Source organism: Pantherophis guttatus, chromosome 3, assembly GCF_059756535.1.
Source record: "Pantherophis guttatus breed Tessera chromosome 3, ASM5975653v1, whole genome shotgun sequence".
Classification (NCBI taxonomy): domain Eukaryota; kingdom Metazoa; phylum Chordata; class Lepidosauria; order Squamata; family Colubridae; genus Pantherophis; species Pantherophis guttatus.
This window is the reverse complement of record NC_142065.1, coordinates 182940953-183013041: the sequence shown is the minus strand read 5'-3', so window position 1 is coordinate 183013041 and position 72089 is coordinate 182940953. Positions and strand designations below refer to the sequence as shown.

The 72089-nt window shown below is 38.7% G+C and overlaps 2 protein-coding genes and 1 long non-coding RNA gene across 3 annotated transcripts in view; 1 reads left to right on the top strand and 2 right to left on the bottom strand.

Annotated features, from left to right (window-relative positions):
- Nucleotides 1-1317, bottom strand: part of LOC117672398 (uncharacterized) — a 3651-nt gene extending 2334 nt beyond the window's left edge. The window contains exon 1 of the long non-coding RNA XR_004593229.3: nucleotides 1091-1317. This is a non-coding gene — a long non-coding RNA (uncharacterized LOC117672398). The remainder of the gene's footprint in view (nucleotides 1-1090) is intronic.
- Nucleotides 1318-5164: 3847 nt separating this feature from the next.
- Nucleotides 5165-12831, top strand: HEY1 (hes related family bHLH transcription factor with YRPW motif 1). Its single transcript, XM_034430015.3, has 5 exons — nucleotides 5165-6000; nucleotides 6891-6966; nucleotides 7084-7167; nucleotides 7277-7358; nucleotides 10155-12831. Exons 1-5 carry the CDS (start codon nucleotides 5912-5914, stop codon nucleotides 10736-10738), a joined length of 915 nt encoding a protein of 304 aa, XP_034285906.1. The 5' UTR covers nucleotides 5165-5911; the 3' UTR covers nucleotides 10739-12831.
- A 20456-nt stretch (nucleotides 12832-33287) lies between these two features.
- Nucleotides 33288-67441, bottom strand: STMN2 (stathmin 2). The gene is made up of 5 exons (XM_034430014.3): nucleotides 67306-67441; nucleotides 42845-42940; nucleotides 41146-41318; nucleotides 37831-38022; nucleotides 33288-35040 (listed from the first exon to the last, which is right to left on the bottom strand). Exons 1-5 carry the CDS (start codon nucleotides 67322-67324, stop codon nucleotides 34981-34983), a joined length of 540 nt encoding a protein of 179 aa, XP_034285905.1. The 5' UTR covers nucleotides 67325-67441; the 3' UTR covers nucleotides 33288-34980.
- Nucleotides 67442-72089: the final 4648 nt, after the last annotated feature.

Below are 72089 nucleotides of genomic sequence, written 5' to 3'. Positions count from 1 at the left end.
TACCACCTTGGGGGAAGATAACAGCATTCTGTGCACCTCAGTGTATTGTCATGCTGGCCACATGACCACAAGTGTCTTTGGACAATGCTGGCTCCCTCAGCTAAAAAATGATGAAACCCACCCCCTAGAGTTGCACATGACTGGACAGGGTAAACCTTTACCTTTTTTATATGGCTGTCCAACTCAAACATGGCAACTCTGGTGGCTTACATTAAAAATCAGTGTAAAACCTCACAAACTCCCCACCAACCCCTGTAATGGAGACCATGCACTCCCAGTGGCCACTTGATTAACTCCACATCAACCAGGGGACCTTAGGCCTGCTGATAAAATCACATCTTCAGGGCCTTCAGGAAAAGTAACAAAATGGAGCCAATCTTATCTCTTTGGGAAAGGTTCTTCAAAGGAAAAGAGCCACCAGAGAAGGGCTTTTTCCTTGGTCCCATTAGATGTATCTCTCTAATAGATGGGACCCGCAACACACCTTACCTTCCTGGTCTGATGGGCTGGGTAGATGTAACTGTGGAGACAGTCCTTCAAATAACCTGGCCCAAAACTATATTGGGCTTTAAAGGTGATAACCAGCACCTTAAATTATATTTGGAAACAGATAGTAACCGATGCAGCTTCTGAAAGAGGTGACATATGCACAAATCTTGATTTGCACAAAACTATTGCATTTTGAACCAACAAAAGCTTCCAAATACTTTTCAAGGGCAGCATAGAATGCATTACAGTAGTCCAAACAGGAAGTGACTAGGGCATAAGTGACTGTGAGGAGGGTGTGTTGGTCCAGGTAATTGGTACATAACTTGTACTTGTGCATAGGCCGTCTTTTGTGAGTCCAAAAGAATCTCCAGATTATACACTAGGTCTATCTGGGGCAATCCAACCCTATCCACAACTAACAATGGCAATTCTTTGAGAACCAAGGAGCACTGAATCCAAGGCCATTCTGCCAGGGTTCAGTTTTAGCTTATTGCTCCTCATCCAGACCTCAGCAGCCTCCAGGAACTGTGAAAGGGTGGTTGTGGCACCACTTAATTCATAGCAGACAGAGATGTACAATATGATTGCTGATCTCTCTTACCTATGGCGATTGATGATCTCACCCAGTAGTTTCATGTAGATGTTAAACCGGAGTGGAGAAAGCACCAACCCCCCTCCCAGAACCTAAATTACCACTTCGCTTCGGGTCCTGCAGTCGCAGGATCTACATTTGTGGGCTTCGCAACTGCCTTGCCAGAAGCAGAGTTAATTGAGAAGGCAGAAATAACATCTTAAGTCACTGTCACTGTCACATCTCTCTTAGCAACCAAGTTGCTGGTTCCAATTGTGGTTGCTAAGCAAGGGCTAGTATAGTTCCATGGGAAGCATCTTGAAGGTAATAAAGGGAGAAGCAAGAAGCTGACTTACTAGTTTGATTTCTGATTTCTGATAGTTTTGTGTTTTGTCACATCTGACATATTAGCCATTTTATAAACAGCAATTCCCTCTCCTATGGCAGTATTTTAAAAAATGACCATAATACAGTTTCAAAACTTCAAATGAGCAACCCGCAACCCAAAAGATTGGAGACCCCCAACCTATCTGTCATTAAAGGTCACATAGTTGCATAACCAAAGGTCACATATTCAAATCACAGATAGTATTTAGTAAAAGCATTCCAACTAATCAATATCTCTTTTGCCTTTCTTCCTGTCTGTTTTAGCTTCAGAAGTATAGCCTTTTATTTTTTTAAAAAATCAGAACATGGAGCTTTTACTCTAAGCATTATAGCCAAGCAAATCTGAAAATTTACCTGCACATTTAACTAGGTTAACCACAAAGGCTATTTTTCTCTTCTGGATCACAGTCTTTGCTTGCCAGGGAAACAAGAGGCTGGATCAGTTTTCTTACAGCCCTCTAGGAAGTGATCTTTCAGCTGTTGCTGTAACCACACATCTCCCCAGAAAGGCAGTGGCTCCAGCTAATTAGCACACGTGATGGGAATAGGAAACAAAAGCCCAAACAATAGTAGCGTGGGAACACAGCATGAACAACAATTACACCACTTCTAAAATAAATAAATCCATCCAACAATAGGCTATAACCTGCAAGTCAATAATTTGGGAATAATATTTAAAGTTTTGATTGGATTATTGTTCTAGCCTTACTGCCTCATACAATAGAACAGGGGTGTCAAACTCACGGCCTATGGGCCGGATGTGTCATGCGCTGGCCATGCCCATGGCCAGTTTAATGAAGGGGGGAAAAGTCGCAATACGTTACGTGGTGACATGAGTTTGACACCCCTGCAATAGAGTCAATAAGACAAAATGGGATTCCTTTGTCCAGTAGGGGTCTGTTACCTCTAGTTTTAATTCTAAGTGGTGTAACTGTACCCCTGAAGGAGCAGGTCCTTGATTGTGCAGTTCCACTTGATCTCAGCTATTGGTAGATGGCAGCTGGAGGCCATGACCAGATAAGGTGATGTCTAGCTTCAGCTGGTGCAGTAGTTGGATGCTTACTTCGAATTGAAGGCCTTGAAGTGATGATTTATGGCATTCTTACTATGTGTCTAGACCAGTGTTTCTCAACCTTGGAAGCTTGAAGATGGGTGGACTTCAACTCCCAGAATCCCCCAGCCAGCAGCGCTGGCTGGGGGATTCTGGGAGTTGAAGTCCACCCATCTTCAAGCTTCCAAGGTTGAGAAACACTGGTCTAGATTATCACAATGCACTTTATATGGCAATACCTTTGAACCCCCCTCAGCAACTGCAGTTAATCCAAAATGCAGTGCGCCCACTATTGACCAGGGAGTGCATTCCCCCATAAATATTGAGCACCTTATAGAAAAAGATGGGAGATTTTTTTCTGCATGGCCCTACTTTATTTTGGCTTATTATAAGCAGTTAATATTTTTGTCTGCTTTTTAAAAAAAGGTATTTGTTTTTTTTTTACAGTTTCTAGCTTCACCTACTTTGACATCATAAACCCACTGCTTGCATGTCGCACTCTCTTCCCTCCGTTGATTTGGCCCTTGGGCAATGAAAAATTGCCTGCCTCTTATTGCTTCCAGCAGAGATATGGGTATTGGTCAGTGATGTGGAAATGTCAGCAACCCAATGGAGAATAACAGGTTGACAGAAGATCTTCAGTGCTCTTCTTCTTTTGAGGAGAAAAAGACGTGCAAGAGAAATACGTTTTCAAAGTTAATTTAGCGTACTTGCAAGAGCAAAGGTCAATAGTAGTGGGTTTCCTTTTCAGGATGCCTTAAAACATCCCCCTCTTTTTTCAGTGTTATTTTGACTGAGTCATAAAACAGCCTCCTGGAGGAGGAAATAGAAAAGGACAGGAAATGCATCCCAAAATAAACATTGACCTCCAATGTTGGCTAAGAAAATGACACTTTCAGGGCTGACCCTGTTTCCCAGAAAACAGTTCAGCTGCCTTATTAGCTGTGAACCCCAAACAATTGAGCTTCCCTTAGTGTTTTCTGTATCTAAGGTGTGTAAGGAGAATTGAAACAACAGGGGGCTGGTAAATGGGCCAGTCCCTCAGGTTTGCTGTTCAGACAGTTTTTAGCTTCTGAAACTACTCTTTAGGGATATGAGCACCATATGGGAAAGAAATCTGCCAGATCTAAATGTCTGATCTTGCTTAGGCCCCAAACTCAAGATCAGAAGGACAGTTTTAAAGGGCTTTTAAACAATAAAACATCCATTCCCAACTTAGTTCTCTTCAGATATGTTGGGCTATAGCTCTCTCTCCTCTTCATTAGCCGAGCCATTGGGCACACAGTTTGGGAATGAGAGAAAATGCTGGGTATCAGGCTAGATTGAAAATAATTTCATTTTGGTCTGTTATCCTATAGAACACAATTACAGTAGCCAAAATTGGGTGTCAGGCTAGGATCTAGTAAAATAGCCTGCCAGTTCCAGAGAACAATTTCGTTCGGCGCCTATCTAATTCATCTGCAAGTACTTATGCTAACATGCCTAGATATTGTCTCCATAACTTCCTTTTGAAGTTTCTGTGAGAAGCTAAAAGAATCCGAGGTCTCTTAGGTCAATCAGAGCACACAGCACAGAAGCAGATGTGTTCTTTGTAAAATCGTTCTATGTAATTTCCATTTAACACAAATATTTTTACGAGCATATGTACATATGGGTTTCTACTTTGTCAGCTTTTGGGTGCTAACACCCAAGTGGCAGTGAAAGCTGGACATTACATGACACAGAACTATAATTGCGTGGCTGTATAAGCAGATCAGTCTACAAGAAAGCAGTAGATGCTGAATTTCCAATCTGCTGCTCGTGATCAATAGCTCATCTTTAGAATCCAATCCATATTAGAATGTTTTAAAATCATTATTCAGATCTGTGAGGATTCTGATGCATTTCTGATGGCGTGGGGCCAATTAGTGACCATTTGAAGTTACAATGGCACTGTAAAGTGACTTATGACCATTTTCCACTTACGATTGTTGCAGCATCCCCATGGTCACGTGATTTACATTTGGATGCTTGACAACTGACTCACATTTATGATGGTTGCAGGTCCTGGGGTCATGCGATCACCTCGTGCGACCTTCTGCCCGGCAATATCAATGGGGAAAGCAGATTCACTTAACAACCATCTTACTACTTTAAGCAGCGATTCACTTAATAAATAGCGGCAAGGAAAGTTGTAAAATGGGGCAAAACTCACTTAACACATTTCTCACTTAGACATATAAATTCCGGGCTCAATTGTGGTCCTAAGTGGAGGACTACCTGTAATTCCCTCAGGTGTAGCCAATTTTATGTTCTCCCCTATATCCACACCCCTCTTAATTTACAAAACCAGAAATGGACGGTCTGCATTGTGTATATGATTATTTCAGCTACGCATGGAGGTCATTTATTTCTTGCACCCTTGGCCAGTGGCGTTCTTATGGGCGAACAGACTCCAACGAAAAGCCCTTTTGCGACCTTCCTACCCATTTGCATCTCTTCATGGCTGCTAAGGTAAAGCGAGCTAGCTAGGAGTACAGCCTGAAATTGGCCAACGCTGCTGAACCTGCAAGCAAGTCCTGGCCAGAAGAGATGCCTGGCAAACGGCAGGCCCGGAGGCCAGAGGATTCGGAGTTGCCAAACCCTGCCTCGGCCCGCCCCCGGTTCGGCTGAGAGCCGCGGCGCTTTGTGAAGCCGGTGGTAGAGCGCAGGGCAGCCAAAGCCGGCGGCCCGAGTGCCATCGCCGCTCCACCCCGCGCCCAGGGGAGGTTCACACGCGGCAGCCGCCGCTCATGCACGCCCCGCTCAGCGCCGTCGCCGCCGCCAGCCCCGCTTGGCCGCCAGCCGGGTACAGAGCAACTTTCCCACGGCCGCCCAGCCACGCGTGTGGCTCTGCAAGCGCCCAACTGGCCTCCGGCCCAGCCAATTGCAGAAAGGAGAGGCGGCGGGTACACAAGAGAGCGGGTGGGGGGGGGGGTAAGGAGTCGGGGGTGGGGGTGGGGGAAAGGAAGAACGGCGGGCTGCGAACTCGGCCGTGGAGCCAATCCGAAGCCTTGTCAGCCAATCGGAATCAGGAGTAAGAGAGGGCGTGTCACTGAGTGCCTTTCGGGTCGGCGGGGATTGGCCGGCCCCGGCAAGGCTTTAACCAATCAGAGGAGGCGGGAGAGCGAACGGCTACACAGAAGTCGTAAGCGGCCGGGAGCGCCTGGCGCGCCTCTCTGACTGCCCACCCCTCCCTCGGGTAAGAGGCGAAGCGTGGGAACGGGATGGGGGAGACGGAGCCGGAGGGAGCGCGGTGGCGGCTGCAAGGAGCGCACTGAGCTGGCACCAGGGAACCGCCACCCACTCGCTCATTCACACGGACGGGAAGCGGAACTCTTCCCCCGGTCCCAATCTTTCCCTTTGGACTGGTATCTTCTGGAGGGTCCGGCAGCATGAAGCGGACACACCCGGACTACAGCTCCTCCGACAGCGAGCTGGACGAACCCATCGAAGTGGAGAAGGAGAGCGCGGACGAGAACGGGTGAGGGCGCCGGGAAAAATCGGTCGCACGCGTAGGTAGGATAGGCAGGCAGGCAGGCAGGCAGGGTGGCTCCCTGGGTTTTCGACTTGCCGCCGCCGAGGCATCAGCTCCAGGGTGGCGTGGGTGCTTGCGTGTCATCCCGGCTCCGGGTAGGCAACACCGTGTACCCATGTAGGCATGCGGAAGAGCCTCCCTCGCTCTGCTCGTAAAACTAAAGTTATGCCCACTTGCCTTGAACCCAGCGAAACTCACGTCCGAATCAATCGTTTCGAATCGGGTACCCCTACTCACTAGAAAGCCGGCTGGCACTCTACAGGATTGAGTAAGATTTATTTCTGAATGAAGTTTAACATCTAAAGCGAGGGACGCTTTAGTATCTAAAGCAGTGTTTCTCAACCTTGGTAGCTTGAAGATGGGGGGACTTCAACTCCCAGAATCCCCCAGCCAGCAGCGCTGGCTGGGGGATTCTGGGAATTGAAGTCCGCCCATCTTCAAGCTTCCAAGGTTGAGAAACACTGATCTAAAGTGAGAAACAGAGCAGCCTGGGCATCCAGTTTTACTGAGAAGTGATGGCCAAGAAAGAGCACTCTGCACATGCTTGAGGCAGCCTTTCTGGCTTTTAACAGCTTTTTCCAAGACTAACTGCTGACTAATACATGCTGGATTATATGGTATGTGTTATACATACCGGAAAGCAGATCTTGGCTCTCAAAGCAGGAAGAAACCGATGGTGTTGGGCATCAGAGTTACCTGGAAATAACATTAGCATTTATTCTGCAACCTTTTGCACACCTACACGTGGGTCTGGCGTAGTAATTCGTAGGGATAGGGATTGTGTCCCATTTTCTGTTTTGGAGCTGTATTGACTTCTTCCTTCTTGCTGTTTTTAGAAATTTGAGCTCAGCTCCAGGTTCAATGTCACCAAACACCACTTCCCAGATCTTGGCAAGAAAAAGACGTAGAGGCGTAAGTTTTCCCCCCACCCCATGAATTGCTCTGATATGTGAAAACTTCCTCCCCCCTCAATTCCCACACTGCCCAGTATTGCTTCTGGGAGGAAAAAAAAACATCCTTTCCTTTCAGATTATTGAGAAGCGTCGCCGTGATCGGATCAACAATAGCCTATCTGAGTTAAGGAGGCTGGTGCCTAGTGCTTTTGAAAAGCAGGTATGTTTGGGGGAGTTCAGTGCTGCAATTTAGTCTTATTCTCTGGTTCTCTTTGTGCTTGGCTGGAGCCCAACTGCCTTTGCACTGACATTTGTCTTTGCTTTCTTAGGGCTCAGCCAAATTGGAGAAAGCTGAAATCTTGCAGATGACAGTAGATCATCTGAAAATGTTGCACACAGCAGGAGGGAAAGGTAAGATGTGTGTGTGTGTGTGTGTGTGTGTGTGTATTAGCATTGAAAGGCTGCCTTGGCGGTTAATTATAGGAACTGCAGATCAACAGGATTAGCTGGAAGCTGAGACTGAGAAAGTAGCTGTGTTCTCCCAAGGGTATCCCTGATATTGTTTAAGCAACACTATTGTGATTGTGGGAGCTCAAAAGATTTTTCAGAAGTACAATACCTTTTGTATGGAAAGAGGTTGGTGGGAGAACTCCCAAAAGAGGCTGGTGAGGATGGAGGCTGCTTTGATGGGTGGGGAGAATGCAAAAATTTCAGTAGTGGAAAATGAAAACGGAATGGAATCTTCCTTGAAAGGAACATTAATGGTTGGAAACTTGAAAATAAGAAACCATATTGGAGCATTTTATAGTATGGTTACTTAGTACTGAATTGCACAGTACAATAGGGCTACTTTAGCATAATGTGATGAGAGTCTCAACAGAAACATATGCAGTGTTAACAAGTGAAATATTCATGCTATTCAGTGGCTGTAAGTCCCATTCTATATAAAGAGGCATATATAAATATATATATATATAAATTTACATAAAGTGCCTTTGGTACAAATAGGTTATTAGATGGTAGGAAAGGAGAAAACACACACACACACACACACACTAAATTGAAAGTATGTCTCTATATAGAATGGGCTCTGGTGGCTCAGCAGACTAAAGCACTGTTATTAACATCCACTTACATCTGCTGCCTGCAATTACTGCAAGTTCAAATCTCAACAGGCTCAAGGTTGACTCAGCCTTCCATCCTTTCAAAAGTAGGTGAAATGAGGACCCAGATTATGGGGGCAATAAGCTGACTTTGTATAAATATACAAAAGTATGAAGGCTATTGCTTAACGCATTGTAAGCCGCCCTGAGTCTCTGGAGAAGGGTGGCATATAAATCATTTTTTTAAAAAAATGGGACTATATATATATATGTTTCAAATACACATTTTGTCATTTTTGTGGCTTGTAGATGCCTATATTTTAAGTTATCTCTACTGATAACTGCTATAGTTTTATCCTTAACGGGTCAAAGTTTCTTAACGGGTCAAAGGAATCCCCCCCAGCAGGATACAGATATAATAGATTTGTAGTAACAAATCATAGAAGAGCATGGATACAAGAAAGTGGTGTAATTTCTTAACAATAATGTACTGTTTACTGATGCATCCTTGTAATAAGCTGGTACACAGTAGTGCAATTTATAGGCTGTAATTTGCATCCTATTAACTGGAGAATACTCTTATTAAAAATCAGAGTTGTTGCTTCAGAGTGTTCAGATGAGAGTCTCTCATTTGGCAACATCCAGAAATGTAGGACTAAAATTTCCATACTGGTTAGAGCATGGAAATTGTAATCCAATTTATTTGAGGCTTTAGATTGTGGATTATAAGTAGTGATTGCATTTTTTTGCTGACAATAAATGTTTGTTAATTATATTGTGATAATACTGTAACCAGTTCATTGTGATTTTCTGAAGATAAAATTGCAGTTACTTGAGGCCTTTTTATCAGAGTGAGGCTGGAATTGAACTGAATATTGTGACTTCTTAGAGATTATGGCCTTTGTGTTGTGTGAACCCAAGGGATAGGGATAATTCAGCAAACAATGATTAATTAAACAGTTAGCGTGCTGGGTGAACTCATGTTGGGTTTACTCATTTCTGAGTAAACATGGATAGTAAAAATGCATGTCATTCAAGGTTCACTTACTTGGACGAAAGATTTATTAGGATCAATGGCTTTTTTTTCTGGCAGAAGCGTGGAACTGCATTAAGATACAGATTAAATTCCTACCTTGAATATCATCATCACAACTGGAAAATTTTAAGCCCTAACAACTTCTTTTCTTAGCTTTGTTATGTAGCTTATTAAAAAATTACTAAATTACAGGATGGTTTTTTTTTAAAAAAGGATCATGTGCCATTTTTTAATCACAATAATATTCACAGTATTCCTGTAAAGGAATCAAACACTATCATCTTCCGCTCAACTCTATAATAAGTTAAGATCTGTTCTGCTAATGAGTTTGTGTCTGTGGACATTTAAATTGGGTTTGGGGTTAAGAGTAGGAAATACAGAGAAGAGACAGAGGAGATCCATAGTTCAAAGTGGGGCATATTTTTCTTTTCTATCTTTACCTATGGTTGTTATATTCTAGGCGCATGTGCAGCATGTAAATTGCTATAATTGCTAAAACATATTTATTATGCAGCACATCTGGATGCAGTTTCCGGACTCATTTATTTGGATGGGCAGTAGTTCCTACAATTTTATTCTGATTTTTAATGGTATTTTATTTAGGGAAAGCTATTGTTATTTGAATGAAGTGAATGTTCAAGAGCAGGGGTGGGTTCTACCTACCTTTACTACCGGTTCGCAAAGGGGCCGTGCATGCTTGCTTGCTTCGCTCACTTGTACACACACGCTCTTCTGAGCATGTGCAAAAGCTTATCCGCAGAAGTGTTCTGATGACGTCAGAGTCGGTGAGAGGAGCCTCCCATCGGTTTTACTACTGGTTCTATAGAACCGGTCCGAACCGGGGGCAACCCACCACTTGTTCAAGAGACAAATGATCCTATGCATACATTGCCCTAAAATGAATGTGATGTGTTAAGGTTTGGGCATAATACAATATGGGAAGCCAGCTATTGCAGCTTATTAATCGATCTGTAGTTAAAACAAAAGCACAGGACAATGTTAGCTGTGAACCCAGCCAATGGACGGGAACCCCCTTCTAATGACCCCCTCTTTAATCCTTTCTTCTAGGCTATTTTGACGCCCATGCTCTTGCGATGGACTACCGGAGCCTAGGTTTTCGTGAGTGCTTGGCTGAAGTAGCCCGCTATCTTAGCATTATAGAGGGGCTGGACAGCTCTGATCCTCTTCGTGTCCGCCTTGTGTCTCACCTGAATAATTATGCCTCTCAGCGGGAAGCAGCCAATACCTCACACAGTGGTCTTGGACAGATTCCTTGGGGCGGTGCTTTTGGACATCACCCTCACATCTCCCATCCTTTATTGCTGCCTCAGAATGGGCGTACCACTTCAAATGGTGCAGCGGCTTCTTCAGAAGGCCATCACCAGAGCAGAAATGTGCCTCCCCATGCTGAGTCCTCTTCCTTGAGACTGCCCCCTAACGGCGCCATCGGACCGGTGCTCCCTGTGGTCACTTCTGCTTCTAAACTCTCCCCTCCCTTGCTTTCTTCCATGGCCTCCTTATCTGCATTCCCCTTTTCCTTTGGTTCGTTCCACCTATTGTCTCCTAATGCTCTCAGCCCACCTGCCTCAGCACAGTCAGCCAGTCTGGGCAAACCCTACAGACCATGGGGGACTGAGATTGGAGCCTTTTAAGAACCAGAGTTATGTATGTGTGTATGGGACTGTAAATATCTATCTGAACTGTGGAGCTTCCAACTTCAGTTTGAACACTTTTAACAGTTTGGTGTAAAAGGTACAGTTTCAGTTTTAACAGGATATATACAAAAAGAGTTTCTCTTTTTCCCTTCCTCATCATTTATTAGGGCAGACTGAATGCAGAGGCTTATCTATATCTTTGAATTATAATAGATATTAATTTTAATGAATTACGCTGACTACTGTATGATGTTAGTCATGTTTTCAAATGATCCCATTTGTCTGAAAACACTGGTTTAAAGCAACTAGGATTTCTGTCTATATTATATATTATTTTTCTGTGTCAGGACTTCAACACACCTGTTGCTCTGCATTGTTTGATAGTAGTTCTGAGATGTTTTTAAAACAAAATATTTTGTTAGTCACGTTCTAACTTCTATATTTCCGAACAAAACCATTGACAAATCAGATGAAACCACTGTACTGATTCCAAAATACATGTATTGTTGGCTTGTTTTATTTCTCAGTATAACCCATGCTTTGGGCTTTTTTGTGCTGAATTATTCTACTTTTCATGGGAACAAACTATTGCAAGGGTCACAAAAAGTTTATAGATTGAAGTTTTTATTCTCTTCCCATTTTCTGCTTCTGTAGTTAAGGCCATTAAATGAATCAGATTTGCTGCCTAACTTCAAATAATTTATTTTCCATTGTATTTGGTGTGCCTTTTATTCAGCGATCTCAGTTGGAATTAAGATCACTAATTTAATTTGAAGCCATCACAGTTGTTTTCCTAATTTTTATAAATAGAATGTTTCTAACATTAAAGGTTTTTTTTTCATTCTGGGTTTTTGAGAAAGAGACTTGCTGGTGCTGCATTACCTAAGTCCTATTTCCCATTTATGTATGAAAATATCTTAATGAGATACTGCAATTAACATTGCTAGATTCAGCCCAGCAATTTAATGGTTAAGAGATGACCACTTCGTCAGTTAAGTGTGAATAATTTAGGTAGCATCTTACTCCATATGATTATTTTTAACATGTTGATAAAGCAGGACATGAGGTCATTCCAGTAACTTTTTCCTGTTCCTTTTGTTTCTCATACCTTGAAGTCCTACTTATGACTCCTAAAACCAAGATGGTATGATGAACAGATGAGAACTCAGTTACTTGGCTCCTGTCTCACTAGTGTAAAAATAAAACATAATATCTGTGTTACAGTACATCATATACAGTCTCGGATTTAACAATGGGAACTATGCAAGGATACTATCATGTTGGGTTCTCTTCAACATGCAATTGATCTCCCTTGGAAAGAATATAAGAAAAAAATAAGGATTTCCACTGATAAGTTAGTTCTGCTGGTGATCAGAGGAAGTTGGATACCACCAATTGTAAATTACAGAACAAAAAAGTTTGAGAGCACCCATGGAAATTTAGTCATTCCTGGAAAAGATAGGATATGGCATAAGGTATAATTAGCAAGTTTTGAGAAAGTTTAAAGCTTTCCTTAATCTCTCAGTAATTCAGAACTGAAGCTTTATTCGGCAGTGTTTCAGGACTTCCCATGTTTATAGTTTCTGGTTATTTATACAGTTGGTGCTCCATAACATCTTGAATTTGAAAATTTCAGCCCATAACAAAAACTATACAGGAAAATGTGATATATATTCATTTAAAAGTACAAGCAAAATGAATACTGTGAATAATTTAAAAGAGATTATTTGTTTAAAGCTGTATAATTTATCTTTTTCACATAACCAAAGCTTTTGCATAATAGAATTTGAGAATTTTACTATGGGATCCACAAAGCAGATGAGCATTAATACCATCAACAAAAATGGTTACTCTATACCGCAGATACTTTTTTTCTATGCGAAATGTATTCACTAAACTTTGGAAAGGAGTTAAACAAAATAAAACTGAGGGTACTGATTTCCTCAGTTTGGAAAGGACTGTTGTATATATTTTGGGCTGGTTTTATAAGAATCTATTCTGTTCCTTAAAGATGCTCAACAGAGTTTCACCCAGTTGGACTTGAATACTTTTGTACTTGTGTTGTGCCTAAATAAAAGAATAAGAACAAACAAGTTGATGGGACGTTTATTTAATTAAACAAGAAAAAAAAACTTTTCAACTTGTTATACCATTACTGTAATTACTGTTTGGGGTTGCTTTAAACATTTAATACTTTGTGCGTTATTTTCTATTGCATTTTGTGCCCTTACTTTACCAGAGCTTACAAAGAAAATATGTATCGTGAACCATTTTTAAAGCTATTTGATTGTTTATACACCAATGTTTTAATTGTTTGGTTAAGATGTGTATTTAATGTGAGTTCCCTACAATAACAATTTCTTTTTTTATAGATTGCATATTAAATAATGTAAACTCTAAATCAGATGAGTTCAACCTTGTGGTATTGGGAGCTTGGTTAAATAAAATATTTGTGTGCAAGGAGTATTGCAATAGGCAAGGCAGTCATGCAAAATTTTGAGCTGCTACGGTTAAAGAGATTTGAGTTAAAAAGTGTAAATGGAGTTCTGAAGTTGTTTCCTTTCCAGGATAGGGACTTGGAATACTCATCCATAATTAGAAATGAATGGAATTAATGTCTGTATTAACATTCATTGGAATAAAGGGATCACAAGAGAATAAGGGGGACATAGTGAGCCCTACACATGGAGCCCTACACATGGAGCTGGTACTGGTTGTGCTCACTTCTGGGAACCAGAAGCATGGTAGCAAACAGCCAGCGCTAAGTCATATCTTTCCATGTGTATCCACCATAGTGTTCCTGCATACTTACTCTCTTGTAATCCTTTCCTCCACATGCTCTCTGCTATGGGAATTGAGATGAAACAAACAGGTCAGGCACAGGAGAGATTGTTTAAAGCAGGGGTCTCCAACCCCTAGTTTGTATAAGAGTCGGGCGTGCACGAGCACTCATGAAAAATTTCATTTGTGCAAGTGGGTGCGCACACCCTCCATTTGCACAAATGGAGCTTTGCGTGCACAGAACCATCCCCTCTTCCCCTCCCACCGCTTCTGCTGGCCAGTCCACAGAGCTGAAAAGGTTGGGCACCATTGGTTTAAAGGGATTGCTTGTTTAAAAGCAATCTCTGTGCTCTGCAAGGGGATAAAAAAGATCGGGCCAGGCACAGGGGAATTCATGCTAACTGACTAATGCTGAAAGAGAGGGAGGGAGGGAGGGAGGGAGAAAGATTGAGATTGTGAAGGTTGGAAGTGTGCACATTGGTCACAAACTTATTTTTTCAGCACCATTGTAACTGCACAAGGAAGTTGATAAGCAAGGCCTATCTATAATTAAAGAAAAACAACAAAACACTAACAGACCTCACACTAATGAGTAAGGATAATCTTGTATTGAAACTATTATCTATCTGCATCATCACTATTATCTATTCCTATCATCCATCCATCCGTCCAGCTATCATCTCCATCTATCATCTGCCTCTCTATCTTATCATCTATCTTGTTACTGCTGGCACTGGTGTAATAAAGAAAGATTCCTGGACAATTCATTGTTCCAGTATTAGGTCCCCAGTAGTATCTGAAGATTCTAAGCCACTATATTTTATATTTAAATTTATATTCTGCCTTTTGTACAGGAGCTCAAGGTGATGTACTAGTGCCACAACAAGAATTCTGTGAGGGCTGTTACGTGCTGAAAACTAGCAACATAGTGTTCCACCATTTTGAGGCAGGGAATACATGAAAGGTATCATCTCAGCTTTAAAATAGCTTTTAAAGGAAATAAAAGTTATAACCTCTCAACTTCCCCTCAAAGCAATCCTGTTTACGTGTTTGAATCAGCCATCACTACTTCTCATCAATTAACTTATTCCTGTGGTCTGGCTCTGCAAAAATGCTGGCGATATAATGGTACATTATGAACTTGTGAAAGATTCACATCCTAAACATCTGGCCATTCTTCCTTTATCAATTAAGAGAATAGCTTCCTCACAAGTTCACACAGGGTGAATTAAGGAGACTGAGAAAGCAATAACCTTAGGATCCTGGTGGAGAAATTGGATTCTAAATGGAAAACAATCCATTTGCTGAGATTTCCCTAACCTTAATGTATTTTATAATAGTAAATCTTGTTTAAGAAAATTGCTTTATGTAGAAGCAGAGCATCTAAAAATTTGGATTCATTCCAAATTGTTTTAAGAGAAAAAAAACTACTATTGAATTCTGACAGTAGGGCACAGTAAAATGATACTATGCACATATTCCAGATTTAATAAATAATTAGTACTATAGCAAGTTATTTGTGTTATGTAAGATATAAATTAAGACACTGTTCCGTTCCAACGTTTATGTTCCCTAAAAGTCTGTAGAGATTCCCAATCATCCAGGTTATAGTTGTCCCAAAGGTGCTTTTTCAGTAGCCAACTGGACTTCCTTGATTTTTCTTTGAAGATGTTTAACTTCTCATCCAAGAAGCTTCTTCAGCTCTGACAGCATAGTGGGGAATGGAAGGATTTATATTCCTTGCAGACAGCTGGTCATTAACATCCTTTTAGAGCAGGGGTGTCAAACTCAAGGCCCGTGGGCCGGATCCGGCCCGTGGGGCCCTTAGATCTGGCCCGTGGGGCTGCCCTGGAAATAGCGAAGGACTAGCCCATGGTGCCTCTGCCAGTGAAAACGAAGCTTGGGAGGGCCACATGCTGCCCTTCCCAGCTCTGTTTTCACTGGTAGAGCCCTTGGGCCAACACAGGCGTCCCTGACATGAGTGATGTCAAGCTGGCCACATCCCCCGAGCCCCCGAAGTCAAACAAAACCCTGATGCAGCCCTCAATGAAATCGAGTTTGACACCCCTGTTTTAGAGGGTTGTTGAAGCAATTGGAGGTTTATCTGTATCCTCAGGGTCCCCTGAGTAGTGCTCCTGGTTCCTGTAGTCTGCAATTTTTCTCTGGAAATCCATTCCGACTCCCACACCATTCAAAGGGTGTTCATCCAAAATGGTACAGTTAAAAGTCTGTAGAGATTTTCAGTCATCCAGGTCATGATTGTCCCAAAGGTGCTTTTTCAGGAGGCAACTAAACTTTCTTGTTTTATGTTTCTTATATTTTTTATACAAATGGAAGAGCTCCTGAGGACAAATGAATGGACAGAAGATGTAAGTGATTGAAGACAAGAACTGTGAAGTATGGGTATTAATGAAGATTAGTTATTGTTTGGGTAAAATAACCCAATGCAGATACATTTCTGTTTTGCTTAGTAGGGCATTGTTAAATAATGGCTGAGAATGATATTTAAATCCAGTCTTAAAAGTTGGTTGAAATTTGTAAGACTGATTCGGGAGTAATTTGACTACTTCTCTGAGTAACTTAAGTCTCATTGATTTTGGTCTAGTTTTAAACCACTAGGGAAGATGACATGTGAAAGGCAGTACTGTACAGGTAGCCCTCATTTAGCAACTGCCTCATTTAGTGACCATTTGCAGTTATAATAGTGATGAAAAAACACTTTACAACCAATCCTTACATTTACAATCTTCGCAGGTCTGTAAAGCAAAGCAAAGCAAAGCTGAAGTAAGGCCATAAGCACAGTTGCAATTTTACTTAGTGATCAGTTTGCTTAATAACCCACTTGCCAGTCCCAATTGTGGTTGTTAAACTACCTGCAACAGGTTATTTTTTTAAGTCACTCCGCTTGAAAGTACATTCCTGATAGGTTAAAGAATTAAGGAATTCACCTCTGAAAATAATATGATAAATAGTAGGTAGAAACATGAATTTAATGACAGAAAGTTGTGCATTTCATTTGCCCTTTTCTGTTACTTCTTACAAACTTGGCACTAGCAATAATTTTCTATCTGCTGTTCTTTATGTTTTTTAAAAATATTGTCTACCTTTACCACAGGTGAACTCAAAGCATAAAAATTATACAAAACATATCCAACAATAAAAAGAGAGACTTGATTTACCTACTACTTGATTTACCTACTATTTGATTTACCTAACAATAAACTATTTAGAACTATTTCTGTAGTATCAAGTTTTTGCTGAACCATAATACCTCAGTTTGAGGAATGTCCTTCAAGAAACCAGTCTACAAAATAGGGAAAGGGACTTACTGAAGAGGCTCTGCTTCCTTATCCACAACTGAACAAGATCTGTATTGAAAGTAAATGCTACTGTGGAAGAAAAGGATGACATTCTTCCTCTACATAACTGTATTTCAATTAATTATCTAATGTACATCTCTCAGATGCAATTTGCATTTTAAAAGTCCTGCACAGTAAATGCAAATATATATTTATTATCGGAGGCAGACACTCTATATCTATGGTGCATTAGTTCATGGACATAGGACATATACAGCAAAGCTGAGGGAAATTGCAAATGTACCAAGCATTCTTTAAACAGTTTAAAAATAGCTGTTCCCTGTATTACTTTGCAAGGAAAACAGCAGTTAAGTTAAACAATGTCCCTCGCCTCATATTGATGCCTTACTGTCTGTAGATTCTCCCTTTGAATTTTCTTTAGGCATTATTGCATCATCGTTTTAAAGGAAGCTATCAACAACAAGAGGAAATCCTCTACTAGTCCTGAATAGTCCTTATTCAAATGGTCCTTCCGTTCTGTTGGGAAGTGTATGTAGTCAGAATAACACTCTATGAAACATGTGAATTACTGCAGCAAGAAAAATAACCATTCCCCACCCAATGGACAATAATCATGGACAAGAGTAAGCAAAAAATCATTTATCTGGAGAAGTTCTAGCTTCTTCCACCTAAAATTAAATTCAATAATGAGTATTACATAGCTTATATATTGTAGTTAGGTATGTACAGAAACAAACACTATTTTAATATCTATAGCAGAAAATTCCAAAACAATGTTTGGGAATTGTGAATATTAAAGCAGTGGGATATCTTGATCATGACTGTTTCACAAGAAAATGTAAAAAAGGATGAATGAGAATCCATGTGTTACTTGTAAGTTTTTTTCAGATCCAAAATAGTGGCTGTGCTACAAGCATTGGGGGTTGTAATTGGTGACATTCTCATCATCATTAATAGTTTCCTATGCAAAATGAGTTTGCATGTTTAAATCTTATATACCATTTAAATGAAATAGTCTGCAATGAAAATATACCATCGAGTATCTGTGGAAAAATCTCTGGAAAAAGCTCCACCCCTCTCCCCCCTCTCCCTCTCCCACCCTGCCTCCTTCCTAGAACTGCACTCTCCTGAATACAGAATTCTGATGTTATTCCTGGATTCCTGTTGGAGCCATCTTCCATTTTAGGAGTTACAGCCCCAAGTATTTTTTACCAGGACTGGGACCACTTTGGCCTTTAATTTCCACACCAGTTGAGACACACATACAGTACACGCATACATTTTTATTTCCTTTCCCCACCCATTCCATTATTCTACTTGATATAGACCAGTGATGGCTAACCTTTTCCAGACCGAGTGCCCAAAGTGTCCCCAAACCCCAAAAATGCAATGCGCACCGCCCCCCACCTGCCCCTCCCCACATGCGTGGCAAGAGACCCGAAAACCAGCTGGCCAGTGGGAGGCACACACGCATGCGTGGCAGAACTGAACTGGGGCGACGGCTCACATGCCCACAGAGAGGGTACTGTGTGCCACCTCTGGCACGCGTGCCATAGGTTTGCCATCACAGATATAGACAATAGAATCATTGCTAGCCCTCCCAACTGACTGTCCCAAATGTTCTTTTCCAAAAGGCAACTGGACTTTTTTCCCCTTTGAAGCATTTGAAGGAACATTTCAAAGGAACTGGAACTGAGAAGCTTCTTGGATGAGAAGTGAAACATTTTCAAAGGAAAAAAACCAAAGAAGTCCAGTTATTTTTTGGAAAAGCACCTTTGGGACTGGAACCTACAGTATATTTCCAGTTGGTTGGGATTTCTGGCAGTTGTAATCCCAGTTCATCTGTGAGATACCAGATTGTGAAGTGAGTCAATATAACTTTATCAATCTTTGATAAGATGATATTCCCAAGAACAGCAGTTATCAATCTGAAATCTAAAGGTTACTTCTAGCCTCATGACACTTTCTAGACCAGTGATGGCCATCGCATGCCAAAAGCAGGGGGAGTGCGGCGTGGTTGCGAGCATGCATGCCCACACCCATAATTCTATGCACCCTCTCCCCCACGTGTATGTGCAACCCCCCGTGCTCCTCCCGCTTTTGGCATGTAATGGCACAGTTGACCCAGTAGGCCTGTTTTTCGCCCTCCCCAGGCTCCAGAGGCTTTCTAGGAGGCTGGGGACGGCGAAAATAGCCTTCCCACCCCCCACAGAGGCCCTCCGGAGACCGGAAACAGCCCATTTGCCGACTTCTGGTGGGCCCAAAGGGCTCGAAAATCAGCTGGCCAGTGCATGCATGCATGCTGGAGCTGAGCTAGGGCAACGCTCGCGTGCCCACCAATATGGCTCTGTGTGCCACCAGTGGCACGTGTGCCATAGGTTCACCATCACGGTTCTAGACCATCAGAGCTCTCTATTATATAACTCCTGAAACTGACTGTACAATTTTCCACTATTATTAGATAATAAAGATATGAAAACTAATATAATAAAATAGCCGAAACAAATTAAGAGAAGACCTTTAACCCCATCCACTTGTTGGACGATGTACTTCACCAGCTTTATGCCCTAAAAAAATGATGTCGAATGAAATCCTTGGACATTTGTAAATATCATATGCCATATAGATAATTTCCTATCTCATACATATAATATCTTATTCCTTGGGAAGTCCTTATATGGTGCAAATATGAACCAAGCTTTTATTCAAGTCAAGGTTTGAAGCCATTGCTGCTGTTGTATGTTGAACTAACATACACTGAAATGTTCATCTAGACATTTGTTGTTGTTGTTGTTCTTCAAAGACCCACATGCTACAGGATTGTTTCAGCTTTGTTAGTGGTTTAAATTGGAGACGTAGAGACAGATTGCATGGCAAATGCTGTTCTTATGAGCTATACCTGCCTTTTTTTCATTGTCCTGCTTTCCCAGTTCATACCTTGGTGGTTGCTATTAAGCATTCCGTGAAAGTAAAAAGTGTCACAGTTACAGAGTGCAATGCCCTGAAAGATACAAAGGCCAAATGTTTATTTAATTCATTTCATTTTCTTCCTGCATCCTATGTCAAAGTATTCTTTTCTTCTTGTTTAAACATGTTGTAAGGATAGGTTTCACCAAACACATAGCTTAGAATTTTGTTCTTCATTCCTGAATTACTACCGGATATCGGGCTCTTATTATATTGAACATTAAAGTAGTTGTGGTAAAGGATATTTTTCTCCTAGTTACCCATTAACCCATAACCTAGATCAGGTCTACTCCCTTCACATTCTTGGAAAAACACGTTGGTTGGACAAGGTAAAAATCTGTATACAGAATTTTATGGTCAGTTCCCACCAATTAAATACATGATGTCCATTTTTAGAAACAATAGCCTTTAGGAACAATAGTTCAGCATGGAAAAAGAATGGATTCTAAAATGTTTGTTTTGCAAAGCAGGATTTTTCACCCAAAGAATGACATAAAATATTTGTGCTCAGTTTCACAAGAATTGGCTATTGTGCAATTTTGTCTATGTGGCTTACACATATTTAAGAATATGTATAGTGTAGTTTTAAAGAATAACTCAGGCTGCAGAGAAAAATAAACTATTACTCCATTACTGGCATGATTATTTGCGTTATTCACATATAAATTTCAATGCTGAAGTAGCCCAGCATAATGTGACATTTGGTGGTCTTTAAAACAGACAATGCTAAATGGTAGCACTTCTTTTTCTTTTCTTTCACATTCCTCTCTATCAGCATTAAGTCCATTTCGGTCCCCCAAAAAATCTTCTTATAAAAGAAATACATTTCTGATGAGCAGATTGCTTAGAGCAACAAACGGGTTATTTTATCACAGTTAAAAAAGATCTCAAACACCACGATTCATAAAGTGACTACTTCTTATTGGTACAATAGTTCAGTTGGGGATGGAAGTTGTATTGTGGGTTTTTCTTTTTCTTTTTTTCTTTTTTCCCCTCACAGTAAATAATATCACCTTTGAGCCTTACTGATTTTGAAAAAAGAGGTACTAAGTTAGAACTGATTGCTAATTTGAAAGGAGAACACGAACAAATATCAGGTCTGAAGGCTATGCTGAGAAGTAAAAAAACAACACCACAACAACCCAGAAGAGGGCAATGGCCAATAAGTATGCCCATGTGTTCAGGATGTCCCAAAGGTGCTTTTTTTCAGAAGGTAACTGAACTTTCATGTTTTTTCTTTTTCTTTTCACTTCTCATCCAAGAAGCTTCTTCAGCTCTGACAGGATCCTTCCATTGCCCACTATCCTGTTAGAGCTGAAGAAGCTTCTTAGATGAGAAGTGAAACACCTTCAAAAGAAAAAACATGAAAGTCCAGTTGCCTTCTGAAAAAAAGCATTTTTGGGACAACCATGACCTGGATGACTGAGAATCTCTACAGATATTTATCTGTTCAGGATATCAATTCAAGGTGAAGAAATATCTACTTTTATATATTTTTATTTTTCTAATAATAGGTGGCACCAACCAACTCTTGTTATCCATTACTTCTTGCCTTATTAACTTCACAGGATATCTTAAATTCAGTCTAGAGTTAGAGTAATGATGTCAAGAGATTTTAGCAAAGAGCAACCACAGGGTTGATTTCTTCTTAAATTGTTAAAAAATATGGTAGGTCCATTTAGGGTCAGTCCTAAAGTAGGGCTACCATATTTGGACTGCAAATGTGAAGAAGAATGTTTCACAATATTGACAACATGAAGATATTCTGGGAGTTGAAGTCCATATATCTTAAAGATGCTGAAGTTAAGAAACACTGGGGTAGAAGATCATAAAAATGATAGCAAAGAGATGTAGACAATTCTCTTTTTGCTGACATCTCATGGCCATTTGGATCTTTGCAATCCAAATATATCCTAACTATCTACCTCATCTGTCTACATTACAGCATGTTGCCCCAAGATCAGGAAGAATGTTTGTTTTTTAAAGCCTTGTTTGCTTTTTAAAATAAAGCCCTGATAATTATAATTGGAACAAGAAGTGTTCTTAATCCTGCTCTGCTAAGGTCACTAAAATTTTGTTTGCTTGTTTCTTTCTTTAAACTGTCGATCCTACTTCTCTTATGAGTCAAGTAATGCTTGCTAAATATACAGAGTAACTCATGGATTCTGTCTGCTTATTTAGACACTTCTATTAACACTTAGTGCCATAAGATACACTCTGAAGAAAGCTTTTGAAAACACCCTTTACTGCTAGAGGGTGGATAAAGGTAACTAATTTTCCTTACCAGTATTTTACAAGGGAAAAAACTGATATAAAGTAAGAAAAAAGAAAGAAAGAAAGAAATCAAAGAGAAAGCTAAAAGTACAATAAAAGAGAAAAGAAAAACAGAAATAGGAAAATAGGAAAAAAGATATAAAGAAGTAACTAAGTACAATTATAACTTTATCTCTTTAGGTTCACAACATAATATTCTTCTTTATATAATCTATCCTGTCTAATCATCAAAACCTAATTCATAAGTGTACTTTTTCTGTTTTATGCAAAAAGTTCTTAAGAGGTTTGTAGCCAGCAACAAATGTAGATGTTCTCTCTTTTCTAATCAAAGAAATCAGATTAGCACTCTCAGCAAGTTCCATCATCTTCACTAACTATTCCTTCAGTGTGGGTAATGTAAAACTTTGATACTTTTGATACTTCTGATCTTCCAATGGTGCATCCATTGCTACTATAATTAAATCCATCTATCTAGCTTTGAAATAACCTTTTTCTTGGATATTCTTTTTTTCTGATACTCTCAGGAGTATTCTCCAACATCAAAGTTCAAGAACACCAATGATATTTTTATCTTGCTTCTTTAAAGTCCAACTTTTGCTGCCACAAGAGAAAACCATTGCCCACACAATTCTGGTAGGTATACATTAAAATATATTAATATTTTTTTCCTAAGCCCTTCGTTTCTGTTTTACAAAAGTAGTAACTTGCAGCATATTCCTTGATTGCTTGTATCTTTACTGTTGATAGTTGATTTTTAAAAGGCAGAAATTAGTCATTGCTTCAGCACCATCATTGTTACTCTTAAGGCTGGTTATTATCTTTGTTTATCTTTGTTATCTTTGGTCTTCTTTATATTTAATCCAGTTTTTTTTCACTGTGGTCCTTGATGTTCACATCAAGGCTTACATATCATATGCATTGTTAGCTATCAGATTAATGTCATCAGCATAACATGGTTTGTTGATATTTCATCCTCCAATTTTAAAACCACTGTTATCTTCTTCCAGTTCTGCTTCCTCAATATATATATATATATGTGTGTGTGTGTGTGTGTGTGTGTGTATATATATATATATATATATATATATATATATATATATATATATATATATATTCAGCATGTAGTCTGAATAAATAAGGAAAGAGTATATAGCCTTGTCTAATTCCTTTGTCAACCTGAAACTAATTTCTTTTGTAATATCCCTTGCCTTTTTTACCTGTGAGTAGGTTTATCCCGAGAACAACCATGTTTCAGGAATTTTCCTAAGCACATTCTACCACTTGGCACAATCAAAGACCTTTCTATAGTCAGTATAGACTTCTTTTTGATATTATTTTTGGCTTTCTTGGTTAGTCGTGTGAAACACCAATAATATGGCCTGTTTCTCAGCCTTTTCTGAGAACATTATGAATATCCATTTCCATGTAGGGCTATAATCTTTTTTGGCTCTTCCTAACTATTATTTTTTAAAGTATGTGAGATTGTAGAGGTTGTATGGTAGTTTGCACATTCTCAATTGTCCCTTTTCTTTGGTATTGTTATATAGCAATAGCAATAGCAATAGCACGAGCACGTAGACTTATATACCGCTTCATAATGCTTTTACAGGCCTCTCTAAGCGGTTAACAGAGTCAGCATATTGCCCCCAGCAATCTGGGTCCTCATTTTACCCACCTCGGAAGGATGGAAGCCTGAGTCAACCTTGAGCCGGTGAGATTTGAACTGCCGAACTGCAACTAGCAGTCAGCTGAAATAGCCTGCAGTACTGCACTCTAACTCATTGCGTCACCTCGGCTCTTAGATTGACCTCTTCCAATCTATTAGCCATATTTTCTAAATTTGCTGACATAATTTGGTTAGAACCTTTGCGAATTCTACAACTTGCCATTATGCAGAGAGTAAAGAGAACAAAAATCTGTTCACGAAGTAATGAGGAGCAAAACATAGCTTGAGTCCAAAACAAGAGGAAATTATTATTAATTACATTTTACTCTAATTACACTTCGGTTTAAATAGACTGAATGCAAATTGAGTTGTGATCTTGATTTTTTTTTTCTTTTGGGGAATTTCTTTTGGGAATGCATGCCATCATAGGTAAAATGAAACCCTTGGTTCACAATACGTTGATCTAGATACTTGGGGTAAGAACAAACCAGGACAACTATAGGCGTACTTAGAATCATAGGGCAGAAAGATTTGAAGCTCAAAATCATAATATTTTTCTGGTTGGCATGTTTCCTGAATAGAGATCATCTTCTTGGGGAAGACAAGATCTTCCATGTTGGGAACGAACCTATTTGTAACCCAGGTCTAACATCATATCGTCAAATATTAATATTAATATCGTCAAATTTTAAATGGAAATTTTAAATTTGGTTTTAAATTTTTGGGGTTTTAAATTTGTTCAGCCAAATTATTTAATTCGTTTTATTCTATTTTAAATTTTGTATTTATATGTTTTTATTCTATGGCTGTTCACTGCCCTGAGTCCTTCGGGAGTAGGGCAGTATACAAATTCAATAAAAAAAAAAAAATAGTATGAAGAGCAGAAGGGAAGCATTGCAGGACTAGCTATCTAGAACAGATTTCTTCTCCTTTGAATGGATGCATCCCATCCTAAATATATGGTCTAACTCAGGGGTGGCAGTGGTGGGTTGCCCCTGGTTCAGACTGGTTCGCAAGAACCGGTAGTAAAACTGGTGGGAGGCCCTGCCCACTGCCTCGGATGTCATCATCGGCGATATGCGCATGCGCAGAAGCAAGGTGCACATGTGAGCGAAGCAAGCCCGCATGATCCCATTGTGAACTGGTAGTAAAGATAAGTAGAATCCATCCCTGAGCGGTGGGTTTCAAAACCCATCACTACTGGCTTGCTCGTGGGCGTGAGCTCGCACCCGCTCATGCGTGATGATTCTGTGCATGCGCAGAAGCGTCCGGGTGAGTGGGCGGAGCCTCCTGCCACCGCTGCTACCGGTTTGCCCAATCTGGGATGAACCGGTAGCAACCCACCACTGATCTAACTGAATTTGACAACAAATTGACATAGGAAACCAATTTTTCCAAACATTTTTTTCAACCTTTTTGAAGTGATTCACATTGGAAGTGAGTATAAATTGTTAATCCACTTCCAGAAACTTCTCCACTTCTATTTTTTCACTTGTCTTATAAGAAAACATCTAAAGAAGAGACTGTTTTCCAAAGTGGTATGGGAAAAAACAATATATAAGCATAGCAGACCGCCGCTAGGTAGCTCAGGAAGCATACACTGAAGTCCACTTAGCACACAACATTTAATGAGCTGGAACACTGTGTTTTATTGTAATCATGGTCTCTAAGGAGTGCTATAAATGGCAGGTTTATTTTGTTCCCCATCAGTTCTTTTATAAGAATGTTGCTGGTGCTTTATGCTGAATTGTAAGAGCAATTTTATCATTCAGATAATGCATGCTTGCTTTTGAACTGGTTGATTAGGAAACAAGAAAAGAAGGTTAAACAGGGTGGTAGCACTAAAGACTTCTTTATTGAACTGCATATAATTATGGTTTGTTGCATAGCCCAGTCCTCTGGGCCAATCGTAATAGAGCAAGGACTGAATGATTAAAATACGTTACTTAGTCCCTTCTACAGAGACATCAGAATTCCACGATATGTACAGTTTCTTGAGTCATGAAAGAAAACTTTTCATTATCATTCTGAAATTATGTTTTTTTCTATATTTACACTGTTTTTAATTTGTGTCTTTCTTTTTTTTAAAAAAAACCAAACCTCTTTTGTTCTTTAATGTAACGTAACATCCAAACTTAAGGTACCCTTTTTGTTAGTTGACTTGGGCATTCTGAAGAAAAAGGAAGGTCAGAAAACTTTAAATAAATTGTATTCTAATATTGATCTTTGGAAATGGTGTCCTTCAGAGAAGGAAACAACAAATTGTTTGCCTCCTGAGAAGGACTGAAGAAGCAATAGATGAGATAGAGAGCCTATCAAGAGAAGTACAATGCCTCTCTAGGAAAGACATTTGAGATGTGATGGAGACACTTCAAGGCAGCCAATAGTTATTTGTTATATAACTGATTCATTTAAGAACAAATGACAGTTAGAAACAGCCTTCAAGATACTGCAGGGGATTATTAGATATTGAGTAGGAAGGTAAAGGCAAAAGAGCTGAGGGCACAGGCAGTACTTTCTGTACAGAGTAAGGAAGATGATCTTGACTGAAGTAGCTCAGATCCGTTTGTAGGAAGTTAGCACCCACCCTCTCCTAGAAAAATGAAATATTTTAGGAAATATTAAGTGGCCAGAATATTTCTCCTAAAAGGGAGGCAGAAACTCAGCCCCCCACCTTTGTCAGTGGGCCATTAAGGCCTGAGCCAGTCAACATAACAAAGATCTACCCCCTTCAGGTCCAGGGTGATGGGATTAAGACATGGCCCTCAGGATATGATAGTATTAGCCTTCTACCCATCTCACCACATGACACCTGGGAAGATTACATCAACCAGCAAGGCTCAACCAAGCCTGGGAGACAGACAGCTTACAAAGTTAGCTAAGATCCCCGCCCCTTGGGAGTCTGATCACCAATCAGAGTGCATTTCTTACACAGGAACAGGAAGATCTAAGGTGGGACCCAGAGAGGGCATAAAACCAGGGCACTCTCAGCATCTCTCCCCTTTTTTTCTTCTTCACGCAACATCATCAAGGCATGTGATCCTGTCCATCATTAAAAACCATCTTTCCAAACAGCCACTGTGTTTCCAGTGTCTTTCTCCCCACTTGGAACTGAACCCAGAAGGATATTTCTTCCAACACGTTATCAAAAGAACAAAGGGAAAACATGGTTTAAGTCCCAAACAAAAAGCAGGTTAGCGCAAGTGGCTCAGCAGACACCTCCTTAATTCACATGAGTAAAAGGAAGAGAAGTGAAAAGTAAAACACAATTAGACCTGGAAGATTTTATTATTATAACTCGTGTTGATAAAAAACACTATGGGGATTAATTTCTCTCTCTCTTGCTTGGATTTATGTAAATCTGAGATGTGCAGTTCATGAACAAGCACATCATACATGAAAATACAAATCTGTTTTTCAAACAAGTTCTATTTAACTGCAGCTACAAAGCCTGGGTGTTTTCTGCCAACCCACCTTGATATCCTCCAAATATTTTGGATTACAGATTAAATTTGGTGCACCAGATTTTTAAAAGTGTTTTAATCTTGAAGACCACTTAGAACATTTAGAATTTATGATTTTAGTGTTCTTGAACTTTAATCCTGGACCTTGTAACCAGTAGTGGGTTTCAACATTTTTTACTACCGGTTCTGTGGGTATGGCTTGGTGGGTGTGGCATAGCTTGGTGGATGTGGCTTGGTGGGCATGGCAGGGAAAGGATACTGTAAAATCTCCATTACCACCCCACTCCAGGGGAAGATTACTGCAAAATCCCCATTTCTTCCGGATCAGCTGGGACTTGGGAGGCAGAGAATAGATGGGGCCAATCAGAATTTTTACTACCGGTTCTCTGAACTACTCAAAATTTCCACTACTGGTTCTCCTGAACTGGTCAGAACCTGCTGAAACCCACCTCTGCTTGTAACCCAGGTAGTTACTAATAACAGTGCTGGGATACCAGCAAATATTGAAAATTTAAACTAATTTTAACAAATTATATTGTAGATGCTAGGTTGTTTTTTGTTTTTTGTTTTTACTTAAAACATGTTTGGTTTTTATACCAGAAAATAGTGCTTCCTCCTAAGTAATATATGTTCATATCCAAAGGAACATGCCCTCCTCACTTTACCATTCTATAGCTGCTGCCCAGAGTAGAGTCACTGGTTGAGCTGGGCAGCTACAGAAATCAAATAAATACAGGAATAAATAAATGAAAGCAGAATCTAAGATGACCTAGTTGTACCATTAAAGGAGGAATTTCTACAGCAGCAGAATCAGCAGGGTTAGTCCTTGCTGGATGATAAAACATCACTAAAGATTTCTACTGTATTCATTACGTTCGCCTTACATGTGTAAGAGTTGAGCATGCTAAAGGGTTATTCACTTGTAGGAGCAGATGGCAAATTAATGTTAAAAAGTTCAATTAGATATGTTTGCCATCTTGAGTTATATATAAAATAATAAAGGCATGCTATAAATAAATTAAAAAAATAAAAGTTCTGCATCCCAGGTATGATTCAACCAAATCATAACTCTATTTTCCCCATTTGCTTTTAGAGCTACTACTTCTCTTTGCTTCATGGTCCTATGTCGCCCTCTGGTGATGAGCTATTATTTTACAGATTATTTTTTAAAAATCCAATGTGAAATTAGATAAAATATGTTGAAACGGAGGTATTTATTTCTAACAACTATTAATACATCTGGTATCTCTCCAGGCTTTCAGGCTGGGAATAGCTTCCCCCATCTAGTGAGATTACTACTGTGTTTACTTGCCTACCAAAGAGACAGCCAATGAATCAAAGGCAATGGTAACTCTTGTGACTCTTTCTCTAAATTGCAGTTTGCTCTTTTTCACTTCTTTTTCTTTGACTAGAAGCTAGAGTTAGCGAGTTGGAAAGAGGTGAAAACAAATAACTAACCAAGGTCAGCATCACTTCCTTCATATGAATTGTTGGCCTTTCTTGGGTGCCCACCTCTGACACCTCAAATGTTTTATTTGTTTGTTTGTTTATTAGTTCGTCAAACATGTACAAAATAGCAGGTATAAATATGAACATGGACATGAACAAAGGAAACAAATACAAATAAATGGTGACAGTAGGACAAGGACGATAGGCGCGTATGCACGCCCCCTTTACGGACCTCTTAGGAATGGGGTGAAGTCCGCGGTAGACAGTTTAAGATTGAAGCTGTGAGGGTTTGAGGATGTAACAACAGAGTCAAGTAGAACATTCCAGGCCTTGACCACTCTGTTGCTGAAGTCATAGTTACCTTAAGTTTGTATTGATTGTTTGCCCATGTATTATTGTGGTTGAAGCTGAAGAAGTCGTTGACAGGTAAGACATTGTAGCAGACAATTTTGTGTACTATGCTTAGATCAGACCGCAGGTGGCGCATTTCAAGATTGTCTAAGCCCAAAATTTCAAGCCTGGTGGCATAAGGGATTCTATTGTGAGTAGAGGAGTGAAGTACTCTTCTCGTGAAATACCTCTGGACCTGGGGTGGGTTCTACTTACCTTTACTACCGGTTCACAGCGGGACATGCGCAGAAGCGTTTTGATGACATTGGGGTCGATGGGCAGAGCCTCCTGCTGGTTTTACTACCGGTTCTATAGAACCGGTGCGAACTGGGGGCAACCCACCACTGCTCTGGGCCCACTCAATTGCATTAATGTCCGATATACAGTGTGGATTCCAGGTAGATGAGCTGTATTCAAGAATTGGTCTGGCAAAGGTTTTGTATGCCCTAGTTAGCAGTACAATGTTACCAGAGAAGAAGTTTCGAAGATTAGTGTGTGGGTACTTTAATAGTCTGCATGGGCTGCTGTTGATCATGGTTCAGTGGCTGCAGCTATGTCATATGACTTGGTTACAGAAAGGCTATAGTTATATACTGTAGCACTTATTCTTCACAAGTTGTGCCAGCTGCCTAATTGCTTCTTGGCATATCTCAAAGCTTTGTTGTTGACTTATAAGACCCAACATAGTTTAAGACAAAGAATTTGATAGAAAGCATGTTCTGATATGCACCAGTCCAGGCTAATTGTTTTTGAATGGGACTTGCTTATGATAATTTTATCTGAATTTAGGTTTATTCAGATGTGGTACCCTGGGTATGACATTTCCTATCTTTGGAGGAGTGTCCAGTGTCTTCAGTATTGTGATTCCACCAGTTACTTAAATATCTCTCTCTTTGATTTTTATTTGTGCCGATGCTGATCTTGCTGCCGATTTCAGGCCATTGTTTTATCTTTTGGTTTTCAGTTTTGATACTTTTTATGTTGTTCCAAATTTGTCAGTCTAATCGCTGCTATTCTTCTATGGAATAACTTGAATATTGCTTTCTAAACAATCCTATTTATTCAGAGATAAATCCTGGTTATATATTGTGCCTCCTTGTAACAACTTGACAGAGAAGTAAATTTTGCTGGACTCTATTGTCCCACTTTTCTAAAGGATTTTTAATTCTGATTTGAAGGAAAAACTAATGCATATATTGGGAACATGTGCTTGCACTTTATATTCAGGCTTACTTTCAGACTTTGGAAAAAGTTATTTATCCCATTGCTTCCTTCTAGTCCAGAAATTTACATATCCTGACATGGTAGACCCACCCTCTTTCAAAATGGGTGGAAAGAAGACTCTCTTAGGACCACTGTATGTAAAGGTATGCATCTTCCTGGAGGGTTACCATAGGCCAAAATCCTCTTCAGAATGTTTCCCTGGTTGCCCTTTTATCCTGAGATGCAGTGAACAGCTTCTAGGAGATTGATCATCAGTGGTACCTCTCTTAATTCCAGAATTCCCTTCCTAGAGACTGGTAACCAGCAGGGGTGGCTTCTAAATTTTTTTACTACTGTTTCTGTGGGTGTGGCTTATTTTGTGGGCATGGTTTGATGGTCATGTGACAAACAATTCTTTAGGATTTAGCAGAGTTACTAGTCTACCAGGCTTTTAACTGCTTGCAGAGCTGTACCAGTCTACCCATTTGTTTTTGGAGCTCACTGGTCTACTACCATCCTGCCTTTTACTGCTGATCAGCTGTAGGGCAGCCCTTTGAAGTGCCACAGCAAGAGTTTAAACAGTTTTTTGCCGCTCTGCCACCACGAGAGCATCGGAAACCACTTTCAGCCAGCTTGGCCTCAATTGCCAACCTACCACTACCAAGTGGTTTACAAGGAGTGGATTGGTTCTAGCCGATCAATTAGGAGATTTCTTGGCTTCTGAATTTAAAGCGATGGTATGTTGTTTTTTTTCTCTCTCTTCTTTGTCAAGTGAGCCCTGATTTTTTTCTTCTAGCCGATCAGCTGGGACTCGGGAGGAAGCGAATAGATTGGGGGCAGGGCCAGGCAGAGGTGGTATTTACCGGTTCTCTGAACTACTAAAAATTTCCACTACCGATTCCCAAGAACCGGGGAGAACCGGTAGTAACCCACCACTAGTAACCAGACTGGTCTCTAGTTCGTTAGCTTTCTGATACCTGGTAATGAAGTGTCCTTTATCCTTCAAGAGAAGTGATGTTCCAGAAGTTGGGTGCAACAGCAGAAAAGGCCTTTCTTTGGGGCTTTGCCAGCCAACATTCCTTAGTCAATGCCACCAGCAATAAGACTCTCCTGTCTGTTTGGACAGGTAGAAACAGTCAGAAAGAGATGGCTCAATTTTATTACTTTTATTCTACTGCACTAAAAAGAGTTGAAAGTCAATGCTTCCCCTCTTTCCCTTTACCCCACACTTCTCTCTTCCCCTTCTTTTCCTCCCCCACTTCCCTACTATCTTTATTTTCACTTGTATTTTATATGTTGATAACTTCAATAAAATTACCATATTTTTTGGAATATAAGATGCACCGGAGTATAAGACGCACCTACCTTTTTTGGTGAGGAAAAGAAGAAAAAGAAATCTCCCTCTGCCTCTGCTCTGAGCAATTTTGCCTCTTTGCAGCAAACAGGAAACAGCCTGCTTTACTTTCATTTTTGTTTTCAGCATAGCTTGATTAGCACAAGGGAAAACCAAAATCTGCTCCAAGAATTTACCTCTTTGCAGCAAGCGGCAGAGCCCTGAGCAAAACAGAGAGTCGGGAGGCCGATCCAATCAACTTGTGCTAATTAGGCTGTGCTGAAGCTGAAAGGAGCTGTTTTTTCTTGCTGTTTGCTTGCAAGGAGGTAACTGCTGTGAGGCAGAGGCCAAAGGGTGGGGGGGCCAGTGGGTGGGCGGGGCTACATTGGTGTATAAGACGCACCTAAATTTTCACCCCCTTTTTAGGGGAAAAAAGGTGCGTCTTATACTCTGAAAAATACGGTATATATATATATAAGAAAGAGATGGCTTCATAAGTAATCTGGCTCTATATATGTTGTGGGGCTACCAGCACCTTGAAAGGCACTCAAAAATAGACTGGTGTGAGATGCACCAGTTAGCCACCCATGGGACTGCATTCTGTGCCATTGGAACTATCTGAATGCTCTTGAAGGGCAGTCCCACGGAGTATGCATTGCAATAACCCAAGTAAGAAGTCACAAAGCAGTGGTGAAATGCATTTTTTTGCTACCGTTTCTGTGGGCATGGCTTGGGGGGGAGCATGTGACTGGGTGGGTGTGGCCAACTTTTTTTTAAAGCATTTTTCGCTCGAACTGGTAGTAAAACAATGCTTTGAAAAAGTAAAAAAAAAGGTTCCGACGATCGCGCGGCACAGCTGTGATCATTGAAAACTTTTTTTTACTTTTTAAAGCATTTTTTTACTACCGGTTCACCCGAACTGGTAATTTTTATCACTACTGGTTTGCCCGAACCGGAGCGAACCGGTAGCATTTCACCCCTGTCACAAAGTATGAGTAATTTTTTCTTCCATTAATAGGTTTTTGCAGTAGTTTTAATGGAGCGTCCAGTGACTCATAGGTGGCATAACATAAATTTAGAATGATGGAGAGTTACCTTAGGCAAAATGGGTGGCCTATAAATTGAATGAATGAATGAATGAATGAACGAACAAATGAATAAACAAACAAACAAACAAACAAATGATATTGTCCAAAAAATATCTGAACTACTGCGAAGAGATATATATTTGCTGATTCCTGACTTGGACAATAATCTTTTGACCACACTTCTCCTGTATCAAATAGACATCCCTGTTATTTATCAGCTTTACTATCATCTAACAGAAATACAAAAGATCAACCTGGCAGCACTATGCAGAATTTGGAAAAGTAGTTCCAACCATCAAAACTGAATCAGTTGTATCTTTCCTCTGCCTACAAAAATATTTCCAATATTTGGAGTTTGTTACCAAATGTTTTAAACTGTTCTACATCTGCTCATTCTTACCCAACAGTTGAAATTTTACATATACTAAATTTTAAGCTGGAATGGATAACTCACAATTTATGACAGTGAAGTTTAGAAAAGTAGCAGAATATTGACCAAAAAAAAATCCCCCACCTGATATTTAATATAAGAATAACAGTGTCATTCCAATAATACTAGTTATTAGTATTATGTTGCATCACGTGAGACAACAGATGACTCTTTTTTTCAGTTCACAGAACTCCAATTCTTTATTAATCACAGCTTGCTCACAATGACATACAGGAAAATAGCACTAATGAAGAGTAGAATACGCAGGCAGCAATTTCCAGGAGAGTTTGGGATACCTTCAAGCTGGCAGCTGTTTCAGACAATATGTGTGTTGAGATTGGTCATATTATTTGACACAAGCACCTTGGCTAGTCATCCTGACCGCTTCAGCCCTCATCATTTAGATAGTGTTTTAAAAGTAGGCAGGACAGACTAACACTGTAGAGCAGAAGTTAGTAGGATTAAGACCAGCTCACTGATTTGGGATGAAAAATAGCACACGGAACATCTTGCAGCGTCATGAAATCACAAAGCTTAAGGCTGGAATTCTGTCTGCAAAGATGCTCTTGGTCTCTTCACAGATTTTAGCAACTGGAGACAAGACAATATGCCTATTTCCCAAACTGATATCCTTCAGATACTGTGGGGTTATGAAACTTCGGGAACTGCAGTCTAGGAATTGTAGTGCTGTCACAAGAGAAGTGCACCAGGTTTTGAAAGGCTAGCGCAGTGTTTCTCAATCTCGGCAACTTTAATGTAGGTGGACCAACTCCCAGAATTCTCCAGCCGGCAATGCCGGCTGGGGAATTCTGAGAGTTGATGTCCATACATTGTAAAATTTCCAGGGTTGAAAAACATTGGACTAGAGCCTAAGAAAATGAAACTGACTGCAGTTTTTATACCTATAAATTCCATGAATTTTTCTGGCAGTGAATCTGAATCTGTTCACTCCCTACTGCATACAACGCCTTTTAAAAGTATCTATTATCGATTTCCCTCCTTGTTGGGGAAAATTCTTTTTTTGCTTCTAAACTTAAGACATGCAGCTTTACTGAATACTGTTTTATGCCACAATAAATCCTGATGTGTTCTAAAGGCTTTCTCCTTTAGATGCTTAATTTCAATTTCACTGAACCCCATGGAGCTTGTTTCTGTACAGCACAGCTCTGTTTTCTCTATAGAAGAACATTGGGGTTGTAAATAAATTATGATTTCTTAATGTTCTATGACTTCATTTTTCTAGACCAGTGTTTCTCAACCTTGGAAGCTTGAAGATGGGTGGACTTCAACTCCCAGAATCCCCCAGCCAGTCTACCCATCTTCAAGCTACCAAGGTTGAGAAACACTGGTCTAGACCATTTAATCAAATAAGAATGCCTACCTGTAATTGGCTTATTGACTTAAGCTTATTGATTGCAAAGCTTTCCATGTTATTAAGTGATGACACGACAGTAGCACCATATAGACCTTCTGTTGACTTGGCTTTCAGTTAGAACGAGTATACAGTTTGGCATGGATTTTGCTGCAAAGAACTTCATAGCAAAGTTCTAACAAATTTAACTGAATGAAAACAGACGACATCAAAAGCCTGTTACAGGACGTGTAAAGGTTATGAAATAACTTGCATAATGCAATACTTGTATTTTTTAACAAAAATGTAAGTATTTACAAAATAAGATCCAAGTTTTAATTTTAAACATCAAGCAAATCATTCTGCAAAGACTGCATTGTTTTAAATTTTTTTTGTTTCGTTTTTATTGAGTTCTTGATTCTTTTTTTTTTTTTTAAACCATGTCATACATTTCCTATACTAATATTTCATGATCTGTAATAATATAGGCAGGGGAGTTATCCGACTCCCTCTACTGCTGGGCTCAGCCAGACAGTTCCACCTGAAGCTCCTTGTTTCTGCGGACCTCTGCAGCATGCCTTTCCTGGGAATAAAGGGGCAAAATAGAGACAAGTTTAACATCTGCCTTCCTCCCTTCCTTCAGGAAGAATGTTAAATGGCCACAAGATTTGGCCATGAACTTTAGCTTTAATAGGGCTCTAAAAGAAGCATTCATAATGAAGTGGGACACAATTCCATTACTGATTCATGATAGCTGAGGAATAGAACAGAGTTGGAAGGAACCTTGGAGTTCTAGTCCCGGGGGTCTCCAACCTTGGCAACTTTAAGACTTGTGGACTTCAAGTCCCAGAGTTCCTCAGTCTGGCTGAGGAACTCTGGCTGAGAACTTTCTGGCTGAGGAATTCTGGGAGTTGAAGTCCACAAGTCTTAAAGTTGCCAAGGTTGGAGACCCCTGTAATCTAGTCCAATCCCCTGCGCAAGCAGGAAGCCCTATACCATTTCAGAAAACAGATTGCAAGAAAAAGGAAAAACAGAATTAAGGAGATTGCCTTCCTGTCCTTTTCTTTCAGGACTATCCTGAATCTGGTTTATAATGTATTCTCCAGTCAATTTGAAATTGTTTTATTCACAAACTGAATAAAAGAAAAACTTAATAGAACAGCTTGGACTAGGCATCTAGTGCCCACTGGAATGCTGAAGACATGTGTAATTGCAACTCCACAATACAAAACTAGGCCTTGTGCGCAGGGGTGAAATCCAATTTTTTTTTACTACTGGTTCTGTGGGCTTGGTGGGTGTGGTGTGGCTTGGTGGGCATGGAAGGGGAAGGATACTGCAAAATCTCCATTCCCACCTCACTCCAGGAGAAGGATATTGCAAAATCCCCATTCCCTCCCCACTCTGGGACCAGCCAGAGATGGTATTTGCCGGTTCTCCAAACTACTCAAAATTTCCGCTACCGGTTCTCTGAACTGCTCAAAATTTCCGCTACCGGTTCTTCAGAACCTGTCAGAACCTGCTGGATTTCACCCCTGCTTGTGTGCCTATCTCATGAGATAAGATGCAGATGGAGTCTGCGTTGCCATGTGATAGTTGCTCATCCACCCCACCTCTCTGCAGATACCGAGGAGTTTGAATAAGCCGTTGTGTGTGAAACATCTATATTGTGTGAAATCATGTGCCTATGTCTTTCCCCAGAATCAGGAGTTATCCAAACGTTTTGGTAGATAAATGGCCACATTATTTGTGCCAATAGATTTATATAGCTGCCCTATTCTGCTATTCACAGAAATGACTGAGAGCTAAAAGTAAGGAAGAGTACAAGATCTACAAACCTAGGAGGAGTGAAGGAGAAAATGTTGGAAAGCAGTTAAAATCAAACTATGATTCAGCCAACAAATAAGGTTAGGAGTGGAGGAAAGCATCCCTGGAAACCAGCTAATTAAGATGCAATCCAGTCAAAAATAAAACTAGGAGGAGTGAAGGAGATATCTTTGAAGAATAGTTACTGATTTTGAAATGTTTTTAAGAGAGGAATAAAATATTATATGTTGATTATTAGATGTGATTTAAAAGAAACATTGACTTGATTTGGGTCTTTGAAATAAGGAGAATATATGAAATACTGATTGTTAAAATGATAAATGAATATTATAAAGAGCTGTTTAGATTTGAAGTTTAAGATTTAGGGTGATTACATAATAGAATGTTAAATGTTAGAATAAGATGTTAGATTGAATGACAAAAATTGGGTTTAGATTTGTTCTGTTTTTTTTTCTTTTCTCTTTTTTTCTTTTTCCTTTAAGATGTTAATTGATGAAATTTGGAATTTATACTTATTTTATACCGGAGCAAACCCTTGCTCTAAAAAGATGTTGTTTTATCTTTTATGTCAAAAATAAATTCAAAAAAATTCGAAAAAAAAAAAAAAGATCTACAAATGAGACATCACATCAATTCAATCCCGAACTTAATGTACTTAGTGTGAATATGCTTGGATATGTCCTGCAATCACACAACTGATTTATGAAAATTGCTAATCTGGAAGGAGTTTCCAAGCCTATTCACTTTAATGTTAATAAAGGTTTGCTTCAAGCCAAATTCATGAAAGTCAAGGACAAAGTGTGTGCAATGAAAATATATATACAGGAATGAAACTAGTGTGCAGTTTTAGCACTCAGACATCCAAACAGGGCTAGTCTATGTGCTCGAAATGTCTAATTTATAGACACGAAAGGTAAGAGAACCATAGATGAGACGGTTATACTGCATGTATGGTCTTACTTCCATGCGAAGCAAAATCTCTATATATTTGCGATCCCTTTTATTCACCTGAAGGGAAAGGTTGACATATTTATGCATTTTAAAGCATGAATCTTTTCATATATTTCAGCTGTGCCTTGCCTGGTACTCTCCAGAGGTATTCTATTTCAATTCTAAGATTTTCCAGAATTTTGCAGGCTGAAAGCCAAAATACTTAAGAAGATGACTCTCTGGCGAAGAGTGCATAGATTAGTTAAGGCGTTATTCTGAATTCAATATAGAAGAGGGATGAGTCTTTATGAACCATATTGAATCAGCAGGGGCTGGGTCAGGAAGTGGGGGGGGTCACGTACAAGAAAGTGACAGAACATTGATTGAATAGTCAGAATGTTCATCCTCAGCTTTTTAAAAACCTGTTGGCAGGGGGTTTACTCCCACATTCACTTGAGCATAAATAAAAATCTTACCTAACTCGAACATTACTTCTTAGACATCCCTACTCAACATCTGAGTAGGACTCCTGCTCCCTCTACCCCCGGTGCTTTATCAGCTCTGTTTGGCTGAGTCTCAGTTTACTTTTTGTACGTTAATTTGTTCCCAGCCTGGTTACCTTCTCCTGAAGACGTTCAATAAGAGCAGCTAAGTTAGCTTCACGGTTTTCTTTGATCTGTTCCATTTTCAGTATCAGTTTTTCCTCTGCCATTTTGCTGAAGTTATTGTTCTCCTCCAAGGCCTTCTGAAGGACTTCTCGCTCATGTTCTCTCTTTTCTGCCAGTTGTTTCAGCACCTGGGCCTCCTGGGACTGTATAAAGTTGAGAAATTAAAAAAAAAATGAGCCAGTCAATTACAAAAATATTGAAAGAGAATAGATTCAGTGTATCAGTGTTCAGAGACAAAGGATGACTAATTTGCTGAAGTAAAAAATTTGGCAAGTACAAGTTCTCATTCCTCTGTCTACTTTGGACCATAAGGCTGGGGAGGGGAAGGTTAAACAGGTTTTTCCTTTAAATTTTGAAACTCTCAAAAAGATCTGGATTGAATATAAAACTGATACAATATCTTGTGGGTAAATTTGCAGAATACAGAATAACAAAGATGGAAGGGAACATGGAGGTCTTCTAGTCCAACCCCCTGCTTGAGCATGAGATCCTATACCATTCTGGACAAATGGCTGTCCAATCTCTTCTTAAAAACCTCCAGTGATGGGGCATCCACAATTTCTGAAGGTAAGCTGTTCCACTAATTAATTTTTCTGTCAGAAAATTTCTCCTTAATTCTATATTGGATGTCTCTTTGATAATCTTCCCTCTCTTCTTGCTCTACCTTCAGGTGCTTTGGAGCAGGGTTCTCCAACCTTGGCAACTTTAAGACTGGTGGACTTCAACTCTCAGAATTCCTCAGCCAAGGTTGAAGACCCTGCTTTGGAGAATAGGGCAACCTTCCTCTTCTTTGTGCCAAATATTAGAAGACTGCTATACTTTCATTGAGTTTGATTTAGGTATATCAGCAAATCAGCAAAAAAGTAAATAGAAAGTTTATCTTAAATAGAATTTTCCTACCACAAAAATGTGTGGGTAACAACCAGTAGTATTTCTCAAGAATAGGAAAATTCTGTGACATTTCCTCTCCCCACTTCAACAGTGAAAATAAACATGAGCAATAGCCATTGGCACAGGAACAAATTAGAAGGAAGTTGGAAGGATGATGCATTTTAGGGGTCCTTGGTGTTCTCCGAGCTTGGTTGTTTTCTTGCAGACATTTCATTACTCAAACTATGTAACAGCATCAGTGCTAGTAGGAAGTGGTGTTTACTTTCATTTTATATTCTAGTGGCATGCCCTGTCAGTGTTGGTGGGAGTGGATTTGGTGGTCCCTTAGTTGGGCTGTTGATTGGACATTGACAGACTTAGCCATAGTTTCAGCTGCAGAACCGTGACCATTCTAGGCCAAGTCCAAAAATGCTAAAGAATTCATGGAAGCCTGGCAGTCTGACAAATCAGACATCAACAAGCACATAGACATAAACAACATCTATATACCATTCAAAGAAGGCAATCAACAAGCCAAAGGGGAAGCAAAAAAGATCAAAACGCCTCCTTACCAGCAATCAAGACCTAAATGAGCAGAGATTAACACCAAGATTAACATTAGACTAACAATCAAGAAGCAAACAATACCCCAAAGGAACTTCCAGACAAGTAACAGTAAACAGCCCAACCATAGATAGAACCACCAAGACTATTCCCACCAACTCTAACAAGGCAAGCCACTAGAACAGAGGTCTTCAAACTTGGCAGCTTTAAGACTTGTGGACTTCAACTCCCAGAATTCTCCAACCAGCATAGTCTTAAAGCTGCCAAGTTTGAAGACCTCTGCACTAGAATATAAAATGAGAGTAAAGCCCACTCCCCATTAAACTGATGATGTTACTTGATTTGAGTAATGAAACATCTGCAAGAAAACAACCAAGCTCATACAGCACCAAGGATTCCTCATTTCAGTGGTGGGTTGCCCCCGGTTCGCACCAGTTCTATAGAACCAGTAGTAAAATTGGAGGGAGGCTCCGCCCACTGACCCTGATGTCATCAAACGCTTTTGCACATGTGCAGAAGCTTCTGCCCTTGCGCAGAAGGCATGTGCGTGGCCCTGTTGCGAACTGGTAGTAAAGGTAAGTAGAACCCACCCCTGGAAGAAACATCATTTCAACCACGAACTACAAATATTCTCTTTAAAGCCAAAATTGTTTGTCCTGCCCGGTGGCTACAAAGTAATATTGAGAAAAAGCATTTGGGATGTGTTAAAATTTTGAGAGACCAAAAGTTAGACGAGGAAAGTAGTGGAATGGCAAATTCTATAGTTATACACTATCATCAAAATTGCTTTCCATAAATATTATTTATCCTGAATAAATTGCTGTTTATTCTCAGATGTCTATGTATAGAACAATGATTTATGTCAAATCAAATGCTTTTATTACAATCATAAATCAGAAAATATGATTTATGTCCCAGTAAGTAATGAAAACAGTTAAAAAAGGAGAAAAAGGAAAATTTAACAACCCTAGATGATAAATGGCCAGAGAACTAGGAGCATAATTGGATTCTCAATTATATAATTTGCTATTGACACTTGTGCATGAGGCTGACACTACTGATTAATAAACACTAATGTAATTACTAGGGAGAGGTTTAATTCTAAGACTGTGTGAAATCAATTAACAAGTTTAAAGCTATTTTCTTTGATAAGGTGTTCCTGGAGTTTTTTGCTAGCTTAATTCTGCCCTAGAATCTCAATAACCTGGTCTTGCTTCTAAACTACAGACAGATGTAAAGCACATGTTTCTGGTAATCTAAGTTGTTGTTTTTTTTATTCTGAAGTACAAGTCAGTAAAACTTGTATCTATGTGATTAGCAATCCTGTTTCTTAACATTGAAACTCAGGTATTTAGCTGATTTTAAGTTACAAATTCTTGCATTTTCAAACATGGATCTCATTGTACACATCTTAAATGAAACAGATGTAGATTCAGTTCTGAACCCTCAAGGACACGCTTAAAGATGTAATTTTTTCAGAGCAGTTCAATAACCTACATGTGTCATAAATTGCAAATGAAACCTTAAAATAGCAATAACACTTAGACTTATATACTGCTTCACAGTGCTTTACAGCCCTCTCTAAGCGGTTTACAGAGTCAGCCTATTGCCCCCCCAAAATCTGGGTGCTCATTTTATCAACTTCAGAAGGATGGAAGGCTGAGTCAACCTTGAGCCTGGTGAGAGTTGAACTGCTAAATTGCAGGCAGCGGCAGGCAGCAGAAGTAGTCTGCAGTACTGCATTCCAACCACTGTATCACCATGGCTCTTATTATAAAATAACCCAAGGAATATCATCATGCATCTTCTCTATGGTATATATGGTTAGATACCCTTCTCCTTTCTTCTGCAGCTTCCAGCTTTTTCTGGATCTCTCCAAGGGACACATCTTTCTTCTTTGGAGAGGCTATAGTCCGGGGTGCTTCCGAGACAGGAGATGGCGGCTTTAAGATGAGTTCAAAAGCTTGGCCAGAGGCACGTTTGTTGATATGTTTGACTTCCATATCTGTGAAGGTAAAGTTAAAACATCTAATTCAAATGGTATATCAATAATAGATAATTTGTGGAAGTGTAATGACCATAACTCAGTGATATGGGTAATTTTCACTAAAATAGATGCTAGAGAAAAAGCAGTACACTATACAGATGGCTTATATTAACAACAGGGTACTACACAATTTTATTTTGGTCTTGCAAGGATGTACTTTGTTTGCTTAGGAGCCACAAAAAGAAATTGATACTACTAGTTTGAAATCATTGTAATAGGCTGAATTTTTTTGATGGGTGGAAGGGTTAAAGTATAAAATTGGTATCCTTGCAGGAGTTTAACACACCCATTCAGTCACTTAAACCTCTCTCAAAACTAGAGAGAATTGCCAAGAGTCTTAATTTACCTCAAACTCATTAAAATGAAAATGAAAATAAAAGAATTATTGGGACTCTAGGAATGCAAATAGGTCTGTGATTACTACAGTAATGAAATCAGTGATAAAATATACATCTTTTCGGTCCTGAGTTAATGTTTTAGGAATAGGTCACATTATACCCTCTGCTTTCCTAATATAACATGGTATTATTAAGAAAAAAAGAAATGTTAAAGCTTTTTACACTAATATCAAAATATAAAATAACGAATGTGCATTAAGAATGTATTTCCCATCTCTGGAAATTGCATGATCAGTTATGATGCAATTAATGTATTAATTAGTATATTATAGACATTTAACAATTATAGTAAAACCTAAGACTTCTCTAAAGGAATATAAGCTATGTCACTTTACTGAATGTAATGTATTTAAGATATTTTTTATATATCATGATTTAGTTGAATGGTAATATTAAAATATTAATTTTAATAATAATAATAATAATATTAAAGTTCTCTTAGGACAAGCGGTCAGTATTATAACTCCTGTGCTCAGAGGTATTTCTACTAGCTTCTTCTATCAAGCTCCCTGTTCCTTTGATTCTAAACCCAACAATTAAATAGGAAGTTAGTGTACTGAAAAGCAAAATGTTTTTAGCATGCTTTTTACTTACAAGAAGGTCTCTGAACTCAATGTAAACCCCTCAGATATCCTTAGAACTTAAAAATGGTGAATGGGTACTGATCAGTTCTTTGTAAAACATTTCTATTTGCAAAGATACAACCAGGAGGATAAGAACGTGTGAATGATCAGAACTGCCCAAGCTGTTTTTCTATCAAGTGGAATTTTATAATCATAACATAATAGTCATTTTGTGAGAGTTTTCATGACATGCTCTCAATTTCCAAACATGATCATAGTTTGCCATACAAATTTTACATTTAATCAAGTGTCAAATCAATCTTTCCAGCATGGTGCTTTCTAATATATTTGACTTCAGAATCCATAATCCTGTGCTGTTTTGCAGCATGGGAAGAGAAATATCTTGTAGGTTCCAGGTTGGAAATCATCGTTAAATAACAAAACAAGAGGAAAATGTTCATCTCCCATGGAAGAATAAATAACACTTCACTAAGGAAAACAATCGCTGCTGAAAACAACTTACCATCATATGTGTATATATTAATGTTGCGAGATTCTGGGTAAAAACAGGAGCAGATCAAAGAAAGCATGGACAGCTCCTTCATCTTTTCTTTATAAGCTGAAAGGGAAGAGAATGGATTAGTCCTTTCATATTTTCTGTTTACAGAGTGTCTTGATTTAATTAATTAATCTGCTCAGACTCCAGGCAGTGAACTTAGATGACAAATTTTAACTCTGGTACCTTTGTGAAATTAATTGCTACTTGATAAAAATATCTAATAAAGTGTGACTTTTTTAAAAAAGGGTTGCTTCTTTATCATTGAAGTATGTAAGAATAGGATAGGATAGAATAACTGTATTGTCACTTTGAATGTAGACTAATCAGCATACATTAAAATGAAATTTCATTGCATACAGCTCTCAAAGAATCACCATGTCCAATATATACCACATAACCATGACAAACAAACTAATACAAATTTATGCATATAGCCACATATATTATTTTACACAGAGAAATGACAGTCTAGTTCAGATGTATAGCAATAGCAATAGCACTTAGACTGATATATTGCTTTATTGGTTTACCGTGTAAATGGACCCGGGGGGGGGGTCCTTATAGATACAGATCAGCATATCCCGATCCAGAAAGGGATGCAACTGGCGAATCATGCGAACCTGATAAAAGGCCTCCCTGGTCACAGCTGTCAGATGTTCTTCCAAGGACAGCCGTGCATCCAGGAGGACACCCAAGTTGTGGACTCTCTCTGTGGGGGCCAAAGACTCACCCCCAATAGTCAGCGATGGTGTCAGCTGACTATATTGGGACACCGGGAGCCACAGCCACTCGGTCTTGGAGGGGTTGAGTCTGAGCCTGTTCCTCCCCATCCAGATCCACACGGCCTCCAGGCACCGGGACATCACGTCAAGGGCATCATTGGGGTGGTCAGTTTACAGCCCTTTCTAAGTGGTTTTACAGAGTCAGCATATTGCCCCCAACAATCTGAGTCCTCATTTTACCCACGTCAGAAGGATACAAGACTGAGTCAACCTTGAGCCTGGTGGGATTTGAACTGCTAAATTGTAGGCAGCCAGTAGTCAGCAGAAGTGGCCTGCAGTACTGCACTCTAAACACTGCACCACCGATGCTCATGTATACATATACATGGCAGTGGTGGGTTGCCCCTGGTTCTCACCAGTCCTATAGAACCAGTAGTAAAACTGGCAGGAGGCTCCTCCCACTGACCCTGATGTCATCAAAATGCAGAAGAGCGCACGTATGCGCAAGCAAAGCAAGCGCATGTGTGTGGCCCCGTTGCGAACCGGTAGTAAAGGTAAGTAGAACCACCCCTGGTACATGGCGAGAAAAATGAATCTTGCAAGTTTACCAGACAGATGGAAATATTTGCTCTTTCTGCTACATTCCCACACACACATCCTCATTTCAAGGCCACAGCAGTAAACAAGAATAAATCTTTCTTTTGTAGGTTCACTTCTGCCATTACCTATAATGAGTTAAGTTCTCCAGCTAGCAAATGTTGTGATGGAAGAAAGCCAATAATTGCAACAAAGCCCTAGATTTCTCTGTTGCAACTGTTTGTCGTATTATATGTCTTGAGTCTTCCAACCTAGTGTCAAAAGTGCCATGATCTATCCTGGTTGCCAGCTTTAAAGGAAATTCAGAGGAAAAAAATATCTTTTGGCCTTTCACTCAGACAGGTGACTTGACTGGCTCAGCTCCTATTCATTCTCATAATGTTGTTTTATATTTGGGATGACAAGCTGCTAATATGTCCAGAGACAGGAAAGAGAAAACAGGAGACTTCACTTCACCCACACAAACAGAAAGCTTCTGGTGCAGGGGTGAAATCCAGCAGGTTCTGACAGGTTCTAGAGAACCGGTAGCGGAAATTTTGAGTAGTTTCGAAAGCCCGCAAATACCACCTCTGGCTGGCCCGAGTGGGGTGGGAATGGGGATTTTGCAGTATCCTTCCCCTGCCACACCCACCAAGCCACACCATGCCCACCAAGCCATGCCTACAGAACCGGTAGTAAAATTTTTTGAATTTCACCACTGTTCTGGTGGACTAAGGGAGTGAAGCCTTACTTCAGCCTCATATTCTGCATCTTCTCACGAAGATTTCTCTGAAGCCATATTTCTCTACTAAGAACACAGGGAGAAATGAAATTCCTAATGATTATTAAAATGTAGCTTATGCACATGAAAAGTTTTCCTCCCAGATGAGAAGTGGCTTCCAGCTCTTAACTACCTATTTTGTGGAACATGAAATTACATCCACATCATATTTGCATGTAGCCAAGCACAAGTAATATGCTTTGTTTGATATGCAAATAATTACATTGGGTATGTAATTCTGATTAATTTTTATTTTGAGACAATTTTATCACTCCTTTCCTGCTGTATGAGAAAATGTTTCAGAAATTCCTCTCAGCTATAACATGGTGAAGTTCAAATACATGTTCAGAGTTACACATATAAAGTCATTAATAATTATTGTGGCATTGAAGATATAAATAAATAGGTATACACACACTCCTAAGCTCTTCTGCCTTCTTGCACTAATAATATATCAGCTTCTGCACACTCTGTCTTATGATATCTATGTACAGTATATAGGCATCACTTTCGTTGTTTGAGTTATGTGTTATGTGATAAACAAATCGTTGAATTGACAGAAAGCGATAAGTCTTTCTCTTGTTTCTGTTCCTAGGACATACAGTCCAGCTATGTTGTCCTTACTATTTCCAACTTCGGCATTCCAAATCCAGTAAATTTTGGCACATCTTGCTTGCATGTTCTGTTGGTTTCAGTTTGAAGTTAATTACAAAATTATCAGCTTGTTCTTCTTCATCACTGGTTGGAGCATAGATAATTGCCAAATGACAGGATTCTCCATGAGGTAAAAATTGTGTTTGTTGGTCATTAACTGTACTGTAGCCTAGTACTGTCCTTGCTATATTCTTTATGACTGTGAAAAACAGCACCATTTCTTTTTTCTTTTTGTGTCTTTAGTAGTAAACAGCATAATCCTCTGGCTGAACAGGGCCAATTCTACCGCAATGCAATTCTCTGCTGCCTAAAATGCTAATTTCATTCATTTATCTTCCACTGTTGAGCTTTCCCATGTTCATTTCATCTTCCATCTGTATTTATACCTTTGCATCTTTAAATTGTATTTTCTTGTATGGCAACATCAGTAGCAGATATCCTGATTTTAATTAGCCACATTATAAACACTATTAGTATGCCAAAAGATCTTAACATTTTTCCTCAGTAGCATATTGAGTGCCATCCAAAACAGTATGAAAAGAAGCCTTTGCCATTGTTACTAAATTCACCATCCATGTCTGGCTTCATTGCTGCTTAATATATTTTTAATTTTTAATTATATTTTAATTATTAAAATATAGGAGACAGAGGAGCACTAGAGGGTGCCTGCTATCTATTTTCAATTTATTAGTTTACAAAATGTGGCTCACTTGAAGAGTTTCCACCTAGCTCGAGTGAGAAAAATTCGTTTTCCTACTGGAGAAAATTGTTTTCAGTGGCTGAGATCACTGAATGGTTTCATTAGAAGAAGTCAGATAATGCTCACATTCTTTTATGCAAAGGAATGGAATCTATGCTCATTTGAAAGATGCATTATTTATTTGTTTTCTTTAATAATCACATTTGCCATTCAAAGACTCAAGATAGCTCAGATTTTCTAAATAGGTCTGATTATATCTTCTTCCACAATTAGCACCAGTTGAGAAGATTGCATAATTCATAAGGTGATTAGATCTTCTGGCTGGATGTATTAATTTGTATACATTTACTAATACAAATAAAAGTTTCAGAGAGAAATCCCAACCCCACCATAATTGGACGTAAATGTTTGCAAGGGTTTTTTATTATTATTATCAAGAAGTGTCTTTCTGTAATTCCAGATACTTTGTGCTCACTATTGCACTTTTACATTGTGATAAAACAACAAACAAACAAACAAACAAACAAACAAACAAACAAACAAACAACAGACTGCAGCAATCAAATCACGGGTGCTAACATCCCAATGGCCACTGTAGGACAAGAAATAGATACAGAAGATACTAACTCTTGCAGACCAAATCTAGTACCCAACAAGATATCCCTTTATCTTTCAGTCAGAAAATGGAGAATAAAGCAGAACTTCTTTTCCATTCCTCTTCCAGGAAGTATTTCAATATTTTCAGCCTCATACTGTCAAGTGAGCCTGATAATCTACATTAAGAACTCAAGATATCATGCAAACATAATGAACAGCAAATGCAGAGCTGGGCTACAGCTGCCAGCCAGGTGGATTGGCCTCTGTAAATTGACTTATTTTCCATGTTTAGGATACCTCATCTAAAACTGGGACTAACCGAGCAAAACCAGAATGTCTAGTCTCCTAATTATTCACACAAAAGCAACAGAAATGGAACCATATGGGATTTAGAGTGAAAACTGGTCTGTATCTCTGTTTTTCCATTATAGTTGCTTGAGGTTTTGCACAGTTGCTACAGATAGACAATTAAAGTTCCACTCAAGTGCATCTATGGAATGGTCAAAAAGTCAAGATGGTGGTTGTAACCATACAATCAAACCTTACCCCTTTTATATATGCATCAATATTCCATGCCCATACAAAGGGCCATGGTTTTGATTGTGTTGCTATGACTGCTTGCTTCTTTGTTTTGATCCTTCCTTGGTGGATGATCCTGTTTCCAGTGCTACAAGAATTGAGTGCTTCAGAACCTTTTCCAGACCTTCAGAGGAAGAACTATATGTGATAGGTTGGCTGCAACTACACTAGCCCAGCCACTTCATAAGATCATCTGAGCCTCTACAAGTCTTATGGCCATAAATGTAAACCATTGTTTGTTCTATTTCTTGTTTGGCTAGCAAAATTATATTCATTTCTCTCCCCCACAAACACTTGTTTTAATTTTAGAGATTTATTTTGCCCTTCAAAACAACTAATGAATTAGATTGTACATTTAAACAAAAATACATGCATTAAATCCATAGACTTACATATCTATCATGCCATTCCCTTTACAATGTTATGCAAAATGAAGGAAAGGAAAGGAGAGGGAAGAGAGGAGAGGGAAGGAGAGGAGAGGATAGGAGATGAAAGAAAAGGAAAGTGAAGGAAAGTAAAGTAAAAGAAAGGAAAGGAAAGGAAAGGAAAGAGCTATTCACTAGACTTCTCCATACCTTTTTGTCCTTGTAAAGCTTCTGTGCTTTCATTCATAATCCTTCATACATTCCCTTTTATTCTTTAGATTTCTCACTTCTTTCTTTTTGAGAATAGCACTTAGCAATAGCACTTAGACTTATATACTGCTTCATAGTGCTTTTACAGCCCTCTCTAAGCAGTTTACAGAGTTAGTCTATCATCCCCAACAATCTGGGTTCTCATTTTACCCACCTTGGAAGGATGGAAGTTTGAGTCAACCTTGAGCCTGGTGAGATTCGATCTGCCAAATTGCAGGCAGATGGCAGTCAGCAGAAGTAGCCTGCAGTACTGCATTCTAACCACTACGCCACTGTGGCTCTTATCATGTGAACTCAATCCAAAAAATGGCTTTTCCCATCTTCTGTTTCCTCTTGACACATATTGATCATTTAACACATTCCTTCAGCATCCATTCATTCTTGATCCAATCTCTACTTACGTTACTATACATACTTCTTAAGTACCTCATTACCACATTATTCAATTTATGTGTCATCTAACATTCTTCCTTCCTTCCAAAACTGGGGAGATACACATTTTTACACTCAGCCTCCACCCCCCACCCTTTTCTCCTTTCCCCAATCATTCATTCCTCACACAGACCATATACAACCAGTACCTTTCCCCCAGCATCTTAAAATTTCTTCCTTTATTTCCCAAAATTCTATCAAGCTATCATCATGATCATCATCCTCTAATTTTTAACCACTAAAATTGTTCATTTCATGTTTTTGTCAAATACAACTACATTAATTTTCAGATCCATGCTCATCATTACATCAGACAATCTAACATTTGTTGCAAATTATTTAGTTCCTCAGTCAATAGCACACCATCATCTGCATACAAATGTACATGAACATTCACATCCCCAAACACCAGCATGCCTATACAGCATGATAGAGAGAAAGAGAGAGGGGGGAGGGGGAGGGAGGGAGGGAGAAGGATAGAGAGAGACAGAGAGAAAGAGAGAAATTGGCATTAAAAAACAGGGAACACCACATGTCTCAATCTTATTCCCTGCTCAGCACTGAAGCAATCACTAACATTATTCACACTTATGTTTTATTTTTATCCTACATATGTGTTATTATGCTCAGAATTATTCCATAAACAAATTCATGTTATCATAAGGTTTCTCCTTCTAACACCCCCTCAATTCAAATAGAAATAGAAATAGAATAACAGAGTTGGAAGGGAGTTGGAACCCCCTGCCCAGGCAGGAAACCCTACACCACTTCGGACAAATGGTTATCCAACATCTTCTTAAAAATTTCCAGTGTTGGAGCATTCACAACTTCTGCAGGCAAGTTGTTCCACTTATTAATTGTTCTAACTGTCAGGAAATTTCTCCTTAGTTCTAAATTGCTTCTCTCCTTGATTAATTTCCACCCATTGCTTCTTGTTCTACCCTCAGGTGCTTTGAAGAATAGTTTGACACCCTCTTCTTTGTGGCAGCCCCTGAGATATTGGAACACTGCTACTATGTCTCCCCTAGTCCTTCTCTTCATCAAACTAGACATACCCAGTTCCTGCAACCGTTCTTCATATGTTTTAGCCTCCAGTCCCCTAATCATCTTTGTTGCAATTCAATTTAATCCCAAATCATTTCGTCACCTTTATTTTAAATTACTGTCATTCTTCTGGAGGGTTCCAGTTCAGTCCTCTTTACCCAGTTCCAGGATATTTTAAAACTATATTTCAGAATTACTCTGTTTTATTTAATCTTAACCACCCCTTTCTGTCTTTAATTACATTTTATGTACTCATCTTTTTACTTTCTATGCATGTTATAAAGTACCTTTCTTTCCATCCTCTTTCTTCTCAAAAATTATTCTCCTATATCATTTTTCCTATCCTCAACCTCTTTTAACTCTTCCTTCCCCCAAGCATCTTTTTCTCATTAGTGTGACTCTGCATAGTTCTGTGGCATTCTATAACATAATCCTTCTCTTTTTGTTCCAAGTGCTTCTGCACCCTTGTTGCTTATATTCATGTACCATTCATTCGGTTGAAGGATTAATCTATTTTTTAATATTGCTTTCTTAAAGGCTTCATGTCTAGTCATCCAGCAATCATGCTACTTTCACATTAATTTCTTTCACTAGTTTGTTTGGTTCCATATCTATTTTTCCCAATTCACGTTTGGCCCTATCCAAAATGAATCTCATATCATCCCTTTTTCAGCACTGGTTCTCTTATTTTTATCATAAAAATATTAATTAGTTTTGCTTTTTGATTAATTTCTTTGCCAGCTCTGTATATGAATAAAATCATACTTATCTGAAACAAACATTCTTTATTTTCTAAACAGATACTCACTAAGTAGTCCATATTCTCCTTCATTCTTGGGTCTCTGAATAGCCAGATATTTTTTTGCTGTCGTCTCTCATCTCATTCTCATCCATTCATGCAATTTAACAGAATAATTCCCCAGATCACATTTATTCAGAATGTTGCAGTTCTTTCTCAAAACCCATGCTATTTTTGTCTATCATCATCATCATTCTCTGAACATAACATGCTTGCCACCAACCTATAGATTTCTGTTTTGATATGCATGCAGAAAAACCCATGACTTTGATTCAGACATTCAAACATCCATGTTACCTCTTACAATTAAATCTACACTGGCATATCTTTTCACTGATTCATAATCAGATCTTTTTGAGATCTATTGCATTTCCTTTTTCCACTTAGTTTACCAAACCCGAACATATTTTTCTTTCTTTAATTTCATTCAATTAATTCATAACATCCCTCATTTATTCTTCATATATTGTAAGTTGTAATCTTCTGGGAGCTATAGTTGATATCAGATTGGCCATAAATATGGATCTGAGGAGTTCTTGGTGCTCACCGAGTGTAGTCATTTTCTTACAGATGTTTCATTACCTAAACTTGTTGATATCATCAGTGCTAGTCTAGGTAACACAATCTGCAAGAAAACAACCATGCCCAGAGAGCACCAAGGACCCTTCATTTCAATCTTGAACTACATATATTCTCCTTTATTGGCAAATATTGATCTTTCCAGTCATCTTGACTTTGGCTAATGGAGGCTTTTGGATAATTGAAGCTTTCACATTATCACTTTCTTTGATAAAGGTGGAGATTAGGTTATCAGTCTTAGATGTACATGCACCAACACCAGTCATTGGGCAATATTTCACAAAACATAACTAAAATCTAGATTTACACCAAGCATACTCACATTATTCTATACCTAGAGCTTAACTTGCTAGCCAATACTCTGTTGTTCCACCAATTTGGAGCTAATACATATTCAAAATACCTTACTTCAACATTAAAATAAAATAAATGTACTCTAATTTTTAGAGTTTATATTAAACTTTAGTTTAAACCTCAGTATTCATTAATTATTATAAAAGATCATTTCAACAAATGTAAAAAGCATTAGGTAAAAATCGAAGTACAGAAAGACTTGATTAGTGCTTGACTCATGTTTAAATGTAAGATCAAAATCACACTATTTTCTTTGCAATAGTACGGAAATCATTTCCATGGACTTTCAGTTAACCTACAAACATGCAGTTCCCTGGGCATCTTCCAACCAAATAGCTCATGAAGCCCAGATAAGTCTACATGTTATCACCTTTCCAGGCTAAGAAAAAGGAAAGTCAAGAAATAGTATATAAGTATCAAGTATAAAAACAATCAATTTGTTAAAAAAAATGAATTTTATTGATTGATTGATTGATTGATTGATTGATTGATTGGTTGGTTCGATTTATATGCCACCCTTATCCGGAGACTCAGGGCGGCTTACAATGCATTAAGCAATAGCCTTCATACTTTTGTATATACCTGCTTAGTAGGGCTTTTGCCCCCCCCCAAGCAGTGTTCTATTTTTATACAAAGTCAGCTTATTGCCCCCACAAACCGGGTCCTCATTTTACCTACCTCGAAAGGATGGAAGGCTGAGTCAACCTTGAGCCTGGTGAGATTTGAACTTGCAGTAATTGCAGGCAGTTGGTGTTACTTAACAGTGCTTTAGTCTGCTGTGCCACCAAGGTCCTTCAATATACCTTGGTAATATACTGAGTTACATTGATTTTTCCTTCAAACAAGAATATTACTGTAAAATATTCTTCAATAGATTCTAGGCTGGTATCTTTTAAATGTATATTTACAGAGTTTAATCTAAGAGATACATAAACAAATGACATCTGTGATGATTATAACATCAATCTTTTAAAGTAAAAATTTGAAAATCCATTATTGGCCTTTGATTTTCAATGATCTAGTTTGTTTCTGCCTCTGCTTCTATTGTATTAGTTTGTTTTATTGTTGTCCTTTAGGCAACCTTTCCATATGTGTTTGCATTCCAGCTGAATGTTCTGCTTTGTGAGAGACACCACAAAGGAAACAATGAGATTGAATTCTTATGAAGCATGAAATGCAGGCCACCGAAAGGTTGTATTTCTTTTAGCTTCCCATAAATGTATTTACATTGATCTTTCAGTGATTTCATTACCAAGAACAGTCTCATAAAGTTTGAAGGTTAAGTGATCTGGCTATGCAGGGTGCTTTTAGTTTTATTCTAACCATGCTGGCAGTTTATAGCCTGTTTTCTCTTTCATTGTTGAAGAGACTGTTAAGGGTATTCATTAAGTTAATAAGGTTGCATTCAGTTGACCCTCTTTTAGCAACAACAAAAAAAGAGAGATAAGTACAATGGCCACAAACTTATGTATGTGCAGGGTCCTATCTTCTTTCTCAAATCTGCCTGAAATCTAAAAGAAAAATAAGTATTCTATTGATGGGTAAGGACAAATAATTCTTCATTGTTTATTGGTTTAAAAAACCCCTCAGTAATGTCAAGCAAAGGAGGAAAGTTAATATAAAGGCAAAATAGAGGCTGATTGCACAGGGGTCTTCACAGGGATATTAAGAAAATAAAGTTTAGGTCCGTGACCATGAAATTGAAGCCCCACTTTTTCTTTATGTGTACTACACAATGCATATTAAAAAGTGTCAGGGCTTTGATCATATGGTGTTTTTTTTTGATACCACCATTACACAGATGTCCCTAGTCCAGGGGTGAAATCCAACAGGTTCTCACAGGTTCTGGAGAACCGGTAGTGGAAATTTTGAGCAGTTTGCAGAACCGGTAGCGGAAATTTTGAGTAGTTCAGAGAACTGGCAAATATCACCTCTGACTGGCCTCAGAGTGGGGTGGGAATGGGGATTTTGCAATATCCTTCCCCCAGGAGTGGGGTGGGAATGGAGATTTTGCAATATCCTTTCCCTGCGACGCCCACCAAGCCATGCCCACAGAACCGGTAGTAAAAAAATTTGGATTTCACCACTGCCCTAGTCTATCTAATATTATCTTCTTGCACTCATGTGTTGTCAAACTTCACATACTGATAGTTGGGATTTTTTTAAAAAAATCATTTTCCAGGATGATAATAATTTCTAAGGGGTGAAGAAGTTTCAAAGAAATGCCTTGCCTTTAATTCCAAATAAGTTCTTTTTTTTCTATATGCAGTATGTATAATGAATATGTATCTATGTTCCCATGAAAGATTCTATTGAAGAAGAAAAATAATTCCACATTTTTAAATTTTAATGATTCAAGTTTCTTACAAATTAAGGGCTTTAAGTATTTATTATCCTGTTCAATCCCACCCTCTTTCAAAAATTCAATAATGTACATATTTATGAATCTTGTCTTTTCCGTGAAAGAAATTATTCTAAAAAACATTGATTACTGCAGGACCACCTACTGTCTTTCTGTTAAGTCTGGATGGAAGTGCTTTCACTGATCCTGGTATTTTAAGTTACTGAAAAGCAATCATTCAAGTGGTGACCAAAGACCCTGGTGTATTAGCATCAACTCTGACTTCAGTCTATTGTCTTCCAACAAGACTCTGACAGCCTCTAAGCACTGGGAGAAGAGTTGACAGTATCACCCTCACTGCCTAGAGCAGGGGTCTCCAACCTTGGCAACTTTAAGACTTGTGGACTTCAACTCCCAGAGTTCCTCAGCCAGGAACTCTGGGAATTGAAGTCCACAAGCCTTAAAGTTGCCAAGATTGGAGACCCCTGGCCTAGAGTGCTGATATTGGATGTTATTGATGATACCACACCCTGAACTATTAAATGGCTTCTTTCAGCAACTTCGTATAGAGGTTAGAAAGCAGATAAAAGACCCCTGTAACACCATGCAAGTCAGGGGCAATTAGGCTGAGCTTTTTCCCCTACCAAAACAGATCATAACTACCCATTAAAGAAGTATTTGAATCATTGTAAGAAAATAACTCCAACCAATAATCCTCATAGGTGACCCAAAAGTATACCATGGTTGATGGTATCAAGAACTGTTGAGGGATCTGAAAAGACACTGGGGTGGGGTGGGGGGGGACACACTTCCTCCATTAGGTCCAAATGCAGGTCAGCCAGGAGAATTACGAATGCTGTATCCATCCCAAAAACTGGCCTGAACATTTATATCTTTTTCCTTCAAATCCAGATTCCAAAACATTTATAATTTATCCAGTTTTTTTCTCATACGTTATAACTCCATAGCAATTTTCACTATTAAATTCACTATTAAGATAAAAGCATCGTGTCTGTCACATTATGTATGAGTCTGTAAGCAGATTTTATATAACTCATTTTATTTGAACAAATGGAATTGCATAAATGAAATTGCTTTTAAGTTGCAAAGTAGTCCAAGCCCTCCAGAATATTGCTCTTTTGTCATCAAAATATCAAGGGAATAATTATCATTCATTTTTAAGTACATTTATCTTACATTTGTATATGCCCATATTATTTAAGTTGACAAGACTGGCCATTTATGAGTCAGACGGATCCTGAAGAAAGGACAAATCCTCTGAAGTGTTTTAAATTGTTTCAATAAATATCTTGTCTTTGGCTTCCTACAGGATTTTGTTTCTTTTTCTCAAAATGCTACTTCTGAAGCTTCCTCTTGAAGCTCTTTATCATTCATTTTTTTTAAAAAACCAGATTTCAAAGTAGTCCTTCTTCTACACAGGATAAAGCAAAATGCACACAGGTTTGGCATTGTTTCTTATGGGAATATATGCATCCAACAGCCAGTGTGTATCACATTATTAAGCAGTCTCTTGACTAATTTCTTTAGTCACTGTTTCTCAAGTGGTTTAGTCAACTTGTAATTGACAGCTCTGTTTAAAGGATGCAATGCTTGTCAAATTAAAGACAAAGGTAGCTGTAGTAGATGCAAAACGCTTGGATTCTTAATAACCAATATTTCATCTAGTTTGTTTGTTAAACAGTTTGTGAAGTTTCAGATGGCAGCACTGATAATTTTCAAATAACAGAGTTCAAATCACAGGATAAGTGAAAACTATCAACTGTACATATAGATAAATGCTCTGATTCATCACCAGGTAAAAATCTATTTTATATGACCCTTTTTGGCAAAGAGGAATAAATCTCAAAGAAAAGTAACAGTTCACTAATGGCCCATCTTTACTCTTCAGACAATAATAATCAGCACTAAGTAGGCAATATTAACATCAAAAGGTTCCAAATTTCCTTGATCTGAGACACTCTGGATAAATTGCCTTCAACTTCCCTAATTTTCAGCCAAGATGGTCAAATATTATGTTGAGTGCAAATAATGGGAGTTAATTCCAATGAACCTGAACTTGCCAAGTTGGGGAAAACTGGCTTATGCACTGTTGTTGTTGTTGCTGTGTTGTTGTTGATGATGTTACTTAGTTTGATAATGAAACTTCTGCAAGAAAAGCACCAACCTCAGGCAGCACCAAGATTCCAAGATTGACTTATACATGCAGTTGCCACACAACAAAGTTGGCAAAGAAACAATTAAGGGGTCTATGCAGGGTGAAATCCAGCAGGTTCTGATAGGTTCTGGAGAACCGGTAGTGTAAATTTTGAGCAGTTCAGAGAACCGATACCGGAAATTTTGAGTAGTTTGGAGAATTGGCAAATACCACCTCTAGCTGGCCCCAAAGTGGAGAAGGAATGGAGATTTTGCAATATCCTTCCCTCAGGAGTGAGGTGGGAATGGGGATTTTGCAGTATTCTTTCCCTGGAGTGGGATGGGAATGGAGATTTTGCAGTATCCTTCCCTTGCTACGCCCACCAAGCCACACCTACAGAACCGGTAGTAAAAAAAAAATGGATTTCACCACTGGGTCTATGTGCAGGCATAATCCATCACTGAAAATTTGTATTATGAAGTAGTGGTTTTGGCAGTCTCTTTGCATAGAGCATGGACCTGACTCCACGTATGGAATGAATATAGTAGGCTGGTGAAAGCTTATGCATGGTAACTTATCCATGATTTTTTGTGTGACAGAATTCACAATCAGAGGAGTGTCTGTAGAGCATTGTCCAAAAAAGTCAAGACAGTAACTTCAATGTAAAATAACAGGCAGAGCAACACACATCACAAGTAGACAGAACTTTAATTACACTGCTGCAGTTGCCAGGTTGACATATTGGATCACCCCTGTGGATACTCCTGCTTTGCAGACTAACCGAGATAAATAAAATAAACACCTATCCTGTTTCACAGCAGCATTAAAGATCTCCTTATAAAATAAATCCCACAATATGATATTCTGTTCCAGTGACATTTTTAGTACTCTGTGTGAGAAGAGTAATCCCAAATTAAAAATATTCATGATCCATGGCATTGTTCTGCTTTCAGATTCTATTATCTTCTGACACAATAGCATAATAACTATCATGAGTAAGAAATGGCACCAGCAGAGATGAAAAAGAATCCTGGTTTTGTTTCTGGATTGCCTTGGGATACCTTAACAAAACATGTCTTATCAGCCTTAAAGCTGGTTGAGGTAGGAAATAAGTGTGGGCTTCTGGATTTCATATGCAAATAGCAGACAAAGCTTATCATTATAATTCTCCACTTCACCAAAATATGGTTTCTTAGAAAGGTTGTAAGTTCAGCCTGAAGCTGTAATGCATAAGTTATTGAGTAGGTGTATAAGACTTTGCACTTTAGCATTACTGTATGTTATAGGAGAAATAAATTTCAGAGATCATCAGCAGAACAATTTGACTTAAACCTGAAGCTGGATAATGATAGTAGTTGTATATATATAATATAAAATTTAAGTATATGCACTGAATATGTAATGTGGCCCTGTATTCATCTGGGTCTGTGGACTCCTCCCCCTCTCTGTGTATGTGTGTGTGTGTATGTGTGCATGCATGCCTTTGAATCAGTGTGGATCAGAGGTGGTATTCAGCAGGTTCTGACCAGTTCTGGAGAACCGGTAGCGGAAATTGAGTAGTTTGGAGATTACCACTAACTGTTAAATACCACCTCTGCCTGGCCCCACCCCCATCTATTCTCTGCCTCCCGAGTCCCAGCCGATCAGGAGGAAATGGAGATTTTAAGTATCCTTCCCCTGCCACGCCCACCAAGCCATGTCATGCCCACCAAGCCACACCCACAGAACCGGTAGTAAAAAAAATTGAATCCCACCACTGTTGTGAATTCCTGGAGACTGGCTTGACCAATCACTGCAGTTTTCTTGGCAAGACATCTGAAGTGTTTTGCCATTGCCTCTTTCCTAAGGATGAGGGAGAGAGAGTAACTGGCTCATGGTTACCCAGCTGTAGCAGGTTTACAACTCAAAGTTTCCCAGTTTCTAGTCTGATGCCTTTATCACTGCACTAAACTGGCTCTCCTTTCCACTTTTATAGACAATTTAAAGTAATAAGACAGAAGTATTGTTGCCTATTGGGACACATGCTCATACTAAGTATGACCAGGAATAAATGAATACAAATGGATACACTTTGTTCAAACTGATTTTTTTCAAAGTGGTTTTTCATTACAAGAATATCAGTCCATACCTTGATAAGACAAAAAATATAAAAGTGTTTGCTTCTCAAGCTTTATTGGTAAATAAAATGGAACAAGAAAATAAAAAGGTGCCATTATTGCATCTCTTGGACAGTTCTTTTAGAAATGCTATAAATGGAGGCATAAGTCTACTAAATTTAACATTTGATCCTGAAGTGAGAAAGGTCAATGTACTTTGCTTGAATGAGAAATGATCTAGATTCAACCCTGGACATATCTAGCAGCCATGACTGCTTTAATAAAATATCTGCAGAAGCTGGATAGGTAGGGACTTCCTATTGACAAAATGGGTCTAGAACAATTTGCCTTGGCCATGGCAAGTTGGCCATGACAAGTTGGCCATGGCAAGTTGGCCATGGCAAGTTGTTCCATTCCATCACAAAATAGCATCTGGGTAGCCAAGGCTAGTCCCAAGGCATCCATTCACCAGGAAGCAAACTAATGAAGTTGTTTGCCTATTTCCTATTTAATCTTCCACGATGGTCTTTAACATTCCATTTTATCTTTTATTTTTTTAAAAAAATTCAACCAACCAACCAACCAACCAACCAACCAATACACTTGAAAATAAACACCACCAGGTTGCAGGAAAAAATGTATTTTATAATAAAGATAGTGAAATGATTCTGATGCCGCCTTTTTATTGCATTTTTGAAACCCTCTTTTTTATTCCTTCTATATAAAAGATACCCTAATGAAATATTTTATACAGAAGATTTATCTAAAAATGAATATCTTAGAACAGTCCTATAGAATCATGCAGATCTTAATGTGCTTTGCTTTAGATTGAACATCATGAAACCTCAGAGCTTCTAAATCCCATGGATCCCTCTCTTTTTTTGATAGGTTTCTTACAGACACAATTGTCAAAAATTAAAAATTTAGTATAAATCCTAAAACAATTAAAACACAAACACGATAATCCCCCAAGCCTTGGGAGAAAAAAAAATCCAGAAAAACCATCATGCTATTTAAACAATTGGATTATCTGAATCCTTTCAGTCAGGATTCAGACCTTGTTATTGCACTGAGATGCCATTGGCATATTTGTTGATCAGTTCTGCAGGAACTGGGGTGGTAGAGGTGGATCTCTCTTGGATCTCTTGGATCTCTCAGTGGCCTTCAGTATGATCAATCTTCCAATTCTTCTGGACCAATTTAGAGAATTACAGAAACTTACCATCTGTGGTTCTGGGTGGAACTGTACTTCCCATGAGAGTTGATGCACAATTTAGGAGTTCCTCTAGACTCTCAATTCTACACAAAGAGCAGGTGGTAGCTATTACTCGGAGGGTATTTGCACAAGTCCATTTTGTATGCCAGTTGACAGGAGATCCTAATCAGTGTCGCTCATGCTTTAGTCACCTTTCATCTGGATTCATCAATGTCTTTTACATAGGGCTGCCCATGAAAGTGATTTGGAAGACAAATCATGTTCCAGAAGGCAGTAGCATGAGTAGCCTTTCTTGGTATTTGTAACTCCTATAACTGTGCAAAATAAATTTGCTCCTGGTGGGTTTCCTGATGCAGTTCAAGGTGCTGATTATCACCTTTTAAACTCTTTATGACATGGGACCAGGTGATCGGCCTATTATAATAATTTCTGCCCATCCCATGTACCAGAATAGATCCTTTATATTACACAAAGACATTAATAGGATCTAAGCAGTGTGTCCTCTCTTGTCATGGTGCCTACCCTATGTAAAACCATACCGCTTGAAATTTAGATATCCTTGTCTTTGCTGGCCTATTGTAAACACCTGGTTCTTCTCCTGACATTTGGCTGCATTGTAGGATGTGACCATCCTCATTTTTTTGTTTATATGTTGGCTGACTTGCTCTGAGCATGTGGGATGGTTTTTAAAGGATTTTAATTTGTTTTCTTATTACTGGTTTCTCTATTTGTGAGCTGCCCAGAGTTGTGTGTTAAGCAGGCAGTCATATACATTTAAAGATACATAAATAAATATATAAACCCACAAGAGGGGCACAATCCTACCCTTTCTTTATAACTTCCTCCGCATAGACCTACTTCTCTTGTTAAGTCTGGCTCCTTTCCACCCAGGCTCTAACAAAATTGTAAACATTTTACATCATTAGCATTTCTTATATGGTTTGGAGAGAACCCAAAGAAGTAAAATAAAATAGAAGTGATATCTTTGTTTGCATTTTCTCTTTCACACAAGAAGAAACAATATACAACTCCTTGCACATAGAATGAAAGGGACATTATGGAATGTAGCTACTGGATTGTTATAAACCAGCATCTGCAGAGTATATTCTGCCCAGTCTATAAAGAGGAGGCTATATAAGCTTTCTCTAAAAAGTAAACCTTCAGATAGTTAAAAAGCAAGTTTAAAATCTAAAATTAAAGTGAGCTTGGTTTAACCACAAAGCTCACCTTAGTAGAATAATAGTTGTTCCATGTATTTGTAGATATGATCTCCTAGCAATAGAAACACTGTTTTAAAAACAAAAGTATTTTGAAAATATCCCAGTATTTCAAACTATCATAATAGAAAATCAGTATGTTCATTATTAAACAGTCTATTTAGATAACCATGTTCTAAAAAACATCCCATTGATAATTATGTATACTGTACTTTTTATTTCTATTTTGAAATAAAATTTAAATTCCAGGCATGGAGACAGACTTACATAATGTATAGTGAAATATTAATGGGTAATGAAAAATTATTATATTTATAATTGTTATTAATAATATAATAGGTACTATTTTAATAAATAATTGTGATGATCGCCTAATAATGAATAAATGTCAAATTAATTAACAGCTAATTCTTATTGAATAAGCTTACTACTTGTAGTCCTTAGTACATTATGGGGTGAGATTGAGGAACAGCTAATATGAAATGGCTAAGATGTTGAACTAGGATTGGGGAATCTCAGGTACAAATGTATCCCCACTATGGGAGGGGTAAAAGGTGGAGAAGGAGGTATTCAGTATGCCACCTTGAGTTCCTGAAGGAAAGAAGCACACAACTCTAAGAAATAAATAATATAATGGATTGCCAAGCTAACTATCTTTTGAAAGAATTTACATGTATATTTATAACATGTATATTTAGCCATATGACTGTAGCTTGACAGATTTTATTATCAATAACATTTGTAGGTATGAGATTATTCCTCAAAAACTGGATCTGCATCAACTTCCTCAACCAGAGGCTTGCCAGCATGTAGGACTTTTTTAAGTCCTGTAAAATCCCCACCCCAGTCAGCCTTTTAAAAATTCTTAAATGCTATATTGCAAAAAAGTCAATAAAAATGATTTGTTGCGTATGAAGTTTTTAGGATAGATCTAATGTGAATATGAGTGAGTTGGCATAAAACCTCCCCTTATTCAGGTGCTCTCCAACTATTATCATGTTCTTTTGGATTTAAAACTGAAGCAAGGTTTACTGAAAAAAAAAACTTTCTGTCTGAAATGTTTCAGGGAAAAGACTCTTAATTATAGGACTCCAAGGAAATACTCCTGACCAAGCTTTATTGTTATTGTGATTGGATAATTGATAATGTGAACAAGCAACCAAGGTTTTATTAAATAATCATTTAGGCTCTTTTAAAAGCAGTCAATATGCTTTTTATATATTCGAAAATGGGAAGGAGTGGCAATTTGAAAGAAGTAGAAAGCATTTTATTATAACAATATGTCAGCATATTTTTCTTTGATGGGTGATTGTTTTGATTTTATATTGGAATAGTTTAGATTTAATTTACCAGCATGGATCAATTATTTCATTTTCCGTTGAGAATTTTTCTCAATGTCAATGAGGTGACCTGAACAGAGCATAACTGTAACTGGTAGCTTCACTTCCTGCAAGGCCTCCTGCTTTGCTTTGTTCTAAAATGAGCTTGTCTGAGGAGAAAGAAAAAATATGGAGGTATCCTGCTTGAGAATGGATTGGGATCCTTAGTTGTTAAATTTAAATCCATCTCTTTCATGTAATTGGAGCAGATCTGTGTTTAAACGAACATTTGATATCCATTGTTATAGCAATTTGGTTTAATCTCTCAGTCTATTATAAATCACAGTGGAAATAATGCCTACGTGGTTTAGAAGAAATGGGAAGATAAAAATTAAAGCAATTTGTTGCCTTATAGATTAGAATTCATATTCAGCTATATAGAGCTGAAAGAAATTTCAAAATGTTTCAAAATCAGTGTCATAATTTTTTAGACTTATTGCATGTTATAAATATGAACTTCAGAGAGCAGCATAGGATAACAGAGAAATTACGTTAGCTTTGCCCATTCAATAGTTTTCTAGTGAGACTGAATTATGGTATCATAATTTTTAAATTGCTGGAGGACCCAGCTATCTTCAGAAGGTTCTTGAAATTAGATGGAAGACCCTGTGAAATTGAGTCGAGGACCTTCATTGCTCTGCCCTAAAGCACCAAATGTTTTATCAAATGACTCAAACTTTTGAAATCTAGTTTATTTCAATTAAAAGTAAAGCACATGTTTAAATCTCTCCTATTTACAATACATCAGTGGATGAAAATAAAAGTGCATTTTTGGTTAGAGCTTGCTTATTATCTGTATTAGGACAGTCTGGAAGAAAATATGAATATGAATATGCAATTAGGATCTCAAAAATTTGGAAAATAATATTACAAATGACTAAAAACAGCAACAAAATATAACATGGCAATTAAAACCCTTTTCAAATAGGCAGTCCCATTTCATAACCTCAAAGGTTTCCAACAATGAAAAATATACATGAACAAAAGATATAAACATCACAGTTTAACCAATACAGTCACATTATCCCATTCTCTTTATTGCTTAATAAAAAGGTGCTGAAACAATAATGGTTTAATTTAATTTAATTTAATTTAATTTCCAATTTATATACCGCCCTTCTCCCTGAGGACTCAGGGCGGTGTACAGCCAAGATAAAAAACATAGAATACAAATATTAAAACATTTAAAAATATATATAAATTTTGGCCCGAAAGTTAAGAATCACAGACTAATTAAAAGAATTTAAAAATTTTAAAAATTTCTTCTTAAGCCAACCCGGCTTGTTGAAAAAGATAGGTTTTCAGGGAACGACGGAAGGCATTGAGGTCCTGGATTCTCCTTATCTCAGGGGGCAACTGATTCCAGAGGGTGGGAGCCCCCACAGAGAAGGCCCTCCCCCTGGGGGCCACCAGCCTACATTAACCTGCCTTAGAAGACCAAAAATGACTTTTTCTAAGAAGAGAGTCTCATTCAACCTGGTTTTGAAGTAATCGCAATTTTGCTCACTCAAGCTTCCCAGCAAGCACTCCTGAACAAGGTGCAAAGTAATTCTAGGTGACTGATAGCTAAATGTAACGTCTCTATCGAAAGACTTTATAACAAATCTTTTATTGGCAGTAAAATGTTAAGTTAGGGAAAGCTGGCTCTAATTATTTATTATTATTAATTTTATTTATTAATGAGATTTATATGCCGCCCTATCACCAGCCGGACTCAGGGTGGCTCACAACAGTAAAAAACATCTAATGAAAAAGTTTAAAAGAAATTAAATCCAAATCTCATAATTTAACAGTTAAAAGTGCAATTAAGACTAACAAGTTAAAAATTAAAACCCCATCAGTCAATTAGATGCTTCCTCCCTTTTATTTCACAAAGAAATACCTCTAAGGATATGCAAGTCCCTTTTTTCACCATTTAAATATTAGGGATGTGCAAGAGTTCTTTGCACAAATTGTTCCATGGAATATTTAGCGTTGAGATGCCTAAACTGCACCATAACTGTGTCTGGTATTTTGAGCCATGCATTTGATGAAATAGGGCTGCCTAGAAATGGTGGTTGCAGAGTGGAGGAAAGCTAAGGATGTTGGTGGGTGGTGGAGGTGGGATAAACACGTGTGATATATTACCCTGGGACACTGGTGGTGATGACTGAAGGACAGAAAAAAAGGTGAGGGACAGATGGGAGTATGCTGCACCGAGTATTATGGAAGAGGAAGAAGACATATAGAACATTACCATTCTCACCTTATCTGAATTTTGTTTTGTCTGAAACCTGAAACAACTGAGATGCTTTGGGTTTTGGTTTAACCAAACCAAGACTGACCTGAAATGGTTCAGCAGAACTTCTGGAATATGATGGTTTGTTGCCGGGATTCAAAGCAAAGCATTCTCATTTCATGGACACACATAGCTTTAACTGAAATTGCTTCAGGGGACAATATTTCCACATATATTTCCATCTTTGAGAATAATGCACCAAAACATAATAGTTCATTGGAGGATTTCATTGCAAGAGTGAGAATTCACATAGCTGGCATGGCAAGCAGTTGCCCTGCATCATGAATGAGGTAAAATCTATTATAAGTTCTGTATCTATGTCTTTATCAGTTCATTACTCGATTTTCCCTAGAAGCACATTTTGTGTATTATAAGTAATTGTAGTAATTGCTTTTAGATGCATCAATTACAGACTTCCATCTTCATGAAAATCAACCTCCTTCTGTTTTGTCTAATCCCTAACACTCATTATCCAGTTGCCTTAGATTGAATACCACATCTTTGCTGTTATCCCAATAGATTTTCCGAAGATTTTAATTATAATTTAACAGATTCTTCCTTATCCCTTTTCAGGAGAAAAGTCCTAGGACCTAGACCCAACACCCAACCACCATCAAGGGGTGGGGGGTAAGCAGTAGTCATCCCCATATATAGGAGAAAGAGAGGGAACAGCTGGATGTTGCTTGTAAATAGGAAAAAAAAGTTATTTCAGATTTAGCTGAGTTAGATAATCAGATAAGTTAGATAATAAGATTTTCCCCCCTAAGAAACCTCCCCCCCAGTTGAGACTTAAGAATGAAGTGTTATTAATGGAATGGGGAAAAATGGAAATGGCTGTATATAATGTAATGCAATTAATTATCCAAGGAACACAGGACAAATAGCTGCTTTTACATATAATAGCAAGAGGACGGAATAGCTGGATCTATTAATCAGCAGACCTCTGGATGCCTCTCATCAGTATTCCAGGAGTCTTTTTAACCATGGTGCCCAAATTCAGAAAAGGGGCCTCCTGCAGCGATCTGTCTCTGACCAAGGAGGTCAAATTATCAATACTGATTTCCGGATTGCTGCATTGGGGAGGAAAGGGAATGGGTGTGAGCAAGCACTGCGGGGCTGGCCAGAACCTGATGGCTCCTGACTGCTTGTATTAGCATATGCAGCTGTCTGATGCCCTACCCTCAGGAATAACAAAGCCCTCTTCCACCAGGTTGGAAAACAGAGCAATATTGAATGAAAGGGCATCTGTGGGCATCCATATCCATTCTGAATGCATCTAGGAAGACAACATCTGTGCCTGGGCTTTTGTTTCCTGGAAGCAAGTGCAGGGAAACTGATGTTTTCTTCAATCCTGCCCTGATGAGTTATGGGTGGGCCAACTTAGTAAGTTAGTATTCTGCAAAAACATCTCTTTCCATATATTTTCTTAATGCATAAGGAGGAAGGGATGTGATTTTATTTTTAATTATTTTTTTTTAAAAAGAAAAGTCTGCCAAGTGTCTGATGTTATGATAGCCAGTCCATTTCTCTTCTGTGCTTCCTGAGAATCACCACACCCTTTACTGCAGTATCACTTTTCTCCACGGGCTTTCTTGCAGACTCAGGGAAACATAAAAGAAAATAAAGGCTACAGAGAAAGGGGCTTGGAGGGAGGGGAAAAGATGCCGTTTCAGCCATTTGCACTTTGCAAAACTCGGCTAAAATTGGAGGATTCGAGGTAGGATCTTGATACCCATTGGTAAAGCATGGGGGGTTATTTTGACACTCCCAGACCTGCAGTCCCGATTCCTGGAGATCGCTCCGGCGCACCGCAACCTTTCCCTTCTAAGATGCAAAGGGCGGGAGCGTGCAGTCCAGGGGTGTGGCGGAGGTTTATGGAGTCTGCATGGAAAAATAAAAAATAATAAAGGCGGGGCGGGGGAGGGGGCTTTGCTCTAGTCAGACAAAATAAGACCAAACTCGCTGGAGGCATCGTAATGAGTAGGCGATTGCTGTATAGAGAAAGGGAAGAGGAAGAGGAGGCTAATCCAAGTGACCTACTTCAGGGCACACAAACACACACCGGCTGCACACCGGCACCCATGGATGCAGCAAACCAGCCAGAGCATTCGGAAAAATCAGCGACGGTCCCACGGAAGGCATCTAGGGGAAGGCGGAGTATGTGCTTTGATGTCCTCCGCTCCCTTCGTGCGTCTTTCTCGCTAGCGGGAGGGGAGGGGGGAGGGAAGCAGGGAGGGGCGAGTTCCCCCGGGGCTCCTGCGAGGCGGTGGCGCGCCGGCGGCTCCGGCGGCAGCGAGATGGGTGGGGTCGGTCTGCATTGTGCTCGGCTGCTTGAACGGGTGGCGTCCAACTCTGCAGGTGCAATCTCGCCGGGAACGCCCGGAGCCCGGGCTCAGCGCGAGCCTTACACACAAAGCCCTGCTCGCCAACGCCGCCCCAGCCCTAACTGCCTTTGCTGCCGAAAAACAAGCACACACACAAATATACACACTCACAAACACACACACACACACAGAGCTAGCAAGTATGACACAAACGCACGCCTCGCTTCCACCTTCTGCCCCCCCCCCCCGCCGCACAAAGGCACGCGAAAGCAACGCGTTTACTACATTCGGCTCCCGACCTCTCTTGCAACAACCCTCGCCAAAGGAAATGTTGTCCGTCTCCATCGCATCCACGTGGCGGGCGGGTTGGCTAAGGAAGGCGGCTGGCCAGCTTCCCCCGCACGCCCGGTGCAAAAGTCGCTCCCCCTGGTTCTGAGAAAGGGCGGCGGAGACCCGAGGGACTGGGCAGAATCGGAGGTCAGAGCGAGCCATGGGGAGGCTTGGAAACGAGCCAGCCCAAAAGACACAATAAGTTTACTGTTTTGCTCTACCTTACCCTCCCCAGTCTGCCACTGCCCAGTCTGTCCAGAAGAGTATTTTCTTAAGCCCCTAAAGGGACCCCTGGTTTATCCGACGTTAAATCGAAGAAAACAGGACTAAGATTTAAGTCGGACCGCATCCAAGAAATGATTTGGGAATCAAGCTATTTAAAAAAAAATCAATTTTTTTTTAAAAAAAAATAATCTTCAAGTAAAGCATAGACTTAAGATCACGACTGTTTAGCCCTCTCCCGATTTGGCTTTTAGAAAAACCAAGGCTAATAATAATAATAATATAATAATAATGATAATAATAATAATTCCCCCTTTTAGAAATACAATGCAGCACCAAGGACAGCAGCAAGGGAAAGGTTTGAAGAGAGAGAGAAAGGCTTCGTTGCCGGAAAGAAACGCTCGGTTTGCCTTACCCATTGCAGTTTTAGCCATTGTAGGTGCTACAGAAGCTCCGAGCTTGCGAAGGCAAAGAGGTCCAGCTACAGCAGTGGAGAGAGCGCGCGCGCGAGGAGACTAAGGCACTGAGTCAGCAGAGCGGGGCTGAGCACAAGAAGGAGCGAGAGGCAGGAGCCCATGAATAATTATCACCCCTCAGCCTAAGCAGATTGGCTCGAGAGGTCCCCTGACATGACTCCCGCAGAAACAGATTCTCTGAGCATTAAATATTGATCTGCCTGTGGTGCTGGAGTACAAAGTGCCAGAATGCAGTTTGAAATGGAAATTGGTCCTGGAGTGCTGTGTTCCCCCTTTGCTTTCGCTTTGATAGTACATTCCATGTCAAGAGCTTAATATCCTACAAGAAAAACCTATTGGTCTTGAAATCTCTGGCTGTTGCTAGATGTAAAACATGCACAAATGCACTCTAAGACAATTTTGTGGCACTAACAGAAATAGGAGGGGAAGCGGGACAATTTAAAGGCTGTTTGTTTTCCTTTTATCCACTTTGCATAATGCTGATGCTTATGCAGTATCTATATATCAATATATATATATAATATTTGTGGCTGAAATGTTAGGCATGCTTTTCTATGAGTAGGGCCTACTGAGCCCAGTACTGCAGAATTTAATTAAGATTGGATATACACTGGTCCCGTTATTTCTTAACACAAGCATTCAGTGCTTTTGTCTTCACTTTCTTGTATCACTAAGGTATGTGGGGGACTTACTTTCACCAATTTAGACCTATAACAAAATATAGAATAATTGCTTGGTTTAACTTTCACATTTTGTCTGTTTGTGACAGTGACAAGTTGGTATTCTTTCATCTGGAGAACAGAGAAGTAGTAACTCGAGTAATTATCATCCAGCTAGGCTAGCTGTGTATGAAATATTCCTTCTTGCCCTCTCCTTTCAACATTAAACAATGAGGGGTTACTGTAGAGAGGGCAAAATGGTGCTGTTATTGAAGTGACTTAAATTGTTTTTTTCTTTGAGACCCATGCATCTTTAATGTATTATCTGATTTAACATGTTCTTCTAACATGTTTTTCTCCAGCTCAATAAATGAGAAAGATACTTTGTCACAACTAACTACAATGAAATCCAAGATAAAAAAGGAAACCTTTCTCTTTTTGTCAAGAGGGCTGTATATTATATATTGAGAGTTGATGAAGCTGAAACCAAATAGGGCTGAAGTAACTTCAGCCTTGCTTTCCAACATGATCTTTTCATCACTTTCTTTCTGGTACTGTCTCATTTCTTCTCTTCCCTCTTGAGATAAGATTTCTTCAGAGTAAGCACATCATTCCTGACCATTGAAAAGAAATGTTGGATTCATATTCGCTTCCAAATGCAATCCTCAAAGAAATAAGCTATCATTTCCAGACGAAACATGTTAGCTATGCATCCTCTTTTTAATTAAATATTGCCTCCATCTTGAGTGGATTATATAGTTTCTCAAATATAAGACTGGGATTAAATGACCCTATTATACATTACTTAAGAAGTTTTGAAGATAGGGAATCTCTATTGGAATCTTAAAAAATGGGAATACATGACTCATAGCATTGTCTGAAGAAATTTATCATGATATGGCCATAACTGGGAATTTGACATCCGTAGATACTTCACACGTTTCTCCCCCTTTTTTATGACTCTTTACTCCCTTAATTCAGGGTAGAATCAGAGCAACTAAATGGAGCTGAGTGTTTACTGATCACCCTTCCTGACATCTATATGGAGTTCACAGCAGATATTTTCTCTTTTGCACCCGTCTGACAGAAAAACATCTGTTGCTGTCTAGGATTGAATCTCAATTTTCCAAGTGACAGGCAATTATCTTCACCTGTAGGCCACCATGCTACTCAGCTATTTCACAGAAATTGCCATAAATCTACTCACATTTAAATCTAAACTAATCCTTGCTTCTATTACAAACACACGCACACACAGTTGGATGAGGAAAATATTTGAAAGAGCTTAGACCAGGCTTCCCAGTTTGATAGCATTCAGATCACTAGGAGTAGAATTCACAAAGCATTAATTATTAGAATTGTAATCCCTAAACATCTGAAGGGCATTCAGTTGGATTAGGCTGACTTTGATAGTTAAGGTCCAACATTACAAGGTGATGCAGCAAGTGTCCATCACTTCAATAGGAGCTTACATCTTTGCACCCCTCTATGCTATATACAGAGCTCTCTTTGAATCAGTAGGGGAAACCTCAGAGTTGTTCATTGCAGAATATTGATGTGAAAACAGGCTTCTGGTGATAAAACCTGTTATAGTTAATAGGGGCTTTTCACTGGTAACAACCCATTGTGGTAAAAAGAGAACAGTAAGCAGGAAAGACAGGGGTTTCTATTTAATCCATGGTGAGTAATATAGAAGCTCAGTAACAACTGGGCATTGTAGTTCAAAATATCTGAACGCTTCCTATCTCTAATTTAAGCAAATGGAATCAAAATTGGCTTTGAAGAATCAAATGGTTGCTACAGTGTAATGAATGTATTCTTAATGTTTATGAAAGAAATCTGAATTCATATCTTCACACATTTTGAGGCAATTTCAAGTTATACTATAACAAGTTCCTTGGATATAAGGAAAAAAAAAGGAGAAGTTGCTGAGAAATTACGGTAGGATCAAAATCCAAATAGAATATTTTAAAATGGGCAACATTTCAGTTGGAATGATACCATCTTTTACTTAATTGTGATGTTGGGAAAGTGACTCACTAAATTTTCTTTGAGTTTTTTTTGTCAAATCCTGCCACTAAAATATAAGGTAAGAATCCAGTCATCAAATAAAATAGTCATAGTAATTTATTTGTGATTAAGAATTGCCATTCAGAAAGCCAGAATCTTGGAACTGTCCTTGGTACTGAAAGACCATGTATATTTTCCAGCTGTTAAAATGCCAATTGAACTACTTAGCTGAAGTGTTTACTTACAGGATGTAAGAAAGCCTGTCTCACCCTACTAAACTAAAACTGGCAATGAAATGATGAATTGGGGTTTGAGTATGAAATATGTGTTACAGATAATTAAGAAAGTGATGGTAAATAAAAGTCTATAATGTCTATAAAACTGTAATATCATGATACAGATTCATTTGAAATAATACATTCAATTCTGGTCAACACGAAAAGAACAATGTAAAGTGGGAAATGCAAATAAAGAAAATAAAATAATTAAGAAGTTAAACTAATTCTTTATAAGTAAAGGATACAAAAACGGAGGCTTTTAAATGTGGCTGTACAAATCTTCAAAGAGGTGGTGATAGCTCATCCATTATAGTCCCTTGGAAGAATGGCATAGATGTTAGTGTTAGAAATTAAAAGAGTTGATGGCAGATTGGCCATGCTTTAATGCTACACAAGGCAAAAGTGAGGATGAAGTTCTTCTGCAAGATGTATTGGGTGCAGCTAGCAATGTCCTTTTTTTAAATTTAAAAGTAATGACAAATAAGGAGAAATAACTGAAGTGAACAAAATTCAGATGCAAGGAAAGTGAACAGGCATCCCTTCCATCCTGGAATACTAGAACTGAAGGTCATCTAGTGAAGTACTATTATGGTAGATTTAGAACAGACAAAAAGATGTACTTCTTCACATATATAAAAAACTGCTGCCAGAAAATGTAGAAATGAATGACAAATTGGATGACTTAAAGAGTATTTAAAGAGATATTGATGAAGTCATGACAATGAGTCATAATAGCAACATATAACTTTTACATTTAAAACAATATTCTGTTGAGTAAAGGTTGCTAGATAAGAAGCTCCTGTCATATAGGCTTTGTGATTAGCTTCTGTCAGGACAAAATTCAGACCTAAATGGGCCTTTTTTTCTGAATCTGTGGCATTCATTAGATCTCTTTATCAGCTATTTTAAAGTTGAGTCTTATTTGGATAAATATTGCAGCTTCTCATGTTAATATGACCTGTCATTTTTATACTTATGCCTCAGGAAAATTATATCTGAAAGTGGAAAAAAGAAATAAAATACAGGAGGTAATTCTAATACTTAGTATTTGTTTATTATCAAATTGGAAAGTGATTTTTTTTTAAAAAAATCTGAATATATTGAAATATTGGTGTTATTACTATGTGTCAATACATTTGATTGTTTAATTACCATATATATTTTGTAATTTTGCATGCCCTAATCTACCAATATAAATATGAACATTAAAAAATAGGGTATTCAATTTAAAGCCTTATAAAAATATGAATCCCCACAAATTTTAATGCTAGCGTATGAAGATGCATGAAATCACATAACAGTTCTTTTCTTCTGTGATTTTTTTCACTGGAGAATGGTGGGAATGGAAAGGACAAGGTGAGACAAAAGGGAGAAGGGTGTCTCTCCCTGTGGCTCTTCCATAGTTCATTAAATTTCCATATTTGAAAAGAAAATGTGGCAGGATAACAGGCCACATTATTAACTTGTCAGTTAGAAAAAAAGTAGCTCCCTCAGGAAACAGGGAGGACGTTGAGCAAGTGTCATCGAGATTTCCATCATCAAAAATGGTCCCAAGAAATTATATCACTATACATCATTTCAAACCTTTAGTGTATCAATTATTTACGGGGAGTTGTTATTGGGCTGTCAATGGAGCACTCATACTGAATTTTTCTGACTGGGGTTATGCAAATTATAGAGGAAGAGCGAGTTAAATTTCAGAATTTGACATGCGAATTGCCTGTTTTATAATGTTTTCGGTCAATGATTCTTTTTAAACTTGAAGTAATTCAAGTC

Bases quoted from the DNA above. Each gene is read 5' to 3' on its own strand.
- HEY1 (XM_034430015.3), top strand. From the start codon at position 5,912: ATGAAGCGGACACACCCGGACTACAGCTCCTCCGACAGCGAGCTGGAC. The intron at 6,001-6,890 runs GTGAGGGCGCCG...TGCTGTTTTTAG, and splicing joins GAGAGCGCGGACGAGAACGG to AAATTTGAGCTCAGCTCCAG. The intron at 6,967-7,083 runs GTAAGTTTTCCC...CTTTCCTTTCAG, and splicing joins CAAGAAAAAGACGTAGAGGC to ATTATTGAGAAGCGTCGCCG.
- STMN2 (XM_034430014.3), bottom strand. The intron at 41,319-42,844 runs GTAAGTTGTTTT...TTACCTTCACAG, and splicing joins TAATATATACACATATGATG to ATATGGAAGTCAAACATATC. The intron at 38,023-41,145 runs GTATCTAACCAT...AACTTTATACAG, and splicing joins CTGCAGAAGAAAGGAGAAGG to TCCCAGGAGGCCCAGGTGCT.